Consider the following 72,089-nt stretch of genomic DNA (forward strand, 5'->3'; position numbering starts at 1 on the left):
TATTAGGTTATCTCATTCGCATGATCTCACTCATGAGTTTTGGCGACCTCATCTGGATTTGCAAGTTATTTGGTTTTTTAGATTTTTTTATGTTAACTAATTTTTTTTTTTAATTTCATTCTTATATGTTTGATTCTCGGGGATTGATTATGGTAATTTTTTTTTATATAATGTTAAGTCGTGGATTTTTTTCCTCTTCTTTAAAATGCATTGATGGCGTTTGAATATCGTTTTTTAACATTACTAAAAATTCAGCCAGGCTCGCATTGAAGCGTGAACCACAAATCAAGTTTATATCTACATATGAGCAATTTAGATTAGTAGTAGTAGTAATCCGAAACTATAGAACATGGGAGAGGAGAGGCTATAATGTTTGGGCTTGATTGTTTATGGTAGTAGGCCTAGTGTTATTTCCCTGCAATATCATGCCATCACAAAAGGAGATAACTCTTTTTATTTACTGAAAAGTAGGTTATTTTTTAAAAAGTAAATTTTAGTAAAATAAATTATATTATGATGTTTGGTAATATAATAAAAAATAAGTTGAAAAATATTTTTTAGTGTTTGATTGTGTCATGAAAAATAAGCTGAAAAATAACTTATTAATGTTTTATTTTTTTCAAGTTTATTAAAATAATAAGGAACAAATCTTACAAATTAAAAAGTTGAATGAGAATGAAATTGAAAAAAAATATAATTTTATAAATTATCTCAAATAAAATAAATAATAATCAAAATAATATAGATCAAATCTAAAAAAATAAACATATAAAAAAATATTTTTCATAACTTCTAATATGATATTTCTAAATTTTTCATAATTTCCGGAAGATGTTTTCCGTCCAAAATAAAAAAAAATATTTTTCTAAAAACCAAACCAAATTTTTCTTTAACTAAAAGATATTTTTTATTGACTAACTTTGTTAATGATAAATAAACATATAAAATTTTTAAAAAATAATTTTTCAAAAACCAATTTTCAGTAAACTGCTCAGCATAAATTTGAGATTAATAAATGCACGCGTATAGTTGTAAAAACACGTACATGCATTTGAGGAAGGACTTAACAGGCCACGCGTAAGATAGCTTCTACTCGATACTCAATAATTACAATTTATTGTCGATTAATTTGAATGGCATGGACGAAAAGCCTAGTGGCCAGTAGCCAATTCCTAGAAATATATTCATCCTTCTTTTTTTTTCTATTTACATTGATGCCATTAGTTAGCCAAAACAAAAACCTAATCCAAACAACTTCCTGTTCCTTTTAGCGTATATTTCTTTTCTTTTCTTTTTAACCGTTCACGTCATCCTATGAAGCTTTAAATTTACTTTAAAGTTTGATAAATAAATAAAAAGAAGTCGCAACTCGCAAGTTTGATAAATTTACTTTAAGCATTGCAATTGAAAATTAAAGGTTTTATGATGTGGACATAAAAAGCCTTGTATGAAGAAGATCACTTCTTTTTTCAAAACGATGAAGACTGCCTTGATCAAGTGCAAGACGAATGATCACTTCACTGCCTACTTGTGTGCACAACCTGTCCCAGCTTTACTCTTGCAAGGAGGATGGCTAGCATAGAACCAAATGCTTCTGCCATATTTCGACCAAACCAGAAGGGGAGCAGATGCCCTAATGAAAGAAGCGTACGTTTTTGATATCTGGTCAACGACGACAGTGTCATCTGACCAGCATCAAAAGAGCACAAAGGAGCTCTGGTCGTTCATGTGTTTCCAGAGAGAGAATGATCGCGACGCATTCGTTAAAAAAAGAAGAAGAAGAGAGAATTATGATCAAAACTCGAGGATGTTGAAATGATATTGGTCCATAAAATCTGAACTGAAATTTCAAGGCTCGTCAATGTCCCACTTTACAAACCGATGCAGGAAATGCCACGAACAACACAAAAAAAAGACAACTTTATTCCAAGTTTAACCATCCTTCGCATAGAAGATTGATGACTAAACACCATACACAAGATCAAAATACAAGTACTCGAGAAGCCAACAGGGGACCTTTCAGTCTAGCTGTTTCTGTAAACAGAAATATATATATTGATGACTAAACACCGCACTCATCTTTTTTATTTATTTATTCAGGACAAGAGACCCTGCATCGTTACTTTCTAATTTACTTCGGAAGCATAGCGAGCACCTTGCCCCAAGCTGGCCTTCCAGTGATACTGGCAACCCATGCGCTAACATGGGGGCGAGAATCGAACAATTTCTTGGATGGAGTCCCCAACAAGGCCTGGATGTTAGGGAGGTGGTGCAGATCGGCCAAGGTGAAGCTGTCACTGGCTAGGTACTTGGATTGAGACAGTCTTGCCTCGTACACATCTAGAACCTTACCGAGAGTGACCTCCGTCTCGGCAACTAGAGCCGCATCTGTTGGTAGCCCAAAAATTGGTTTAAAAACTTGCTCCCACACCAGTTTTGAAGCTGATGGGTCGAACTGGTGAGACTCCACTTCTTGCCATACCAAGATTGTTGCATACCCGTTGCCTGCAGCGCCCAGTTGAGTCCCCTTGCTGGCATATTGGTGGGCTACGTACTGTGAAATTGCTCTTGATTCTGCAAATACGCGAAAGAGTAAATAAACTATAGACCCCAACAAATCGTGTAAAATAGTACTTCTACAGTAACCAGGGGTTGAAATCTTACTCACCAAAGAGCTTAAGATCTCCATCAACAGCAGCTGGAACTAGACCAAATGGCTATTTCATTCGAAGAGGAAATGATATTATATTAGATGAAGAAATCGATAGATGTAGTGATCATTTGTGATGGGAAATAAATAGATGCTCTTTTCTTTCAATATTAGTAAAGCACTTACATTGAGGGAAATATGGGGCTCTTGTTTGTGTTCCCCAGCTCCCAAATTGACGTTAACAAGCTCAAATTCTACCTCTTTCTCGTAAAGGGTTGCAAGAACTCGCTGTGTGTTGGTTGATAAAACGCTTCCATGGAGTTTCAAAGGGGCCATGACTTCTTCAGTGAATAAAGCAGAGAATGAGAGATTTCGGTTCTTGTTGGCTTGGATGACGATGTGCATTTCCAACGGGTGGACGAGTGGAATTTATGGACCAATAAGCCGCGTGAATCACGTGACCATTTGTTTCCTTCACAATCCATTGATGCTATTGGAGTGTTTGGGAGTGTAATTAAAGTTAATTTTTAAAATGTTATTTTTAAAAAAATATTAAAAAAATATTTTTTATATTAAAAATATTATTTTTGATATTAATGTATACGAAAATATTAAAAATATTAATTTTAAAAAATATAAAAAATTTAATTTTTTAAAAAAAAATTTAAAACATAAAAATAAATAGGGCAGTACATCTCCTTCTTATCTCATTAATCACGTCATTTTCAACCAAATAGAGAGGTATTTCCAATGGGTGACGATGGATTTCCGATGGCTGGACGAGTGGAATTTATGAACCAATAGGCCGAATAAATCAATTGACCATTTATTTCCTCACAATCCAAACAGGCCATTTTTTTTATAAAAAAAAAACCCCAAATAACACAAGCAGAAAAAATTTCAGCGAAACAGCCAGTTTGACATATTTCACTGTTAAAAATAACTACTTTATAAGAAGTCGTATTTGGGAATAGCAATTTTTTAAGGAATTGTTAAAATAAGCTAACACCAATTTCAATAAAAAAAAAGATGAGAGGAAAAAAAAGATGAGAGGAAAAAAATATATCAAATGCATATTAAATCTTTGATTATGACCCATAAGATAAATCCTATCGTACAAAAAAAAATCACTAATAATAACTGTCGTGAGTCATATTCTTCATCGAATAACATTATTTTAGTATATTTTAATTAAAAAATATTTTTTAAAATTATTTTGCCCATATTAGTAGATAACTAGTTGGCTGATTTTAATAACATTAATGAAGAAAGAAAGAGAAAAAAGAAATTGGGCACTTTCTTCCTCTAGGTAACAACTTTCTCTCTAATTCTATCTACTTTCATTTCTTAAACAAATAACCAACACGCAATCGTTTTCCATAACTTCCTAAAATAAATAAGATTAAAGAAGAAAAAAAAAAGAGAAATATTTTCCAACTCATTTTTTATTGTAAATGGTTGAAGGGAACAATTTGTTTTTCTCAAAATTATAAAAATTCAATTCATTTATGTCTTATATGTATTTTCTATCAAATTTTCATTCATCGATATCTTTCACGTACCTATAATTTTATTAAAGAAACAAATGACATGTCGACTGTTGATTTAATTTTCGACCATCGAAGGGTAGCTGGAAAGTCGAGCTAGGGTTTTAAGATTAAAAAAAAACCATTTCAACATATTTTCTTCAAAGAACACCTAATAAGATTAGGTGGAGGGAGAAATAAAATATCTAAATTTTGGACATTCATTTGTCAAAAAACTTGGACATACGTTTGTCCAAAATTGGATATTAGGTTGTCTAAATTTTAGACATTTCATGTTTTTTTAACCAAACAATTTTGAAAACAAACTTGGTGACTTGATACTAAATTAATCAAAGATTTGACTCAAAGATTATACATGTTAATTTTCAAGGGCACAACCTGTAAATTAAAAAAAATTGAGCAATGTTATTTGTAGTTATATAGGGTCACCTGTATTTTTAGCAGCAGACATTAACTTTTCGTGACCGATTTCTAGCCTAGTTGGTTGGTAAAGAAGATATGACTGGAGCAATGCATTATTTGATAGCTGCTCCATAGCAACCCCATCCCCAGCAAAACGAGCCTGGCTTCCTACTTCCTAGGCCCAGGCGTGGGCACGCGCCTGGCACGCTAGATTGTTCCTCTATCTATTGATAAGAAAAATCATTGAAGTGATCGTAGCCGTTTTTTTTTTATTGCGTTCCAAACGAGATTGTATAATTTTTTTTATTTAAGATTAATTTTTTAATTTTTTAATATATTTATATTAAAAATAATTTTTTAAAAAAATAAAAAAATATTATTTTAATATATTTTTAAATAAAAAATATTTTGAAAAATAACCATCATATTTACAAACACCTTCATAAAAATAAAAACCAAAAAGAGATTAACATAGGGTAAATTTTGGATTAGAAAGGTTGCATCTAATTTTTTTTTAAAAAAATTATGTTGGTTCTGATTAAATTTGTATTTTTTTTAAATAAAAATTAGCATTGTTAAGAATTAAGTTTTAACTAGATCAAACCCATATTGATTAAATTAATGGATTCATGACTTAAATGTTTTACCATATTAATTAATTTATTTTTATTTTTTTAATTTTTATTAGTTCAAATCTCGAATCAATCTGATAAATAAATAGGTCTGAATTTTAAATCTATTGATGTTGTAGGAGTTAAAATTCTATTAGTTAAAAAAATATCTCTTATTTCATTTTTATTTTTATATTCATATTACCATTCAATTTCGTATATACAATCTTGTAAAAATTATCTATGATACATAAATTTATTTAAAATACTAGAATATAAGTTTTAAAAAAATCCAAAGTACTGAAATGGAGTGCATGAATTGTACTATTTATAAAAACACATTCATATCATCATAGCGTCTATAAGTTAGTTTTCTCAATGCTGCATTTATAAATATAAAGTAAATACTTAAAGAGAAATTATATCTTTAATTGTTGTTTGAAATGTACCTTTTCAATATATAATACATTTTTTTATGTATTTTAATTTTGTTTTGAGAATCTATATTTTGTTAACTACGAGCTAAGACATATGTTGCAAAATATACCATGGACATTATATTAAATAAATAAATAAGAAAAATAAGATTAATTAATAGTTTGTGGTCTAGTGAGTATTTTGATACTATTATTTTTTTAAGATTAAGAACATCAATAACTAATATCAGATATTAGATTATTTGTAAGGGTAAATGCAGATGCAAAAAGAAGAATAATTTTATCAACTCGTAAATAAATTAAAGAAGATATTGAAAATACCATTATAAAAAAAAAGTGTCAATAACAGTACCAATATAAATATTGTATTTATGAGATATTAAAGTTGTATTATTAAACCTATTACAGGTCGAATTTCTTGTCAAATTAGATGGAGTTGTCTTAGTCAAACTTGATTGACCCAATAAGTCAACTCATGACCTGGTTGACCCGATCAAAATCTAAGTGAAACCTGATTTGGCTAAAACAAATTCAAAACAATGTTATTTTAATTTTATTTTAAAAAAAATCTTAAAGAGATAGTGATTTGAATTGATTTGGGTTGACTCGAATTAACCTACCAAACTAATGATTCGGGCCTTGAGTTAGATATAGCTAGAATTGTGATTTATAACTAAAGACAAAAACAAATAAAAATTTAAGACATGTCCTTTAATGTAACACTTCCCGCAAGCTCGTGTCTAATAAATCTGACTATGCCTAGTGCCCACGCTTCGCAAGAAGCTAGAGAAAAAGTTAATTATTGCATAAAAAACATGTGGCGTCATTAATTTTTTCTACAAATAATGAAAAATCTGAATATAAATTGAAAACTTGACCCATGTGCTCAATAAAATTAATCGACTGCCATGTGCATTAATAAATGCCAAAAAAGTCATTGTAGCTCATTTAACCTAGTGGCTCATTCAACCTAGCAAACCAAGAGGCAAATTGGTCACCTCATTCAAATGACAATCTGAATCTCGAAAAATTTCACTTCTATGTTGATTTAACCTCTGCCTAAACCCATTAGGTTTAAATGCAAAACAATGAACTGTCCAATGTAAAAATAATAATAATCAAGAAGTGAAATGAAAAGACAACACATATTGTATTAACCCGAGTTAAGCTGTAAAATTTATGACCTAAATAATGGACACGACTATAATGAACTAACCTAGTTGGGGAATATGTCTCTTTCTTTTTCCTTCCATTATTTTCTTCTCGGTTGAGACTTAATTGGGTCTCGATTGGTCTCATGTTAGTTGAAATCTGGGACTAAATTGAAAAGTTATAAAAGAACTGAGAATTTTTTTTTTCAAAATATCATATTGGATCGACCCCGATCAACTTGGGTTACCTACAAAATTCACATGGGTCATGGACATGACCAAAATGAGATAACCTAATTGGCCAGTATGTCCTTTTCTTTTCACATCCTTTATTTTCTTTATAATTGGGATTTAATTAGCATTAGGTATGATGAAATTTGTTACTAAATGGAATACTTATCAGTTAGATTAAATTGAAGAGTTATAAAAGAACTAGCATCTAATTTGTTTTTTTTTTAAAATGACACATTATATCGACCTTGGTTAACCTGCGTTAACCTGTGAAAATCATAACCCGAGTCATGGACACGACCACAATGAGAAAACCCTATTGGGCAATATATGTCCTTCTTTTCTTATCTTTTATTTTCTTCTTAGTTGGGCTTTAATTATCCTCTGGTGGGATGAAATTTGATATCACGTTAAAAAATTATCAAAAAGACTAAATGAAAGGGTTATAAAAAAATTAGGAATGATTTTTTTATACAAAAAAAATGTTATATTACATTGCCCCCGTCAACTTAGGTTAACCTGCAAAATTCATGGTCCAAGTTATAAATATAACCATAATGAGATAACTTGGTTGGATAATATGTCTTATTCTTTTTCCTAGTTGGGTCTCATTTAACCTTGGGTAAAATGAGATTTAGAACTAAATTGAAGAGTTAACGAAGAATTGGAGCCCGAACAAAAACAATTATTTGCAATCTAGAACCAAATTGAAATGGCATAAAATAATGAGGGGGAAAAAACGTCTAGCGCATGAGCGACACGAGCAATCGTGTGAGGAGGCAAGTGTGTCCTCCTCCGAGCTCCGATCATGGCCTTTCTTGATGCTGCGAGTATTGTCTCATCGAGTTTTTTTCTCTTCGCATGGTACATGCTGGTGTTGAAGTCTCGAAGTGGCTTTGATAGTTTTTTTTCCCCTCCCTTCCTCTCTCTTTCCTCAGGTTTTGTGCACAAAACTATATATAAAAAAAACATTGTGGTTGTTCATAACAAGGTTGTCAATTCCGTTCCAGTAGGTGTTTTGTTTTTTCAATTGGAATGGAATGTTTCAGTTTCGAAGTGTTTCGGTGTGCTGTTTCGGGATTGTACTGTTCATATATATATATTCAACAAACATAATTCAAATTCAAGATAAATTAATTATAAATTATACAATACAAACACAATACCAAACAAATATAATTTTAAAATTTAAAATATTTCTAAATAGTCAAGATTAAATAGATCTATAACTTAAAGTAATTCAACTTAAACAAAATATCAAAATATTATGAAAGTAAAATGTTTTAACACAAATATTTTAAATATAAAGTTATGTCAATGTTATCAAGGCTAATGGAATCTAAAACATCCATTGTTTTGCTCAAATTCCTACAAAGTATAAATATGAAAAAAAAAACATGAATATAAATCATATATATTAGTGATAAATCTAATTTTAAAAAATTAATATCATTGTTAATGAAAATGTAATAATAATTTTCAATATTATTATTAATATTATTGTTATTGAAAATAGTAATGAAAAAGAGCTTTTTATACTTGGGTGGTTTAATTAATTAAACTGAACAAGGTTCAATTTGATTCAATGGCTTTTTAAGAGCGAAACGTAACATGTGGAATGAAATCAGAACGTTCCGGCTGAAATTTAGCTGAAAAATCCAGAACAGACCGAGATTTAAAATGAGATAAAAATTGTTCCGTTTTGTTCCGTTTTTTGAATTGGTATGAAATATTTCAGTCATTCCGGACAAAACGAAATGAAATTGACAACCTTAGTTCATCATGTTCAATGAGCGTGTGTACACGGTAAGTTTTGTCCACCAAATTTAGTTTTTTTTTATAATGTAAATATGTTATCAAAAAAATAATCTAGTTTATAAATAATAATAGATTGAACAATTATTAGTTAATTAGTATAGCATATATCATCAAATAAATATGAAACAAAATATTTAATCTTTGAAAATTAGATATGAAAATTTAAGAAAACACCGAAACAATTATTAATTTATCAAAATAGCGTGCATCATAAAACATATATGAAATTTTCTATATTATAATTTGTTTTTATTGCAAGACTTTTGTGTTCATTTTTTTATTAATTTAAAATTCAACAAGATTAGATCAAAATTCCAGCTGCGACCAAGCTAGAAATTTAAGGGCCCAAAAGTGGCTGCTCCCTATCAAATGACTCAAGGCCACCGCTCTCATCAACTATCATCTCATCCTTGTGATTTTATTTACGAAAAGCCATGGGAATGAATAAAGATATTGTAGCACTTTAGCTTTTTGGGAAAAAAAAAAGCGAAAAATATGTTTGTCTCGCTTTAATTTAGCATCAATATCGCTTTATTTTTCGGAAAGGTCAAAACTGCCCTCGTCAAATGTCTACACGGTGGGAGACTAGTTGCTAGGACTGCATGTTGTCGTGGTCTTATGGTATGCTTATATGTTGTTATGGATTTATAAAAAAACTTATATTTTTTTTAAAAAAAATTATATAAAAAAATAATATTACAATTTATAATGTTTTCAAGAAAAATTAAACTACAAAGCTAAATTTTAATTTAAAAAAATCATAAAAAAAAAAATAATGTAGGGAAACACTGCAGCAATCTATAGTGTTATGTGAGGGAATATATAATTCTAATCCTCAACCAACTTAATATTAAAAAAATAAAATCAATAAAGATAATTTTAAAAAAAATCATAAAAAAAACAAAAAAAACCTATGCAGGAAAACACTATAGTAATCTATAGTGTTTCATGAGAAAATCTACAGTTGTAATTTTCAACCAGCTCAATACTAAAAATAATAAAATCGATAAAGATAATTTTTTTTAAAAAATTATAACAAAAAAATCATGTGGGGAAACACTTTAGCAATCAACGGTTTTTTAAAGAAAAAAAATACAAAGCTAAATTTTCAACTAGTTCAGTATGAAAATAATAAATTCGACAAAAATAATTTTAGAAAAACAAATTGATAAAAAAACATGTGGGGAAACACTGTAATAAGAAAAAATCATGTAGGAAAGCACTATAGCAATCAACAATATTTTTTTTTCAAGAAAAAAACTACAAAACTAAATTATCAACCAAGTCAATATGAAAAAAACTAAAATTGACAAAGACAATTCTGAAAAAAAAAACAAAGAAAAAGAAAAAAAACCATATGGAAAAATATTGTAGCAATCAACAGTGTTTTTTTAAAAAAACTACAAAATTAAATTTCCAATCAGCTCAATATTAAAAAATTAAAATTGATAAATAATTAAAAAAAAAGATAATTTTGAAAAAAAACAAAAAAAAGCAAAAATAAAAATAAAAAAATAAAGGAAAAAACATATTAGAAAAACTAAAGCTAAATTCTCAACCAGCTTAATATTAAAAAAATTAAATTCAACAAAGATAATTTAAAAAAAATATGTGGAGAAATATTGTATCAAAACAAAAACCATATAGAGAAAATACTATAGTAATTTACAATGTTTTTTTATTTAAAAAAACTAAAAAACTAAATTTTCAATCAATTTAATATAAAAAAAAATTGAAAATGATCATTTTAAAAAAAAATCATAAAAAAATTAAAAATAAAAATATTGTAATAATTCACAATATTTTTTTTAAATGACAGCTAAATTTTTAACCAGTTCAATATTAAAAATATCAAAAAAAAATTGAAAAAAAAAATATTTTAGAAAAAGAAGTCAATCATGAGAAAAGAAAAAAAATAAACACGTAAAAAAAATTAGTATAATGGAAATAAAAGGCATGGGACCACACCTTTTAGAATATTATTAATTAATAATTAATGAAAGCAAAACTATGCCCTCGTCCCTCATCTGTTAAAAACAAGAGGCAAATTAACATAACGGGAACAAAAATAGAAAAGAACGACACCAGGATGTTCAAATGATATGTGCTTCGTCAGTAAATCCTGACTCGAAACCTCTACACAGAAAGTGCCGCAAACAGCACACAGGAGAGACAAATTTTATTTGAAGTTTAATCACCCTTTGCACGGAAGATTGAGGGCTTAAACGCTAAACACCATACATGTTTGGGGGGGAACAGTACTGTTATTTATTCCGGCCAAGAGACCACACTCATCTTTTTTATTATTTATTAGGACAAGAGACCCTGCATGGTTACCTTCTAATTTACTTTGGAAGCAAAGCGAGCACCTTGCCCCAAGCTGGCCTTCCAGTGATACTGGCAACCCATGCGCTAACATGGGGGCGAGAATCGAACAATTTCTTGGATGGAGTCCCCAACAAGGCCTGGATGTTAGGGAGATGGTGCAGATCGGCCAAGGTGAAGCTGTCACTGGCTAGGTACTTGGATTGAGACAGTCTTGCCTCGTACACATCTAGAACCTTACCGAGAGTAACCTCCGTCTCGGCAACTAGAGCCGCATCTGTTGGTAGCCCAAAAATTGGTTTAAAAACTTGCTCCCACACCAGTTTTGAAGCTGATGGGTCGAACTGGTGAGACTCCACTTCCTGCCATACCAAAATTGTTGCATACCGGTTGCCTGCAGCGCCCAGTTGAGTCCCCTTGCTGGCATATTGGTGGGCTACGTACTGTGAAATTGCTCTTGATTCTGCAAATACCCGAAAGAGTAAATAAACTATAGCCCCCAACAAATCGTGTAAAATAGTACTTCTACAGTAACTAGGGGTTGAAATTTTACTCACCAAAGAGCTTTAGATCTCCATCAACAGCAGCTGGAACTAGACCAAATGGCTATTTCATTCGAAGAGGAAATGATATTATATTAGATGAAGAAATCGATAGATGTAGTGATCATTTGTGATGGGAAATAAATAGATGCTCTTTTCTTTCAATATTAGTAAAGTACTTACATTGAGGGAAATATGGGGCTCTTGCTTGTGTTCCCCAGCTCCCAAATTGACATTAACAAGCTCAAATTCTACCTCTTTCTCGTAAAGGGTTGCAAGAACTCTCTGTGTGTTGGTCGATATAGGGGTTCCATGGAGTTTCAAGGTTGCCATGATTTTTTCCAGAAAATGTTTTTCTTTATAAAAAAAAACCCAGAGAGAATTCGGTTTCGTTAATGCCTTGGGTGACGACGGGATTCCTACGGGAGGAGGAGTAGGATTTATGGAGCTGGACCAATATGCTGGGCCAAATTCGTGGTCCAATCAAGAGAGGCCATATCCCACTCGTATCTAATTTAGTAAATTTAAACCAAGCGATTACATATTTGATGTTGTTAATTGAATACTCGCTCCATCTGATTTTCTTTTTCCATCACTAAATTTTTAATTATTTATTAGAGCAAGGTGGATTTGAAAAAATAAATAACGGACATCCCTGGTCGTTAAGTTGTGGGCTTGGTCCAATAACAAATCATTGAAAACCATGGTATTGGCATACACAACAATACAATATTATAACATCCAAGAGATTAGTGCCGCGCCTGGCTTTCTTTCCAATAACTACCACTAACAATTAAGTATGATATACACCTTGTCGGTATAATGCTAATTTTATGGTCAATCACTTGTGAATGCTAGCTTTTACTATCAATGTTCGCGTTGTCTAACCTTCTAGTACGAAAGCCTATATAGGTTTACCTAGGTGGTATAAATAATTGTTTTTTTTTTTTATTACTTCAGTTTGCAACTCCATATTCCATGAAGTAATTACATGTGATTGAGGTATATAAAAACCTAAAATTACTAGATAATAACTAGAATATCACAAAACATGTCACCCAACATATAATATATATATTTATACACTAATCGTTTTTGTTATTTTTAAATACATTATTATCCTCCTGTTATTTACTGATTTAAATATCGGAGGGTCACTTATCCTGATATGAAACTCTTTTTGCAGGAGAGTGTGGAATGACTAAGCCACCTTAGCTTATAAGCATCCATCGAAATCCCAAACCAATTTAAAGTTTTTCCCGACTTTATCAGTGACAATGTTTATAGAAAACTAAACAAAATCTAGTTCATTCTCATTTCACACCTCATCCAAAACTTCTTTTCATAACTGATGACTTGGAAACACAAGAACGTGAGAGAGTAACTAATTTCCTTACCATAAGTACATAAGCTCCTCTAAATCTTTAACAAATTACCCATTCCCTCTAAGTACAATAATTTCACACTATTCAACTTCCTCAATGGATAACACAACACCTAGCTTCACTACATGCATAATTAAGTGCACACAGACAACCTTGGTTTTTTAAATGAATAGGGCAAATCAATGTGTAATCAAGTAGACATGAGAACACTCACACTCTAACCCTCCCCTCTGAAGAAATTGCTCCTACCATAAAGAACATTCTTAATTTGGATGCTATAGACATGAAAGTCAAAGATGAAAAATAGAAACCTTAGCAAGTCTATACCATATGAGGGGCTGCTATCATTGATCTTCTTATAAATCTTACTCACTTACTCTTTATCAAAAAAGACCCTGATGCGAGTGAGATCAATAACAATATAAGCTTATGAAAATGAATATTGCCTCCTCCGAGTGGGATATTCTCCACTTTATCATTGAATGTTGCATGCCTATCTTTTCAAAGATTGTGTGTCTATTAATGCCAATTTAGACACTTACAATGGACTTACATATCCAAGATAGCATTTATAAAATGTAAAAAGTGGCCTAGAGCTTTTAATATAAGATAGTGATGTTATATGTAAAGTTCTTCCGATAACATTCCATGAATTTTCTCGAGTGTGGTACTATAGCTTGAAGCATAACTTCATCCTTGACTTTCACGATCTTATCACTAAATGCTTTAGCACAAGCACACCAGCTAAAAAAAGCATAACTAAGTTCTTTGGCATCACAAAACAAGAAAATTAGAGTATTAGATCATATCTCTAAAATTTTAATATGGATATGCCCAAAGTGGAAAGTATACTTGAACTCATTTTTATTAAAACTCTAATTAATGGAATCGACAATTATCCTCGATGGGAATGACTATATACTCTTCCTGATTGAACTCTCTTCAATGTAAAATAGGCAATGAAAAATCATATTTGAGTAAAAGAAATGAACGTGACCCGGTAAGAACACCCTTGGTTCTGGTAATAGAGAGTTTAAGTTCTCAAGTGTCATCGATCTTATAAAAATCCTATGGCATCTAAAAGTATGACAAAGGGATCAATTAGCGATCAATTAACATTCTCTCAGCTCATGCCCACACCTTTGGCCACCATATGCATTAAGACATTGGTTGTCATTAAGAAACAAGAATTTGTATAATATATACATTTTCTATAAAAAACAGTGCGAACACAAGAAACTCCAATAAATTTTATTTCTTTTACCACAATAACGGATATGACATTGAGGATAGCTATGCCATAAAAAAAATTGATCGTTAAGGGTTACTTCTAACAGTTTGTAATAAATAAAAACAACCTGATCAAAACGAAAAAAAGGTGGTCACATCTCACAATACATTACCTAAAATCAATTTATCCCTGGGTAATGTACCAAGGTAAAATCTTTTAAACTTTTCAATGAAAAAATCAATATTGTCTTTCTAAGTACTCTCCATACATTTTTCTTTGTAGAATTACTTACCTCCCAAATGTAATCTTTGTATCTTCGATGAAATCTTCATATCTCCAAATGAAATTTCCATACAAAAGCTTCATGCTTTTGACAAAAATGAAATTTTCATATCTCCAAACAAAATCCTCACATAAAATCTTCATGTCTCAGACAAATATTCACTTCTCCTATTAATGTTCATTATCATAATGCCATGAGCTCTCTAAACATTCATCATGTAAATTTCTCTGTTGACCCTTTATTTATCATTAGCAAAATTCTTACCACGATATAAAATTCGCAATCATAAAGCATTCTCTATTTTATGCTTAAAACTTGATAAGGAGAAATTCATGAGTCTATTAAATAACATACAATTTCAAATACTAGGAGGTAGCTAATAGGCCAATAAAAGAAACAAAAAAAGAATGATTAACCTATATCCATAGTGTTATAAGCCTTTGCGTAATAACAAACTGTTAATAGCATTATGTAGGCCTTGCCCTAACCCCTAACTATCTCAGGACCGAATCTCAATCCCATGCAAATTCTCAAGGAGCCTAACTCCATATCTCTTGAAAAATCTCCATATATCTATATAAAATATCAGTGTCTTCAACAAAGTCTTCACGTCTCTAAGTAATGAGCTCTTTAAACATTTATTGTGGCAATTTCTCTATTGTCATTAGCATAATTTTTACCTTGACATAACTTTCTCGGTCATCAAGCATTCTCCATGTTATGCCCTACAACTTGATGAGAAGAAATTCACGAGCCTTTCAAATTGCATGCAATTTTCAAGAGTTGAGAGTAACTAATGTGCTAAAAAGAAGAAATAATAAATAACTTATCTACTTAAGACAACAATTTCTACTAGTACAACCCTATACGAACAACCAAACTTTTCCATCTATAGTTGTGATGCCTAACCTTCTAGTACAACACCAACACAACTTTAACTATGCAACATAAATAATTTCTCTTCATCAGTACTTCCACACGATATGTCTGCAACTCCATGTTTCACAATGTATTGTCATATGATTAAGGTATCTAAATACCTCAAGTCAGCATATGATAACACACAAGACTATACAAGATCACAATATAGTCCATACAAAACATGACTAACACAAATATACACCTCATGTACTCTTCGTACTCTTTATCATTAGATAACTATTTTTCTCATATAATTTACTAATTAAAGTATGAGATGGTCTCCTATCCTAATAGGATACTTATTTTTACAAGAAAGTTTAGAATAACCAAACCCAGACACCTCTATTAATAATAAAACTATCTTCTTAAAAAAATATAGAAAAGCATATACATCTATATTTTGAAAAAATACAGAAAATCAAACTCGGAAACCTCTATCAATAATAAAACTATCTTTTAAAAAAATATATAGAAAAGCATATACATCTATATTTTGAAAAAATATAGAAAACAAACCCAGACACCTCTATTAATACTAAAACTATCTTTTAAAAAAAATATAGAAAAGCATATACATCTATATTTTGAAAAAATATAGAAAACCAAACATAGACACCTCTATCAATAATAAAACTATCTTTTTAAAAAAAATATAAAAAAGCATATACATCTATATTTTGAAAAAAATATAAAAAACCTAACCCAAACACCTTTATCAATAATAAAACTATCTTTTTAAAAACAATATAGAAAAGCATATACATCTATATTTTGAAATAAATTTTCTATTATTCAAACAATATTTAAAGATGATAATATTTTGTTATTCTTAAGGATAAAATAAACACTATAATTTTCTATATACATTCATTTAAAAAATAGATAAATAGATAAACAATGGAACATCTCTAATTATAAGAGGGAGGGAATAAATTATTTTAAAATACTTAATAACCTAAAATGTTGTATATAGGTGGCCCTGGCCCTTACGAGTGTAACTAATGAGAAATGTGAAGCACGCTCCACAATATTTGACCCATTTCAAGCTTTTTAGACTCTTTTAGGGATGTAAAACGATCTACCATAACTTTGTTTTTCCCTCTAGATGAGATTATTAGCATTTAACACATCTATTTACTTAATGGGACAAAATTATCCTTTCAACCCTTTAAATTTGAAATCCCTGCAAAAAGTTTGAAGTTTCATCTCAACAAGCTTTTCAAGCTCATCTATTTCCAAATTTCTAAGAACTCAATTCCTTCTTATTTATTTCTCTAATGTCCTTTGATTTCATAGTTCTTTATTTAATCATTAGTTTAAAAAATGACAAAAATAGTCATATATATATATATATATATATTAAAAAATAGTCAAATTTCTAGATCTACCTCTTTCAGAAAGAATGTTTTTATTATATTAAATTAATTTATTTCATCCTTTAATATTAAATTGGTTTGGTATTGCCTCGGTTTTTCTGGCACTCTTTGTTAGATCTTTCTCTTTTAAAAATAATTTTTTGTAATTAAATTAATTTATCTCACCCTTCAGCATTAAATTTGTTTTATATTAAGCTTTTTAATTGAGTGTAGGTTTGGAACTTGACAGTTTGCGGCTTTGAGAGATTAACCTGAATTTAGAAAGTTCACTTGGATTTGCTTGTTTTTTTTTCCCTTTTTTGTTCATTTTTTCCAATTTTATTCTCAGACGTTTTCTTACCTTTTTCCACTTCCTATGGTATTTTCCATTTTTTTTAAAAAAAATGTTTTACCTAAAGCTTTATTTTTGGGCTTTGTTCAATTATTTTTTTAATAAGGATTTTTGCTTATGAATTAAATATAAGAAGCAAATGTATTTTTATGCTTTTTTCCAATTACTTTTGAAACTCGAGCCAACCTAAGTCCAGGTCTTAAGTCAACATGTTGAGTCGAGTATCTTGGGCGTCAAATGGTGTATTTTGATTTTGATTTTTTTAATTTTTCTTTTTTCAAATTTGATTCTCACTCACTTAGGAATTTTCAAATTTGCCTTTCAATTCAATATTTGAGATTTTGACCCTTAATGTTTTGATTTTTAATTTGAATTCTTATTCTTTTTATTAAATTTTAATTTTTTTAAATTTCATCATTGGATCTATAATCTTGATATTTTTTTCAATTTCATCACCTGAATTTGCTGGTATTTGTTTTACCTTTTTTTCATTGATTTTTTATTTTTTTATTTTTTCTTTCATCATTTTGATTGTTGGGGATTGAAAATCATTATTATTTTCCCAAATCTCTTTCTGTGATGAAGAGTTATTAATTTGTTTTTCTTTTTAAAATACAGTTACAACGATTATGCATTGCTTTTTTACGCTTAAAAAAATGAGCTCGGCCCACGTCGAAGAGCAAGTAAGCTATCTAGTATGCATGAATATTGTAATGCAAAACTTTTTTGTTCATTTTTTAATTAATCTTAAATTCAAGGATATGAGATCAAAATTACAGCAGCAACCAAGGAAGTAATCTCTATTTTCTGGTGCCAAAAATGCTATTTTCCTAAATGTTTGCACCAAACATACCTAACCTATTTTTCTTAGTGAGTGTTTTATTTTGTGGTAGTTTTTTAATGTGTTTTTTTGTCTTAAAAAGTATTAATTGATGTTTCTTTAGGTGTTTTTTTTTATGATTTTAATATAATGATGTTAAAAATAAAAAAAAATTATTTTAACATATTTTTAATTAAAAAACATTCTGCATCATAATACCAAATATATCTTCATTTAGTAATGTCAACACAGATTGCTTTACGGGTGCAGTGCCTATAACAAAATTTTAATCTTCACAATAGGTTGTTTTCTTTTATTTATTACATGTGGTACCAACTTGGAGTTTTTTGTGATTCTAGCATAGTAAAAAAATGATAAAATAACATGGTGTAAAAAATATTTAAGAAAATAACACAGTTTAGAGAGTTATGTTATTTGTATCATCTATCACCCTCTCAAATTACAAAATTATTGGACATGAGATTCAATAAAGAAAGAGAAAAAAAAGAAAGAAAGAAAGAAAGAAAAAGACCTCGGAGACAGCCCAAAACTTCGATGAAGACACCACTGATATCGTTGAAAAGATTTCGACAAAACGAATCCAACGATACTAAGAAAGGTCATCAACGGTGACCGGAGTGAACCACATGAGTGGTCCAAAGACAAGTAAGCTCCAACACTTTTGAACAACTTGCGTGGCCCATTCCGTTTACTGTTTGTGACCTTCTTGGATGCCGTTGAATTTATCTTATTAAGATCTTTTAAATAGTTACGATGGTGTCGTAATTAGAGCTTCGGTATGCTTACATGATTATTTTCTTTATTTGTTTTTTCTCTAAGTAAAAAAAATAATAAAATGGACCACATGAGTCATCTAAAGATATCAAAACTTACTTACTTTTAGATCACTTGTGTAATTCACTTCGGTTATCATTGATGATTTTTTTTTGTATCATTAAATTTGTTTTATTATTGGTGTTTCAATGTCTTTTTTTTTTCTCTTTTACCTTCTCTTTTTTATTGAATTTCAATTATGTAATTTAAGAGGGTCGACACTAATGAGTTGCTAATCACGAATATTATTTGTGAGTCAAATTTTACTATTGTTTTTAAATATTTTCTGCATTATATTATTTTTTTACTATCCTAGAAGAAAAAAAAAAGAACTCTTCCAACTTGGCAATCTGATGAGACAACACGTACATTTGTTTCCAGAAAGTGGGATGTGAAAAAGAAGTCTGCAAGCAGTTAGAAGCACCACGCCCACAAAAGCCATTATTGGTGTCGAGTTGAATTGACATAAAGCACAAAAAGGCGACGAATCTTTGGCTTTTTTTTTTATGAGAAAAAAATGGTGTATAATTGTTTTTAAAAATATTTTTTTATTTATAAATATATTTAAATAATATTTATAAAATTTATTTTAGATATTAACATGTAAAAATAATATGAAAATATTAAAAAAAATTAATTTAAAATAAAAAAATAAAAAAATTAACTTTTTTAAAGAATTTTAAAATGCGAAAACAGACATGTTTTTGAAAGTGTTTTTCTTAAAATTTATTTAAAATAATATATTAAATGATTTATTTTATAGTCCTAACATATTAATGTTAAAAAATAAAAATATTTTTTAATATATTTAAAATTAAAAAATATTTTTAATCACACTAGAAAACAAAATATATCGTATCATTAGACGCAGTAACATAAATAAATATATTGGTGAATAATGGAACGCGGAAAGAAGATGCCTATATGCTGGCTATTTCTTTCTTGCGTAGGAGGTGCTTTTGGATTTTGGTTATAAGACAAGTTGATCCCTTAATTTCAAACTGTTGAATTTTGGTCCCTTAAATAATCTTCCAATCTTTTGCTCAGAAAGAGATTATTTTTATATGATAGAAATTATGAATGAATATGATAGTATGTAATAAGTTATGATATAATAAGTTGAATTGGTTCTTTGATATGGTATCAGAACTTTAATGATCAAACGGTTACGAGTTCAAATCTCATTATCTTTATTTATTTGGTAAAAATTAAGTACAAAGTAATGTGAGTCTGTGCAAATTTCAAGTTCAAAGCGCTTTCACTCAAGATAGTATGTTAGAGAATAATATAAATCATATATTAAAACCTCACCCAACAACTTAAACTTTTGGATTGAATTAGTTTAATATATATTATACAATTCAATCCCTTTTTATTTGTAAAGTTCAATCAGGTTCAATGTATTATAAAGACACACACATAAAATTTAATATTAGTGTCAAATAAAATTGACTTCTAATTTATTTTTGTATCATTTTTAAAAATTTAATTTAATTTAAAATTTAATTCTTGATATTTAAAAAAATTTAAATATAAAATTTTATTAAAATATTTAAATTGAATTCAATTAAAAAAATTTCAAATAGCCCGTTATTGTCCACACATAAAGTCACGCGTGTAACAAAATCCCGGTGCTATGATTGCCATCATCGCTTTTAAACTCTGCGTAGACTAATTTTTCCAATAAAATAATTACAACAAAAATAAGAACTTTCAACCCCAAGAACAACTTCCACTTTTTTGGAATAGTTTGAACACCTTCAGCTGATATCAAATTTACCTAAATACTCCACTTTTGCCTCCATAGAAGCATTTTGATGCTTTAACAAACAATGAATGTTCTAATTGATACTACTTTATAAAATTTAATTATGTGAATAATTTTTACAAATGATCCTAAATTTTTTTCGTTGTTTCATACTTTGTCAACTGGTACCGATGAAATGCTCAACATAATTGTTAATCTAAATAATAATTTTTTCATTGTTTGCTTCTCATGCATTTATCAAAGCAACATGTCTCTCCTCAGTATTTTTAGATATCACATAAGTTACATTAATGTATCCCCATATTTTTTTACTTTTAAGGAAATTTTTCATTACATAATTTTAATACGAATAGTTCTTTCCACCCAAACTTCATACTTACATACTGAAACGAATCATCTCTTTCAGTAGTCATAATCAACAAATAAAAAAACAAAATGCAAACGTAGCGAAAAACAAAGTAATAGATTGCAGAAACTGAACAGATATCGCAAAAATTGAACAAATATCTTCTCGAAGTTATACAATTACTCCAAAACAAAAAATTATAAAAACAGAATGCAAATACCAAATTGCAGAAACTAAAGGAAGATGAAATACCAAATTTGCAAATACTGAACAAATATGAAAAGAAATATAAAAATTATGTTTGAGATTAAGTCTCATTCTATAAAACCAGCTTTGATATCATGTTAAAGCAATCCAAATTAGCACAAAAAAATACGAACAAAAGAGAAAAGAAGACTAGGGTTTTCATTGATCACTTTATTCTGAAGTTATTATTTTAACTTAAATGCAAAAAGATTATATATGTGTGTGTGTGTTAAATTAAAAATATTATTTTACTCTTAATAAATAAAACAAAATAAATATACTTCTTAACGGTCTTAACAGTGATAATACAATATGTAGGTGTTTATAAACATGCAAATAATAATTATATAATGAAATGTCATAAAAAATACTAAAATGAATTTTTAGAGGATACAATTAAAAAAAAAGGCCAATTTTTTAAGATCCACTAGTGTCATTTTTTTTTCACCATGATTATCAATTTTGTTTTCATTAAATTTTACAGTTTGTTTTCTGTATAATTATTTTATAGTTTATTTTCTATATAATTATTTCAGTGTCAGTAAAAGTTTTCATTCTTGAAAGCAATTTATGATCTTGATTTTAAGTTATTGAGCGAGAAACAGCTTACTTCAAAGTTTTGGAGAAACATTTCAAGAAAAAAAAAAACAGATTTCTGCACTTTTCTTAAACGCTAATCAATCAATTCTCACAATTTTCCTAAGAAATTATTTCGAAATTCCGATACATTAAGATCCCAATCAACACGACTTCATCAAAATAAATACTCGAAATAAAGCAACAGAACACTCCTCAAGTTTCATTTCTTAACAAAACTCATACCCTCGGCCACTTTCTTAAAAGCTGGCCTAGAAGAAATATCCTCCCACCATGCCTTAACATGGGGACGCTCATTCACCACCGAAGCTGCGGGAGTCTTCATGAGATAGTACGTGTATGGTAGGTGGTGAAGGTCAGCCAAGCTATAGAAATCCCCAGCAAGGTACTTGGTGCTACTCAGCCTAGCTTCATATATGTCAAGCACTTTTCCTAGCTCCTCTACGTTGGCGTCGATGATTGTTTGATCAGGTGAATTGCCTCGAAGTGGAGCCACCATGAATTGAAAGACGATCGGCGCTATCGCAGGGTTATATCGGTGGGATTCTACCTCTGTCCATACCTTCACCGATGCAGCTTCTTTGGGGTTTTCGTGCCTTATAAGATCGTAGCCAGTCCCCTTGAATTTCTCAGCAAGGTATGATGTGATTGCCCTGGATTCTGGTAAAGACACAAAATATTGAGGGACTGCAACAATGACTTCAAATCATGGTTTTTTCACTTTCTTGTTGTGAAAAAATAAATAAAATATTTTTGTTTATGTAATTATGAATGATTAAGTGGGATTATGACTTATAAAGTGCTGTACTCTTGTACGTATCTTAGAGATGTATTGATATGATGAAGTTAAAATGTGGCGAAATATTCTCTCTAAATTCAAGGTCTTCCAGCTTAACTTCGATTTATGGCAGCTTAATTTATAGGCTACTTGAGCCTTGAAAATATGCTTCTTTGACCACCGCAGGTTAGTTTTAAATTTAAACACACCAACCAGCCTGCAGGATCTCCAACAACATTCTGAAAAGATCACCTATGGAGATAGTTTCATGTGTGTGTTAGTGAAGTAGTTAGAAATAAATCATAGCTTACCGAATAAAGTAAGATCATCTTCTTCAAGAACTGGAATCTGACCAAAGGGCTGCATGCATATAGAAAACAATTCAACAGTGTAAGAAAATGAAATCAGAAACTAACACAAAACTAAACGAGAATTTGGTACTAACTTACATTTTTGGCCAGGAAAGGAGGCTGCTTGTGCTCGCCAGCGAAAAGATCAACTGGGACAAGCTCAAAATCCAAGTTCTTCTCATGGAGGCATGTCAGCACGCGAGAGGTGCATGTGGACATGGGTGCTCCATACAACTTAAGCACCATTGATGAAGACAGAGCAACAGATTTCACAGACTGGTAAGTTTTATATTTTTGTAGATGAAGAAAACCCAACTCCTTCACTGCTTAATTATTATACTAGTTACCTGCTGTCTAGCTAACCCAGTGACTTGTTTGCTAAAGTTTTTCTTGTTTTTTTGGCTTCTCTGCTAATCTAGCCAGCTAGTGGTCTCTGAAATGCATGTGCTCGGGGTAGTTTTGCCGCGTGTTTTCTTATTCACCGGAAACGTGTAAACCTGCAGGTCAATCTTTCAAAACAACTGTGATGACTAACTGGTGGGCGTCCCTTAATTAAATTGGATATATTTGGGTATATTGTGCCATTAACATGGAAAGTAAAAAAGGTTTGGTGAATTTATCCAGCAGCACAAATTATACTTTAAAATGTTAAGTTTCAGTAACGCGATAATTGCGATGATTATTTGATGCGCATTTCTGAAATATTACATCTAATTAATTATATCGTGTTTTATAATTGTGAGTAACTATCCTCAGTCTTCCAATGAAAATCCACAACAAAATTCCTCCTCGTCTAAATCTAATAAAAAAAAATTCTTATGAGATTTATCATTAAATTACATAATAATAATTTGATTATTTAGTTTGTTAATCTTATATTTAATTTAGTTAATGATTTTAGATAATAAGAAATTTTTTTATTTTAACAAAATTTTAGCAAAGTTTTTTCTATTTAGGAACACTATCTAAAATTTTATTCCGCTTAAAAATACCTACAAATAACCACAATAATTAAGCACAATAAATTTTTATATTTTATAATCACAAGCAGCCAGCCTCATACTTACAACTCAAAACACAAATCTCAATTATGTTCACCCATCACATTTATGAACTGTAGTTTTATTAAGAATGTTTTCATGAGATTAATGCAAATAAATAAACATACATACATACAAAAGGAATATGAAATGTTTAAATAATGCAACATTTTACTAATTGAAATCCTAAAATATGTTAATATAACTCATCTATCTATCTACATTTATGTCATCTACTGGATGATTTGGGCTCATCAATAACACAATTGCATCATGCTCCTGCTCTTGGCTAAGTGGTCTTGTTCTTTTCCACAACATCATTAAGAGTTAGCATCTCTTCAAAGTTCTCAAGTGCGTTACAACAAACATTGAACTACTGAGATGCAGATGCATAGGTATACATTTGTGTTTTTTGTCAATATTACGATATATAGATGCAGCCTCTCGATCTTCCTGTAACAACAAGCTAACCTAATATTAATAAAAAAAATTAATGTTAGATTAAAAGATCAATAAATAAAATACAACATTTAGCATAAATTAATTCTAAAAATATTTGATTACTTACGGTATTTTGAATCCGTTAGACATGTTGCTCGTATTGCATATGCCTGACATGTGATATCCATGTACCAAATCATATACTACTCCTCTATAATCATATGATGCATCTCTATAAATATCTCATTCCTCTATGCATTCTATTATGATACATAAGCTTCATAGAGTTTTAACAAATCATAATCATCATTTTTACCTAACAATTTAAGACGTGCAACACATCACTTGTATTGATGTTGACTGAAATGTGTTGTTTATAGCCAAATTGTCATCTAAAAATATATCAATGGGACTGCTGATGTTTATATAGTGATCTTGTTAATGCAAACAGCTAGAACAACTACCAATTTATCATCCTCATACGGAGTTCACATGACATATAAAAGATAAGCAATAATAAGTATTAAGCAACAATAATTTGTTAAAGTTAAGTTGTTGTCTTTAATAAACAATTCAAAAATATCTTGATAGGTTGTTGCCTATCTAGCTCACTTCGATAAAATAACAGCACATGTGTTGGATTATTATTAAATACTCTACTAGAATAGCACCTAGCATTACAAATATATCAACTTAATTGAATTTTTAAAGTTACAATTAGACAATATAAATTCATATAATTGCAAAAGAACATTGTATTTTATGCATCCTAATAGAGTTGAAGTGTAACCTTCATAGTCTAGATGGTTTTAAGTGGCAATTTGAGAATTTAAGACCGACCCACATGGAGATGCTCATAGGACCATAGTTGTTATTAAATAAAAATGACTTGTTTTTTTTTCATATTAACAACAAGCATTTAAAATGTAAATAGTTATTTTAAATTCTTCCATTCATACATGTAGAAGTAGCAAATATCTCACAACCTGTTTGGCCACCTTCATGCATGCAAGACATATATGTCTGTACATACTTGCCAAGATAACAAATCCTGAACTATATATGGGAATCTTGTCAAAATCATCTAGAAGAGTAAGATGAATTAGAAACACATATCTCCTTGTAAGGTCTGTGAATAATACATTTTCAAACATATTCAGTAAATATACTCTAACATACCTACATCACACATTTAAATGATTATACTAATTCACATATACTTAATAAATAATTAACACATTCAAATCATAATTTAATGAAGACCTCCATAAGACCTTGTCATTAGCACCATCTAGTCATGTGGTAAATATATCATCAATCCATTTAAAATGTACGCTACTCTCTTCAATTCATTAGGAGGAGATGTTAATCTAAATGAATGCTTGCATAAAACAACCTGATTACACACCCTAATATATGTGACTGTGTATGCATTAATAAGAAATCCAAGCAAAACTACAATATCCTGTAATGTCGGTGTCATCTCCTCATGCCTTAGATGAAATGTATGAATCTCACATCTTCGTCACTCAATTAGTACATGGATTAAGTCGTGGTCAACCTTGATGTGTTCTAAAAAACGGATGTATAAAAAAACTAGCCTAGAATACATATGGTTGAACCCGCTCATGTAGTTTCATCCACTTATATGTCATATCAACAACATGTAGTTTCATCATAAACTCATCCTGCATAACAATTTAAAATATAATAACATAAATATATAATAGCTTGAAGGTTCATAATACATCTTCATCAAAAACAAATTGTAGATGAGTCTTTGAATTTATGATTGAAGTTGCAAAAAAACTATCATGCACAATACAAATGGTATCCTATAGGTTTACGCTAAATTTCTGCTATATTTTTTTATGTCTGCATGTTTATCTAATATTATAAATATACAGGTTTTATCACCTGTAATATATCTCTATAAGAAATCATCTCTAATTAAAATTATTTTCTTCATCAACAGTTGCAAAAACCAACAAAAATATCCAATTATTTACATAAAAAACAACTGCAATCAATAACTTCTCATCATATTACCTATATAAATATATGCCATCAATATTGATTAATGAACCTTCAATACAAGCTCTAAATCAAAAAAACTCTCAAAAACCATTTTAAATCATCAAGAATTTTTTTATGTGTCCAATCAACAACAGTTCTAGAATTTGATTTTTTTATTACCAATAACAGACTTGGAGATTTTTCAAAAGACTCTTCATGTAAACAAAATAAATGCTCAAGCACCTTCTATTTTTCAACTCAAATTTTATCATATGATATTTTATACTTGTAATGAAATTTTATTTTATTTCATATGTTTGTATTCATCTTTCAAAAGTTATTCATCACAAGGGTTGATATAAGCATTAACAATAAATTTTGATACTTCAATGCATATACATGAGAATCAACCTCATTTAACAGCAGAGAGAATAATACTCAAGTCTTGCTTTCTTAAAGTTTCCTGAAGCAAGCAAGGGTTGAGGTAATTGGAATGCTCATGGCCAAGAGCAATATCCATTTAATCCGACGAAGTAGCATTCAAATAAGCTACCAATATATATATAGGGTGGGGTTGGGGTCTATAGCTAATTTATCATGTTTGTTTTTAAGTATTTTTAAAAATATTTAATTTTTTTTTATTTTAAATTAATATTTTTTTTATTTTAGTAAAAGTTACTTTAAAAAACAATAAACAATCATACAGACCTCGCAAACTAATTCTTTGGGCATGGACGACAAAAAAAGTTGTCTAAAATTTCTGACAGCACCGGTAGACACCTGGATTTCATTGTTTTTAAAATGTGAACCCGTTGCTGCAGCAGCAGCAGCAGCAGGAAGAACAATGGCCACCAAAAGCTGCATATGGATTCCCTCTGCGGAATAAGGTGGACGGACATACATAGCAGCACAGGTCACGCGTGCTGATGGGAACAGAAGTCGGTTTTGCGGAACAGAAGCTGATCGCAGCATTATTTCCCTACTATTCGCATGGCAGCAGATGGCGCTTTTGGACCAGAATTACTTCTGCCATCAGATTTCCAGTTTCAGAACAAAAATAAAAAATGCATTCGCATCCTGGAATTCCGCTATCCTGTGAAGAGGATTTACTACTGCAGAGTCACTAATAACATGAAGCGAAGAACGCGGTCACAAGACACATTAAGGGACCATTTAACCAAGTAACAAACGCTCCAAAATGAACTTCCTTGTTAGACATTCAAACTACTATTGATGTCTATTCGAAGAAAACACGCACAGGCTCTTCTGCCTCTCTTGACTTTTAAGCTAATCGTTGCTCAACAACTCTACTTTCGTACCACCGTCGGAGCAACGGTAAACACTTGTTAGGAAATGTCCATCCCCACCTCGGACTTTTGCTCCCTCCCTCCTAATCACTATATTATCGAGAAATCTTTTCAGAAAACCACCTTTAAAATTCGACAGATTTGTATACAAAGTGGAATTTGCGCGTTAACAGGGAATGAGGGGGAAGAAAAGAACAACGACTTAGAGCAACGCCAAACCTGGTATTGTAGAGTCAGGATTCAGAGTTGCATTTATAGTCACTGCTCAAACCACACATCCGAATACACAGCAGACGACTCCTGAGACTTCTAAATCCTTCCTGCACTGTTAAATGAGGAAGGCAATACCATTTTATCATAGTTTGCAATTCGAAATGGCATAATAATTCCACTAATAATCTCCTCTCTTTTTTTCTTTCTTTTTTCACTTACTTCACAGTTTTATAATTACATATTTACAACATAATATAGCCATATAGACGAGGCAATGCAGGAAGTACCCAAATAGAAAAAGGAGAAAAAATATATATTTCCAGAATGAATGAGATGCCTCTTTAAAAGGCTGCTTCTGGCTTCAAGAAGTTGTGATATTCCAGCTGAGTCATCTCTCCACCATTCACAGGATCAAACTGACACCGATAGAAACTGCAAACATAACCAAACTGCCTATCAACAATTTTATTCCAGAAATCTCTTTTATCAAGAAATAATGCCAAGCCAAAAAAAAAATTGGCAAGAAGTTGAGGTGGTGGTTCCGGTGAGGATGAGGGGTAGAGTTGGGGGCAATGTGGAGGCCAGAAGAGCATGATGGCAAGAGATTATGAAAAGAACATGGAAAAATGATGCAAAGTCATTCATCGTTGAAGGTACACTGAAGCACAACATTATGGGGAAAATTCCCCAGAAAATTCATGCACTTTCCACTTCAAGCCTTCCTCTCCTTTACTTCCCCATCACTATCTACCAGTGATGTCAGTATAAAATCATATTAAATGAAATCGATGTAAGATTTCTACAGCAGCAGAATAGAACTGATGTCTTGTTACCTCCCATCCAAACCAAGAATAACCACCGTATTCTTTTGGTGACCAAAAGCAACAATGTACTGAGAACCCTCAATTAAGTGAAACTGAGCCACCGACCACTCTGAGCTGAAATACTTTGGTAAAACTCCTGCAGGTGAAATCCTAATTAAAATACAACAAAACATGCATACATAACCCTTGATCTAAGTGCACAACTTCAAAACAAGTATAAATTGTCAAAATTTTGCTGCATATGGATTAGAAATAAAAACTCCTTCCAGTGAATGGATATGATCCCTACTTGCTGGATTTACAGGTGCCATATTCAAAGTGATACTATTAGGAAACAGTTCAACAGGGTCGATGATACAAATTTTCATTATTAATGTTCTTTAACTAGCAATGTTAGTCGGACATAACAACTTGCTAAAAAGTCATTCACCTATATTTAGTGTTAGATCTCAGATGATTCATTATCTGTTTCTTCTATTTTACAAATTGAAAATGTTTGGCATTCTAATTTCAAAGGAAATCACTCCCAAGTGTTACTAATACTGTTTAAGAAAACTCTGTTGCGTCAAGTGCATGTGATTAAGTTACAATGTCCAAAGTGACTACAGCATAATGTTCAATTTACAATAGGAAGCGAGAAAGGTTAAAGGCCATCACCTTTGAAGAAAGATAATGAAGAGGCAGGTGATGTAACAGCAAGATTAGGGTCATTTGTGCTCTGTGACCTGTCAATCACTGGAGATCCTGGATTAATCTTAAGGCTGAAGACATGGACTGTGCCCTTATCACTTGAGACAGCTAGCCACTGGGCAGTTGAAGAAAATGCCAAACTATAAACTTCTGCTCTATCTGCACCCCTCCTCACCTACATTCAAGCATCTAGTTAGTTTTGGCATATATGAAATTTCACAATATAATAATTATGAGAATCATATCCTTGCTGAAAAAAAAACTTATCTACAATTCACAAATAACATGACAGACAAATGTTGGCATGGCATAGTTGTTGGGGGAGCAGCCATGATTTGGATATAAAAAGGACATTACCCAGTGAAGGAAATGTAATTGAGCCCTCATAGTCCATTTATTTAAATGACAATTGTAATTTGAAGCACAGATGTGAATATAAAATAAATCAACTAAAAGCATTCAGAGCAGAGATAGCACCCACATGTAGCATATCCACACACAATTTCTTGTTTCCCCTTCAAATATTGCAATTACATGCCAATACATTGAAAGCGCTGACAATCAATACATCATATTTCATATGTCATTAAGTAAACCATATAGGAAAGAACTCTTCCTATATTTTGACCTGAATGACCACAACTATTACAGTAAGAGGCTAAGAGCAGGCCGTATGATATCACAAATTGATGAGAGCAAAACCTTAGTCATGGTACAAACTACATTTCCTATCTATAACTGGACTTGAAGCTCTATTTAAAAAGAAAAAAGAAAGATCAACAAAAGCCACATACAGTGGATACATCCCTATACCAAACTAACGGTTGTCTAGATCAACTAACACTAAATCATCATTTGTATTGCCTTCCCTCGTTTTTGGAAGTGTCAAAATGAGAATTCAACACCTCACAAAAAGTTTTCAAACCCTATGGAGTTGTACGAAACAAAGCAAAACGACACAGAATATCTACCAGCAGCCTCAACTATTTCCAAACCACAATGCACCAACAACAGTTCACAATCAATACAGCTAGCTATACAGACTAGGCAGCTTCGAAAATACAATCCGCGTAAAAGAAATGAAAATATATACCTCTTGAAGCAGGGTGCCATCAGCTGTATTGAAAATCCGAACGAGAGTACCCTTAGTGCTAGCAGTAGCCAGCAACTGCCCATCCTGCGTGAGAGCAAAACACGCAGTCCTCGAATCATGCGCCATAATAAACTTAGTTCGTTTTGAAGCGTAATGCTCCACCCTAACCTGACCTTTCTGCAATCCTGGACAAACCAAAACTAACGATCCTGCTCCATGCGAAACCGCACAAAGCCCTTTCGGATTCGCAATGGTTTCAATCTGATGCAAAAGCTTCAAATCCGCAAAGTTATAAACAAATATTTTCTGCTCCAAAACAACAATAATCCTATCCCGTCTTAGCTTCACGGACCGGACCTCAGACCGAAACGATAGCTCGCCGATGCATCGACTCTGATGGTCGTCCCAGATCATGACCTTGTTCGGAGGGTACTGAGGGTCAGGTCCACCACCAACAAGAGCTAAAACATTGCATCTAAAAAGCATCTCAACCGCTCCAATCCCGCCGCCACTATTTCCGCTGCCATCGAAGTCGCGACGGAAGATCTCGCGGAAGGGGTCGCAGTTGTAGATCCGAAACCCGTGGTCAGTTCCTGCCGCGAAACACCCAGAATCCTGGTTGAAGGAGACGTGGAGAAGAGAAATCGGAGGCGGCTGTGAGGTTGATTGAGGCTGAGAAGATATAGAGGTGTTGTAATTGGAAAAGGGGTTAGGGTTAGGGTTAGGGTTTGGAGGCATAATAGAAGAGAGGGAACCGCAAGATTGAGGCTCAGACAGGGAATGAGTTTGGGAATCGAGTTCATCTTGAGGGGCCAGAAGTTCCCGGTTAGGGTCCGGGTTAGGCCATGGAGGAGAGGAGTACTCTGAGAGAGTAGCCATGGAGGCAGGACCTAAAAGAGAATTTTCGATTTAATTAAGGGGGTTACTGTAAAACGGAAACAGAAGACAGAAATGGTGACTATACGGGTTGATCTGCAATTACTATGTTGTTCATGTTGGTTAGCTTGTGAGAGGGTTCAGATTGGGGATAGTTTCGTCTAATTATTTTATTGTTCGTGGAGATTCGTTTATTTACGGACACGCATCGAGCTTGGGAGGATGCTTTGCTTTAGCTTTGATACCGGAATTGTAAACTATTTTTTAAAAGTCTTTTCATATAAAAATAATTAATTTTAAATTTTTTATATTAATATATTAACATTATTAAAAAATATTAATTTAATATCTTTTCAAATTATATTTTTAAAACACATTTATATACATTTTCAACCGGAATATAAAATATTTTTATAAAGCAAAATATTTGTCATTACCTAAGAAAAAACTGCTTCTATCCTTATAGAAGAAGTTATTGATTTTTATACAAGCAATTTCATTAAATATATAAATAATTTAAATTTTTTTATTTTGTATTTTTTTTATAAATTTATTAATAATATAATTAATTTGGTATTAAAGCACTAGGCTTTATTGTGAGAGAAAATAAATTATAGTTTCTTAAGAAAAGAGAGTTAAAAGAAAGAAAGGTAAAAACAATGAGAGAATTAAAGCATGATAGCTAAAAATAATTTCATTCAACCAATAATTCCTAAGTATGATGGCTATTATGATTAGTGGCCCATGCTTATGGGAAAAAATTGTTTGAATGAGTATTAGAGTTTGATGGAGAATGGAATTCTTGTTATGGCAGAAAGAGTGGAACTTACTGAAACACAACAAAAATCAAGTATAAACTAGAAGTTAAAAGACTTGAAGATCTAGAATTATTTATTCTAGGCTATTGATCCAACCATTACGGAGAACATCCTCAATAGAGACACTACCAAGCATATCTAGGACTCTATGAAACAGAAGTATTAAGGTTCCACAAGATTCAAAGGAGCATAGCTTCAGACTTTTTAGAAGGAGTTTGAGGTTCTACAAATGAAAGAGGGTGAGAGTGTTGATGACTACTTCACTTAAACAATCATCATAGAAAACTAGATGAAGATTCATAATGAAAACATGTAGCAAGTGGTAATCATTGAAAAGATCTTAAGATCAATGACTTTAGGGTTCGACTATGTTGCATGTTCAGTTGAAGAGTCTAATAACTTAGACATTTTAACCATTGATGAGTTGCAGAGCAAGTTATTGGTACATGAGCAGAGGATGAATGGGCATAAAGAAGATGAGCAGACATTAAAAGTGACCTACTATGATAGATATGGTGGAAAAGAAAGCGGTTGAGGTCGTGGAATTTTTTGAGATAGAGGAAAAGGCAGACAAGCATTCAACAAAGCTATAGTTGAGTGTTATAAATTTCATCAATTAGGATACTTTCAGTATGAGTGTCCTAAATAGGAGAAGGAAGCAAATTATGTTGAGTTTGAAAAGAAAAAAGAGATGTTGAAGATGTCATATGTAGAGCTTAATCAATCAAGGAGAGAAGATGTATGGTTCCTTGACTCAAGGAGTAACAATCATATGTGTGTAAATAAGCAGTGGTTCTTGAATCTTGATGAGGAATTTTCGCAATTTATAAAGCTCAGGAGGAATAATTCCAAGATGGTTGTGTTGGGAAAAGGTAATATTATGTTGCAAATTGCTAGAGTTACTCATATAATCGCTAATGTTTTCTATATATTTGAGTTAAGAAATAATTTATTAAGTATTGGATAAATGCAAGAAAGAGATGTAGTTATTTTGATACAATATATAGTAATGTGAGTCTATCATCCTAAAAAAGAGCTTATCATGCAAACAACAATGTCTGTAAATAAGATGTTCATATTGTTTGCAAGAGTTTTGTTGAAAGCTCTCACTTGTTTCTAAACAACTCTTGAAAACAATAATCACTTGTGGCATTGTAGATATGGGCACTTAAGTTTCAAAAGTCTAAGAATATTGCAATACAAGCAAATGGTGAGATGGTTACCACAGTTGAAGGCACCATCCAAAACATATATTGATTGCACAGTAAGAAAGCAACATAGGGATGCAATTCCAATGAGGAGTTTATGGAAAGCATTACAAAGACTGTAGTTGGTACATGTTGATATTTACGGGCCCATCAAACTTGTTTTCAGTAGTAAAAAGGGGTACTTCATAAGTTTTATTGATGATTAGAATCGTAAGGTGTGAATTTATCTTCTTGCTGAGAAATTTAAAGCTTTTACTATCTTTAAGAGTTATGAAAACCTTGTTGAGAAATAGACATGAGCTTCTATTCGTTGTCTGCACACAGATAGGAGTGAAGAGTTCACATCTCTCGAGTTTAATGCTTTTTGTAAAGCTAATACTATTAGCAAGCATGTTGAGCACGTAAATGGATGAAAACTTTTGATTGGACATCCATGATGTCATAACATAATCTTGACCCCATTTTAAATATATTTTCAAACAAAATAAAAAAAATAAGAAAAATTTAAAAAAATGAAGATTAAGGGGTTTAATGACAAGTGAAAGGGGAAAGAATGACTAAAATGAAATTTAGTCTCCTTTCAAAACTCAAAATGGTTTGGAGAGCTATTAAATGATTTTAAATAAAAAAGTATTTGAAATTGAAAGAATTTTAAACTAAAGGATTTTAAAATTTAAAGTTTAAATAAAAAAATGAATGATGATTGTCATACATGTCACACGAGGCGAGCAACATCGGGGGTCAAAGAGTCGTCACCTAGTTGTTTAGTTTAGAGTCATTAGGAGACCCGAATATACTGATCTTAGTAGAAATTCTAGTGTAAGGGACTGATTGTGACTATAAAAGGTATTAGCATCCTTAGCGCACTTTACCTAAGGTAAGCTACATTATGTGATCTTTATATGATTTAAATGTTTTGATGGGTTTTTAATCAATACTCAGTCTATGGCTTAGGATAAAGATTTACTCTTATGAATAAATCTGATATTTTAAATTTATTATGGATTTATATGCCTAGATAAATTCTTATGGAAAGGGTTTGTGTATGTGCTTTAACAAAGTTCACCTATCTTGAAAGGTGAAAGGGTTTTTCATAATTCATATATTATGGTAAAAAATCCTCCTAATTAAAATTGATGAATATCAAAAACTAATTTTAAAAGTTTTGTAGTCAACTCTTGGTATTTAAATATCAGCCTACCTATAGGTTCATCATTTATACCATGGTGTTGGCCATTAATTTTCATTAATTAAAAGTTTTAGGATTATTGAAATATTGGTCAAATCCTTAATAAATTTTACAAACTTGCTGTAAATTCTAAAAAAAAATACAAAGGAAAATCAACACAGATATTTTCTAAAACAATATTAAAAAATTTTCTTTTTATAAATAAAAATAAAATTTTTATAAGAATTTGCTCATATTTCAGTAATCTTAAAAATTTTAATTCATGAAAATTAATTATCAACATCTTGGTATAAATGTTGGACCTATAGGTAGGCTGATATTTAAATATCAGGAATTGACTAGAAAATTTTTAGAATTATTATTAGATATTCACTAATTTTAATTGCGAGTATTTTCACCACAATATACGAATTGTAGAAAACTCATTCGCCTTCTAGGATAGGTGGCACCTACATAGACCATTTCCATAAAAATTTATCTAGACATATGAGCCCATAATAAATTCAAAATATTATATTTATTCATAAGAGAAAATCTTTATCCTAAGCTATAGATTCACCATCAATTAAAAATCCATCAAAACCTTTAAACCATATAAAGATTACACATTGCAGCTTACCTCAGGTAAGGTGCGCTAGGGATGCTAATATATTTCTTAGCCACAACCAATCCATTATCCTAGAATTTATAATAAGAACAATACACTCGAGTCTTCTAGTGACTCTAAACCAAATAACCAGGTGACAACTCCTTGACCGTCGACATCTCTTGCCCACGTGCGACAAAATAACGACTCCGCTGAGAACTTCTATTTTTTTACAATATTGGATTAGGCTTTATATGTTTTATTTAGTTTATATGATTTGGTGTGTTTTTGCATTTGGCTTTTTTTATTTTTATTTTATTTACACTTTAGTATGTTTTATCTTGTTCATGCATATATGTTGGATATAGATAAATATTTTCATGCAGTACTAGTTTAGTTATGATATATCGCTTTGAAATACATACACATGGAACTTCAAGTTGGGTAAGAGTAGCGATTTACCCTATGACTTTCAGTTAGGGTTTAAGTCTATGAAACCATCAAATTCTTTGCTGAGTGTTTGGACTGACAGAAATTAGTATACTTACCATCCAACTACTTACTAGGCCCTCATATTATCTTTATAAGGGTAATCATCTGGACAACAAGAGACTTTTTTTAGGCTAAATTGTGTTTACCTCAATATTTTACGTAAAAGGACATAGAACTTGCATGTCGAAAGTGTGCTCCACAAATAAATATTGTTGCATTAAAACATGTTTAACCCTAAAAAACATCTTGGATTACACGACTTATGGCTAATAACATGGCCACCATTAAAGACATGATCTTTGTTGAATATGGGTTGGATTCAGAATCCCTATAGTTGTTTAAAAAGGATTGTTTGAGACTGGATGATAGTAAATTACCACCTATCAGAAATGTGAGTTGCTCTGAGAATGACTTGAAGAAGCTCATCTCACACATGAAAAGCATCCGCGATGATGAGTTTTTAAAGAAATATGGGAGGATAATGGGAATCACGAAGGTTTTCGTGCATAATTCAACAATAAGGCCTTGATGCATTTTAGAACCCTGAGTATCAATGCTTCACTTTTAGGAATGTTGACATGTGTTCTACTTTGAAAGAATATGGTTTATTGATCGAATTCCCTTAAAATCTATACAAAGTCTACTTCCACCAAAGACATGACAAAGTGCTAATTGAATTGGTTGAATTGATCATAAGATATATAAGATATATTGGAGAAAAGTGTTACTGGCCTAAAATGAAAGATGATCAAAGAGCTATTTGAAAAGAGAAAAAATGACTCTAGATTTGTTGAAGAAAAAGACAAAATATTTGCTTTAAGAATCTTTGGGTTGGTGTTGTTTCCAAACCTCACTGGAATAATTAGTTTAGAGGCGACAATAGCTTTTATTGTATATGAAAACACTCAGATAAATATCACTACGGCAATACTAGCAGAAACTATTTTAACACTCAACCATTGTAAGAGGGTTCACAAGGGATCAATGGGATGTTGTGAACAATTATTGTACATATGCTGATTAGCCATTTAAAAACTGAGAGGCTAATATTTAACAACTCCTGGTGATTTAGTCAAAAACCATTGAAGATACTTAAAAAACAGGAATAAAAGGACCCGAGTAAGGAGAATTGGAAAGTAAAATTGCAAGGAATCCCGCAATGAGAAGTGAAGTGAAAGCCTAATGGATGAGAGCAACAAATTACTTGATGAGTTGTGGGTAAAGACAATGAGTGCCTCTGGTGGGAATGATTGAATATGTCAACTATACACCTGCTTTGATTGTGAGGTAACTTGGGGGTGTACAACATGTGCCAAAAAAGTCCAGGTTATCCTAATTATTTAGGTTATTCAATGATCTATCTATTTTAATGCCTAAAGAACCTGCTATATATATGCTCGATAAATTGGAAAGGATGTCTACCAATATCAATAAAGAATGGTTGGGATTGATGTCTTTGTTAAAGATATAGAAAAAAAAAAGTTGTCTTTCTCCCTATAAACAATGATGATGAATTGACTAGATTTTAAATGTAAAAGTTTTCATCAAGTATTAATGAGAAGAGCTTACGCCCAACCTTGTGAGCAATATCTATTTATGATTTGTGTTTTTTTTTTTTTATTAAGCATTGGTTTAGATTGAATTGTCTTGGATGCTACAAAAGGGCTTGAACCCTTCATGTTTATAAAGAAATGGTGGCTATATATCAGCCCGAAGTATAGCTAATCAATATCTAACATACATCATCATGCATAATCATACATCTATATGCATCTATTTTTGTGAATTATGGAATGTACATGGCAGATATTCGAAATATAGGTACCCCAAATCTGGTTTTCCTCTAAAGAGCCAAGAGTTTTCAACATTTGATGGTGTGAGGGAGGATTTACTCGACTTCTAATTTAGAAGCGTCGTTGTAGTTTTCTTCAAGCTAGTAACAAGTCATTCACTTTTTAAAATAATCAGAATTCTAAAATAATCATTCATTTTCACAATCCTAATCAACCCATTTAATTATATTTCAAAAACATCCTAAATTGCATTATAGCTCTTGAATGATATGTTTTAGTTTTTTGATAAAAAAAAAATCAAATTTTTTCTACACTCAATAAAAATACTTTGAAATTTACAACTCAATGATTCCATTTCAATAATTGTTACATAGACACAATCATTAAGATTCGCAACTTAGTCTCAAAACAAGAAAGATGATTTATAATATGATTTTCTCTTTTGACTAAATTTGCAAAGTTCTTGAAAGAAAATGATAATGATGCATATAAGTATTTATTTTTTTTAATGGAATTTAGGAAAAATAAACACAATAAGTTCAATTAAAAGAAATTCAATTTGAAGAAGTCCATAGCAATGATAAATTATAGTTGGTGAATTCCATCAAAAAAATACAATGATGAATTATGGTTCGTGAGTTCCATCATAAAATATGGTGACAATTTATTTATAGAGATGAGAAATGAATAGTAATGAACATACACCTTCAAACAATACAATAATAAACACCAAACAATACAATAATAAACACACACCTTCAAACAATACTTTGAGTTAATAAGAATAGATAAACCATGCTCAATCTATGATAAAAAAAAAACATGGAAAGATAAACTTATAGTAATCATTTGAGGTAATGGAGTCACTTGAACAATTCAAGCAAGCTAGTGTCTGATTCTTGACACCCTAAATCCAAAGATAAAGATGATATAAGACAGAAAGACTAAGCTTTCAAAATATGTGATTTATGCTTTCTATCACCCCTAAATCACTCCGAGTTTTTTGCTTTATAAAATGTTAAAAAAATCAAAATCACCTCAAGTTTGTCACCTTATAAAATGACTATAATTTTAAAAATCATTTTAAGATTCAATTATATTTTTTAAAATCACTTCAAGCACATCTCTTTAAAATGACAATTTTCAAATTCACTTTAAGTTCATCACTCTATAAAATAATAGGTTAAAAATAACTTTGAGATTCAATTATGTTTTCAAAATCACTTTGAGTTCATCACTTTATAAAAATGAATAAGTTTTTAAAATCACTTCAAGTTCATCATTCTATGACATGTTCAATTATATTTTTTTAAAATCACTTTGAATTCATCACACTATAAAATGACAATTGTTTCAAAATCACTTCAAGTTTCTTGTCTATAAATTGACCATGTTTTGACATAAGTTTGAGTTTGTCACTCAATAAAATGATCATGTTTTTAAAATCATCTTGGGTTTATTACTTTATAAAAATATTTAGTTAAAAACCATTTTGAACGAGTTATTATATAGAAATACCATCCTTTAAGCTGGTCACTCTATAAACCAACTATGTTTTGATTGTTCTCCAGTTTTCTATCAAGAATATAAGAAAATAGATAGATAATAAGTTCAAGCCAAGCTTTTTTATTAGAAAAGTTTTGGTTGAATCTTAGAATCAGGCAAGTTAACGTAACATCTCATGTTAAGGGTGGTTTTGATGAGACCAAGGTTGTTAAAATCGTGATTTTGACACGGCACGGAAAATACAATATAAACTCGGATCGTAAAAACGGATCGTAAAATCATAAGAAATTTTAAAATACATTAACAAAAAATTCATGCTTCAAATAAAAATTCATACATAGTTCAAGCACCTTAAAATACATGCTTTTGCCTCGTTTAGAATAATATTAATTTTTTTTGTTATTAGTAATTTACTATGAAAAAAATAATTTTTAAAAAAATATGATCGCACTTAAATTTTTTTTTTCTTTTTAATATGTGTTTGGTATTTATAATGAGAACGTTTCTTACTTGAAAATACATAAAAATAAATTTAGATTTTTTTTATTTTTAATATTATGACCAAAGTTGTTAGAATAATATTGACATCAAAATTATTAAATAATACTGAAAAAAATATTAATTTGATATTTTTTCATATCAAATGTAATTTTAAAATATATCCCAACACAATTTTAAACACAAAAATAAATTATCTTTAAAAATATGTTTTTTTTGTTTAAAATACTTTTTAGAAAAAAAATTATTTTTTTATTTAAAATTTTTTAATATAATTTTTAATTATTTTAATATACTATATCAATATTCTTTGTGGTCCTTTTGATAGGCAGGCTGCTACTTGTACCATGTATAGACTGAAGAGGGAAGAGTGAAGACAGTCGCGTGATTTAGCATTTCCACAGCTAATAGACGCTTGACAGCTGGATCATGGGAGGGAGAATTTTGTTACAGCGCATCATTTTGGCACAATTGTAAAATTGGTCTTGAAATCGTGATTTTGCGCGATTTCACCTGATTTTAACCCGATTTTACTCATTTTCGATTTTTTCAAGCGATTCAACCCGTAATGCATGTTTTGACTCGTAAAATCCTATGATTTTACGAGTCAAAACGTGATTTTAACAACTTTGGATGAGACCCTTTAATTGTTAAGAAAATTAGATCTTAAGTTAATCCTTTCATTTTTATTTGCATGTATCTCAAGTTGGTCCCAAGTTAGATTCTAAGTTAATCCTTTCATTTTTATATAAGATTGTAAATAAGAACATGCAAACATGAAAAAAAAAACAAAAGAAAAATAAGAACTTAGAGAAAGACAGAAATTTCGAGTAAAAAAAAACAGAGAGAAAAAAAAAGAAGAAAAGAAATATCCATTGCCCTCTCTCTCTTTCAACCACTTGTCACCACACTATTGTCTCTCTCTTTCATCTTTCAACACTCGAAAAACCAACTAGCCACTACTACTCCACTCTAACCAACTTACATTCCAAGACCACTCACGCTACTAATAGTAATCATTAAATCATCACCATTATCATCTTCCCTACTCCAAAGTTAATTAACCTTCCACTACAAAAAAACACTCAAAACCCATATGCTTCACCACAATAAAATAAAATTATTAAAGCCTCCACTAATCCGACTCAAACCATGTCGTGATTTCCATTGCTCTACTACTCTTTCTCGTCTATTCCACAATTATAACCTGAAAAGAACAACATTTTCCTTTTATTTTCCAGTCAATAAAATCGAATTGATCTTCCTTTTTCAATCAAATTAGCCTCCTCAATCATTTTAAACACTATGAAACACCTCCATATCATAACAATACCTCTATTTCTAATCATCCAAAGAAATTGATCTGTTTCTACTCGTTTTGCATGATTGTTGATTGCGCGTAAGAAACATGCATTCTAACCTTTCAGTATAATCCACTTGCTAATGTATGGATCTCACATATCAACGGCTACCCAGTTGTTTCTAGTGTTTTACGACTAGCTCCAACAGCTTCTAAGGTCTTTTTGATCTCAAATGATTTTTTTTTTGCTTGGATGTGAATGTGTTTGATTATTGTTATGTATGGATGTGTTTAATTTTATGTCTCTATATGTTTGATTTTTATATCTGAATATGTTTAATTTATGCTTATGGATTGTTAAATTTTTAGATGTAGACGTGTTTAAATTTGTATGTGGATATGCATGATTTTATACATGAATGTGTTGGTTTTATGTGTCAATGTGGATTTTTATTTTTTATGGAATATAATGATTTTAAAAAAACCAATTAGTAGGAGTATTCTCATATATATATATATATATATATATGGAATTTTCATATAAACAAAAGTGTTTGACTTTCTATGTTTATTTTTTGTACTATTTTCATACATATACATATATAAAGGGGATTTTCATATTAAAAAATAATTCTTTCATTTATGTTATTTAAAATAAACAAAAGTGTTTGACTTTCTATGATTTTTTTGTACTATTTTCATACATATACATATTAAAAAGTGTTTGACTTTCTATGTTTATTTTTTGTACTATTTTCATACATATACATATATAAAGGGGATTTTCATATTAAAAAATAATTCTTTCATTTTTATTATTTTAAAATAAACAAAAGTGTTTGATTTTCTATGTTTATATTTTGTATCTATGTTTTTTTGGAAATTAATTATGATTGATGTGCTATGTTTTTTTCTTAATGCATGATTAGATCTATGAGTTGAAGGATGTCTTTGACATTACTTTTTTAATTACTTTTCTATCATACAATAAATCATTATCTTACCGTGAAAGTAACCTTTGAGGTAACAACATTTGATTTTAAAATACACACACACACACATATTTCATGTAGATATTGTTTGGTCTTTATTTGTAAGTATTTTTTTTATTATAAGGCTTGTATAGGAATATTTCCTTGTTTATTATGAATAGATTTGGGTCGGGTCAACATGATTCCATCAAAGTTCATTGAGTGTAAATGATGGCCTTCATGCCCATTGTAAAACTAAATAAAGTAAATGAGTTAAAGTCTAATTCAACATTCACTATCCTCTTAAGTCTAATGTCTATATTTCAAAAGTAAGGATTAGGTTTTATTGTTGGGCCCAAATCCCAAATTATTGTCTCAAAGTTTTAGTCATCATTTATCATACATATATCAATTTAGCTAAGTATTTAGCATGTAAAGATCATAAGTATAATTTGTCATAAAATACATATACGAAGCGACGTACCTTATGTAGAATGTTTTAAGGTGATTTTCAACTTCTCTTTAGTATAACCATTTTCTTATGCAATAATCTTAGAAAGACTAGTTAGGTTTCTAATTACCATAAAACTATATGACAACTCATATTTTTTTTATTTTTACCTTTAATTCATCGATACATTTATTGCAACCCATGAGACCGGGGTAAGAACAATTTGAACTTGAGAACAAGTTTTCTCCAACCTGAAAGACTGATGTAAGAATATTTTTAGGGAAAATTATTTTTCTTAGTTATTATTATTTTCGATTTAGTTTAGAAAAATATTTTTCTTTATGATGTTTTTATTTTTTTTCCTATTTATTTTAGGAAATAAAATATTAAGATTGGTAATTTTTTTTATTTTTTATAGTTTAAGGATCCCTAAAATAACTTTATAATCATTGATTGAGATTGTTTTTCTCTTCAAGGTAGACCTAAGACTAGTATCAATAAGGTTGTTTAACCTGTATTTTAAAAAAAAAATATCATACTTTTATTTTTTTAAAAAAAATTATAAATTAAGGTTTTAAATAACAACACTATTTGACTTCAATTTTGTCTTTCTAGCTTAACATGTTCTTGTTCGTGTTTCCATTTGTGTCAATTTATAAATAAGATCACAATATCTTTTTAACATTCGTAGGCATTCTTTCTGTACAACCCAACTTAATTTTTTTTCTTTAATTTTATTCTATCACTTTTCTATGCGTGTCTTTTTTATTATCATTTTATTTAATAAAAAACTAGTTCTGAGAAATAAATTATTAAATATAACCGGATTTATGAACCATGTTTCAAGATCAGATATTTAGAATCATATTTATCTCTCAACTTTTCAATTTAGTCTTGTGTTGCAAGATCATCCTATCGGATCCTATGTTGCAAGATTAAATATTTTAATCTACATTTATCTCTTAATTTTCAAAGATATTTTTTTTTACATTTATTGACAGAAATGATTTTTGATTTTTTAATTAAATGCATGCATCAACCTTTTGATTTATGATCAAGATTTTTACTTGATGTCAAAAGACAATGGAAAAGCATGCATATTTGTTTTTATTTATACATTAATGGAAAAAAAAGAGAAATTTTTTGGGTCTTCTTTAGGATTTATCTATGAACTCATGAGCTATAGGGACCAAAATGTATTATTGTCTTTTTTGTGTGGAACATATCCATACTTGAGCTCGTCTTAATGTATCATTTTCCTTGATGTTTGGAAGACTTGCAGTTCAACATTCCCTACTTTATGTTTGTATGAAATTGTTAATTTTGTTATTTTAAAAGAAAATCAGTGATATTAGGTTCTATCAATTATGTTATCATTAGGGTTTTGTTGATAAATGAGGCTTGATTAGCCCTATGTTATTGATAAATTAGGCTTGAATTTGTTATGTTGTTTCATAGAATGTCTCGTACTATTGGATTATCATGCTTTTATAGTTCTATTATTGTCAATACTGACAATGGTATAACTTATAATGAATAAGTACTGATTTCCTAAATGCTACATTGGATGTCTCTTAACAAACTATTTAGAATATTACGTGATTGACTTAACTTGAATATATTCGAAATTGAAGTTGATATTACATAGAGAATGATGCAAATTAGAATTAGTTCAACTCATTATATCAGTGTACCCATTAGTAATGATGGAAGTGTGAATTCAATGTTTAGGTTTACCAACATTAATGGGATGAATATGCTAGAATTTTACTTGAATAGTAGATCTAGACAAGAAAAAACTCATCTAGTATGAAAATGACTCGGGTGTCAAGTAATACTCAAAAAACAACACAAGCATCATATATAGCTAGTACATTTAGTTTAAGTGGTAATACAAGGAACCAAACATTTGTATAAGTTGTTGATATGAAAGCGCTTAATTGGGTATGATATATGTTTCATATTGTTATGAAAAATTTGAATTAAATGGCAGCAAAGATGATTGTCTTTTTGATAGAGTTGAAGAGGACGAGGAAGATTATATGTGTTATGTATTAAGAATTATGAATTTAGTATAAATTTAATAAAATATTATGAATTTTCATTGTGTTTAATTATGATTTCTAAAATGTGTTGATTTTTTAGCTGTAAAGTTTGTTAAAGATGGATTGTGAATTGTGTTTGTGAAATATAATTATCGTTATGTTGGTTTTTATGTGGCAAGGAGTTAAGCCTGGAAAAATCTATTATTGCCACTTTTCTTAGAGATTTGCAGGCCTCACATTCGATTTGTGAGTCATAGATATGACATGTAACTCTAGAGTCATTTATGAGATTTGCAACTTGTGAAAGTGTTATTCTCCAAATATTTTATGATCGGTGGTATTTTATTTTTTTATTTTTGTTTTACCATGCTAATATCCTAAAACACTCAACAAATTGAGTAATCAACCTCTTGTCACATTGTTCACAAACCAGAACACAAAATCTAGAATGCAGGATGAGAAATTATGGAAAAGGATAATACAGACTATTCACGCACACGTCCAATGACAGAAGTTGGGGAAAAAGAAGCTGGAGACTTCAAATGTCAACAACCATAATCACCACCTCTATTAAGGCTAATATTAGAACATATTTCAAAATATAGTATAAGTTACGTTTCTTTATATTTTAATTTTTTTAGTTAAAAATTATTATTTTTTATATATTTTCAAGTAGTTTTAGTATATTACTATAAAAAATAATTTTAAAAAAATAAAATAATATTATTTTAATACATTTCTAAGTAAAAATCATAATCATTGTCACAATTCTAAATATACTCTTAGTCTTTTAAAAAATACAGTAAATATTGAAATTTGTATATGGAACTCAAAAAAATATATTAAAAAGTGAAAAAAAAAACAAACAAACTAGTTTTTATAAATAAAATTTGTGCATAATTAAATTATATCTAATTTTTATCGCATTTTCAATCATTTACGCAGCTGCCCCCTCACTCACTGGGTGCCCTATCAATAACCCACCCAACACTCCTATCAACAAGCTAAATTATGATTATTGACATATGCAGGGAGGAACCTTTTTTTGACTTGTTGAGAGTGAAGTCAATGTTTTGAGCTATCATAATTAAGTCAACGCATTCATTGCCCACTTAGCCTTATCATATGATTTGGGACGGGTTAGGGTGATTTAACATCAGCTTTCTTTGCATTGTTTTAGATAATATTGCACAATATACTCCACTCTAAATTCATAACTTTTTTTTTATAAAAAAACTTGAATAGCAAAGAAGCCAGAAAGTTGCTAAGATCAGGTGAAAGAACTTATTCTCACAAAGCTGCTTAGGTAAATAGAACAACATTAATTGCTCAGAAAATGATCTATAGTTTGAGCAGTAAAAAAATTCTTTTTTCTATCTACCAAGGGAGCAATAACTATTAAATCTTTAATAGCAAAAATAGAAACTAAACCATTTCACAATACGCGTATTACATGGATAATGCTACCTCAGGGTGACAAATTCCAATTCAAAGTTCTAACAATAGAAGGTGGCGATATATGATCCCCGTGCCTACAATTTAACAGTGCTGGGGGGGGGGGGGGGGGGCGCTCTACAAAATTTGGGAAGGGTATTTATCTGAATAGATTTCTAAACATCAAGAGCCAACTTGCACAGGTATCTTATGCATCAATTAAAGGAACAAAATAGAGGATAAAAAATTGGGTTAACACCATATGTATTCCTCCTCCTAGTCAGTTGGATGGAGAGCATGAATGCATACAAAAAAGTGCAACCAAACAGGTTATTCTACCACGAGAATAATACAGATACTCATCTCCTGCTCCCTGAGCCTGAACAGATCACGCTGAAACGTGGGAGAAATATGTTGTTAGAATAACAAATTCATCACTCCCGATTACTTGAACCTCCTTCCTGTCCACAACAGTTCAACCATCAAAATCATTGATTGAAAATGGAATGAATATTTATCAAACTAAGAAACAAAGGAAAAGAAAAGATTAAAAGGGAGACAAACCATGTCAATTAATCAGCACATACACCCAAAATGCATAAAAATCACATCAATTCAATTGCTATTGCAATCTCCATCTAGAGCACTTATGCAGTAGAGTTTCCAACAGATTCTATGTAAGGGAAATTTAGTTCATTCTCTGAGCAGCTAAGATTCAGCAAATGAAATAAATCAGAGTTGTTGTCTCTGTAAAAGATATGTACATACCAGGGAGGGTAAATACAAATCAAGTTCCCTAAATCAAGGTCAACATTGCTGCAAACTCTTGGACTAAAAATAACCATCCTAATCCTTCGTCTATCAACAAATGTTTTGGAGCTCTCTGGTGACTGGGAATCCTGCAGAAATAGATATGCACCTTTTGTTTTCATTTTACAGAAGCATAAACATGTGAGCAAGCTTGAGTAGAGATTTGATGTTAGAAGCACATATTGCTCTGTGATTAGTGTCAGTATTTCAAAGTGGGGTGCGGAGATAAAGAGAGAATTTAAGGATTAGAAGATGATTTGGACACCACAATAGTCAGACTCAGTTCAGATTGAATGATCCACATGGTGTTGATGAGAAATTGGCACTCAGCACCAAAACTTCCAAAAGAAAAGATAACATCAACAAGCAACTTAGTATTTAACAACATCAAGCCTGTTCATACATTTTCACTGCCATCTAGGTCTGAAGTAGTTGAAAAAATCCATATGAAACATGGTCTGAAATTTAACACAACCTTTATATTCTCACCAAAAGTGCAATGACAAACTATCAGCTTTGCATCAAAGCATCTGGACAGGATCTTTGCAACTATGGAGCATGGTTCACCTGTATCACACAAGTGCCAAAGATTAGTGGTGGATACATGGACAAATAACAAGCCTCTTTATATCATTTGTCCATATAAAAGTGTTTTATGCAAGCCACTTTAAAGAAATGCTTTATGAATGAAAGGAGTGTATGATCATAAGGCTTTTACTATTTGGGCTTGCTCCCATCTGTAGCGTTTTCAGAAACTCAGAATCTCTTTCCTTTTCAGTCTGCATGACCTGCTGCAACTTCCCAAACAAACCAACACTGCAGAATTTGGCGGAGAAGAAGTATACTTGATTTAGAACTGCTATTAGACTTCACTTAATCAATCACCAAAAGCATGCCTAGTAACAGAAAGAAACTAGTTCTATCCTTTACCCTGATGGTTTAGCTGCTGCGGAAATGACCCCATCATCACTCACAGAGGTAGCAGCTAAAGCTTCCTGAAAGCGATCCGCGATAGTTCGCTTCTTCATCTCCAGGTCAGCAAGGTTTATGTTCTGATGATTGGTCTGTGAAGTTCAAATGTACAGATGCCATTGATGATTTTAACACGAACCATCATAAACTAGTGACAACCAAGTAATACCTCGTCATCACTAGATGATCCACTAGCCATCAGCTCAGGTTGGTCTTCATCATCAATGATTCTATCTCCCAATAAAGACATACTTCTCTTCATGACTATCTGTCCCCTTCTTGATTTTGTTCTGCTATACTGCAGTTTATACTTCATCAAACTCAGAAAAGAGAACTGTATATGAAAGCAAATTTAAAGTTCAGAGAAGAATGCTAACCCATTTAGAATTTCCCCTTGGATGAATATTCTTATCCTGAAGGCCATCTAAAATTTCAGCCATTGAATGGTCAACAAAGCCATTGCCAAGAGCTTCAGCTTCCACAGGCTCAATCTCTGACAGGTTCGCATTTTCTCCAAAAAATTCCTCATGAAACACAGGACTTAAATTTTCAAGATTTTTATTCTCAATTGTTTCCGATCTTTCAGGCCCATCATCAACCTTGAATGTGATAGGATTTTTATCTTTAGAAATAAAAGGTTGATAAAGTCCATCTTTGTGTGACTGAAAATGGAAAGCAAATTTTGGCTTGGCTTTGCCTCTGATACCTGCAGGTCATGAAGGTACTCACAGTTGAGGAACTAAGGCATCATCCTTGTACAAAGCCACATAAAGCAGCAGACTGAACAACTTGGCTGCCAGAAAATTAAGTTAAACAATACAGCTCCAGCTCACCAATTATAAATAAAACAAAAAAGAAAAACAGATCTAGTCCGTAACCCAAGCATACATGATGCAGCATACTCAAGGTTTATAAGCAAGTAGTCATCTTCCTTAGCAACTCAACATGCACAAGCTGGGAATTTCCTACAGATTGCTGCTATACTCATGAATAATGCTTAGAAACTTTCCTTACAAGCTGAGCTGGCTTGTCAGGATGGCTAGCCACAAAAGTGAGGGTTCTGAAAAGAAAAACAGAGCTAAAACTGATGTGCGAGTTAATTGAGTCAACTCAATGAAAAACTGTCTCTGAACTTCAACTTTTTTCCTTGTCCCAGCCATGTCTCACTAATATCATGGTTGGGTTCTCCATCTTATTTCCATCACCCAGCAATAACAGATAGAACATGGCTGGGCTGCATGCCGAGTCACTTCTTGTGCAAGTTTGGTATCAAGTGTTTGTAGGCTTAGCATTTTCCTTTCCTATGATGTTCAATAATGGTTGCTGAGTGCGAGAAACCCAAATAGGAAAGCTCACTGAGAGGTGTAATTGGTACTTTATTTACAGTTTCATGTGAATATGTGTCAAAGGTCAAACCACGCATATTGTTTATTCTACGTAGGCTTTTGTTCATTTCTTAGTTTGGTTCATTGCCAATCCATCTCGGTCTTCGATCTGTCTCCCAACACAAACAAATATAGAAGGGCTGAATTCACCTATAGTTTTTGAATAAGAAGGCACTCCACCAATCTCAAGAGAGATGTAGATACAGCACTACTTCGAATGAGAGAATACCTTTATGAGATTTGTTTCCTTTAGAATAAGCAGAATGGGAAGAGAGTGCGTTCTCATTCAAATTGATTAGTGTCTCAGCCTCTTTATTCACCAGGGACCATGTGCATGCTTCAGCTTGCTTCTCCCTTCCAAAACCTCGAAGATTATTACCTTTATCAGACTTTGTGTCGCTAGACATAATTGAATATTCCAACAATGCATATTTATCCTGTTCCAACATATTTCGCAAAATAATGATGATGATGACCACTAAAAAAAGGAAGGAGTAATGGGAAGAAATGCACAAAGTACCTCGTCATCACAATCGACTTCATCTATAGAGTTATGTGCAGATCCTTTTCTAGGGGAGAAAAAGAAAGTACCCTCATTAGGGAAATCAGGCATCTCGAGCTCATCGTCGATTTTGAAACTTGTTTGCTTCTGATCATGGCAACATCATCGCATTAGTTTTTAATATATTCCAAACAGACTAGAAAAGGAGAGCTACAAAGGATATCTCATTACACATGCCTCACGCGCTAAATTGCTAATTCTATTTCCACAACTTTGCGCATTCATACCTGCACGCACGGGGAGAATAGTCATGGAAAAAAAAAATTGGATTCAAAATCATCAGAGATAGCGAGCAGTAACTGACTAGCTTTTCTAATCTAACACATTGCACGAGAAATTTACAAAAAAAAAAAAAAAAAAAAAATACAATGTCAGCACAGCATGTTCTTAGAAATCATATGCAAAAATTGAAAAGATACCTCGAAGGATATCCAGTCGTGACTGAAGTTCCCATCCTTCCTATTTTTTTTTTTTAAAAAAGAAATGATAAGAACTTGATCACTGATTTAAGAGTAAAACTTGCACTCATTGCAGTAGTTAAAAAGGGAAGTAAATAAAGTAACCTCTTTCAGTGTATTCCCAGTCAAAGAAACACAATTTTCTCTCAAATCTCCGTCAAAATCTTCCTCGTCTGTTAAATTGTGGCCAAATAAAATCAATGAAAAACCCTAAAAAAATATAACTAGATTTAATTATGCAAATGTAGCTGAAATTACCAGAAATGCTATGATCAGAATCCGATTTTCCCTGAAAAAAAAAGGAGCAATTATCTAAAGGAATAATATTACTCGCTAAAACAGAAAAATGAAACAGAACGTGCGAAGAACTTCAGAGTCTCTTGCCGCTACCGGGAAAGAATTTTGCCGCCACATTTTCAGGGTGGCTAATTAACAAGCGACAAGTGAACCTCGTTTCTTTTCTTGTTGACGGGAGTCTTTTTTAAGTGTTGCATCTTCAGTTTTTGGGCCTGGCCCAACATCATCGATCACCATCAAGTCCAAATCTTACTCCGCGGCCCCGGTGGGTGTGATATTGAAGAAATTTACCTCACCCATCATCCAATCATCCAATCCATCATGCTTATTTTTAATTATTTTTTGTAATGTAATTCACGCGCGACAATCTCTAAATTTCTATGTTTGATTTTTTTTTTAGTTGTGATATTATTGCATGGGTTTTAATAGTTATTTGCATATTAAATAAAAACTAATTTTTATAAAATAAAGTTATCAAATTTTGTTAAATCAATTACCCAATTATATATTTGATAGGTTAATTTAAATTAATTAAAAATTAGTTTTTATAATTAATTTTCATTTATTTTTTATAAAGTTACTATGATCTCAAAAAAATATCAAAGCATTTGGGAGTTCTTGTTTTGAAAATTTGTTTTATATAACATTGTTTTACACATTAACCTTAGGCGGTATATTGAAATTTAACCTAAAAAAATATACACTCCGAGAAAACCCATCGTGTACAAAATGGTTGGGTTATTATACGTCCAGAAAAGAAACAAAACAATTCTGTAAAAGCGCGCTTTTCTGTCCCCCACCCCCACTAGAGGAAACACTTCCCTGGTACGCTGATGCAACATAAGCATCTCTCTAACTAATCATCATACCGTAGATCCCTGATTCAAAGGTCTAACATCAGATCTTATCAATAATTCAACCAGTTAAATCAATCACACTTCCGTCATAAAGTAGTCCGTCCCTCACCTGATCCCTGCAAAAGTAGAAGCCTCCCGCGCCATTTTGATTTTCCAAAAATCTAACCAAAAAAAAAAAAATACAAATCCGATTTTTCTCACAAAACAAGCAAGAGAGAGAGAGAGAGAGAGAGAGAGAGAGAGAGAGAGAGAGAGAGAGAGAAGCCGAAGAGACTCAAGAGCCACGGAACGAGAGAGTGAGAGTCGATGAAGAGGAATACCCTAACAAAGAGAAGCTACAGGAAGAGTAATAGGAGGAGGGATAGTGGCAGCACCGCCAAAATGAAGCGCCCGTTAGTAAGTCACTTGCAACAAGGTCAGCACCACCAAATCCAATCATCCTCTTCCACCTCCGCAGCATCATCGTCTCGATTCCAGAACCTTTTGGACTCCGAACTAACCGATCCTCGGCTGGTTGCCGAGGATGTTGATGAAAGAGATTTCATCCTCAGCCAGGATTTCTTCTGGTAATTTGTGTTTCTTTATTTGGACAATAGATGAATATGAATTTAATAATAATTTTTTTTATAATGGGTTTTAATTAGGGTTTTGTCCGAAAACTGGACGAGTAGTTATATTATTAATTTAATTTATTTGAAATGCAATCCCTTTTCGGCGTCGATGAATTTATATATGCATTCTGCAAGTATTTGAAGTTATAATCTGTTGTTTTTTCCCCTTACAATTCTTGTTGTAAATGCAGCACTCCAGATTATATCACACCAGACAATCAAAATCTACTTTGCAGTTCTGATTGCAACAAGGTGATGCTTTAAGCAGTGTTGTACTGATTGATACATGCTGTGGATTGAAAATGATTTTTCCAACTTTTTGTTTGATTTACCACAGGAAAACATTCAGTGCCCCAAATCACCGGAGAAAGTGAACACTGCCAAAATAAAAAAGCTTCGACAGGGTAAGATGGGTTTTAAAATTGTGCGGAATTCTTGACCAGTAAAGCTTGATGGGTTTTATATTGCTTCTCTTTTGTGCTATCCCCAGTTCATCCTCTTAGCCCTACATTGCCGGACCAGCAACAAATTGTGGATATTGGGAAAGATAACATCAATTCAGAGGAAATGATGATTGAGAAAACATCAACTGCTGAAATAAAGAAGCCTCAAAATTATGTATCACAATCTGCTGTTTATTTACGCTGTCGGGTCATGCCCCCTCCTTGCATCAAGAACCCATATTTAATGGATGCTTCAGAAGTGGGTATAGATCCATTTGGCAATCAGAGATCAAAATGCGCAGGTGCATCCTTGTTAGTTATCAGTGAACATGATTGTATTGGGACTCCTAAAATTGTGTATCCATTATTTTTTGTATAAATTTTAAAAATTCAAAATTTTGCTCCAGATAAAGGTCATTTCGAATAATTTAGTTACTTTATGCTACAATCTACAGAATTTTTGCCTGCATTTGTCCATGGAGATGGCCTATCACGCTATCACATAGATTTTCACGAGATCCAGGTATGTATCCAGATTCTAAAAGCTCTGTTCTTGTTCAAATCACTATGTTTCATTTCTTGTGCTTACTTTTAGTACATTGCTTCCCCTTAAAGCAAATTGGAACTGGGAACTTCAGTTGTGCTTTCAAAGTTCTGAAAAGAATCGATGGTTGCTTGTATGCGGTGAAGCATAGCACAAGGCAGTTGCATCAGGAGGCAGAAAGGTAGTTTCTTCATGTTTTTAAGATTCCAAAATCATTTGTTCAACCAACATATTTATGCTGTGCTGTTTACATTTTACAGGAGGAAAGCATTGATGGAGGTTCAAGCTCTAGCAGCTTTAGGTTAGTTTAGTACTATTTTCCGAGCCTTTTGTACTTCTGCTTGCCGTGGCATGAAAGAAAATTTTCCTAGTTGGTTTAACGGTCTTATATCTGTAGGATGTCATGAGAACATTGTTGGATACTACTCTTCTTGGTTTGAAAATGAGCAACTCTACATTCAGATGGAACTCTGTGATTGCAGCTTATCTGTCAATAGATCTTCCAAATCCTTAACAGAGGGAGAAGCAATGCAAGTCTTGTTTCAGGTGAAGATTTTCCGTGGACCATATAAAACTCAAAGCTTCATATGAACTGGATAATTCTCAGTGGTGACATATGCATTGTAACAAATTAACTTTTTCTAAAAATGTCAGCAAATTTCATATGCTATTACTTACACCAGAACTTTTACAGATTGCAAAGGCATTGCGGTTTATTCATGAGAGAGGAATAGCTCACCTAGATGTGAAACCTGATAATATTTATGTCAAGAATGGAGTTTATAAGCTTGGTGATTTTGGATGTGCAACTCTTCTTGACCAGAGTCTACCAGTTGAAGAGGGTGATGCACGTTATATGCCTCAAGAGATCCTGAATGAGAACTACAATTATCTTGACAAAGTTGACATCTTTTCCTTGGGAGCAGCTATTTATGAGCTTATTAGGGGGTCAACTTTGCCACAATCAGGATACCAGTTTATGAACCTTAGGGAGGGAAAACTGCCCCTCCTTCCTGGTCATTCGTTGCAACTTCAAAACTTACTAAAGGTATCGCATGCTATTTTCTTGTCTTCTCTACTCGTGGTCCATCCTGGCTTTCTGCCCTGTCCTTCAGCAGATCAGGATTTATTTGAACCATCATGAGGCTTATAAAATTTATGTGAAATAAGCTATAGTAATAAATTGGTAATTTATGCACAAAAATTAAAATTACAATTGTATTAGTCATGATGCAAATCTCTTGATGGTCAAGCAATTCCCAACAAAATAGATAACCCAAAAAGCTGAAAATCAGATTTGATAGAACCTTAAACCAGAGATAATCCTGTATCTAAGAACCAAAGGTGTTGGAAAAAGACTTGGATCCAGAGATAATCTTGTATCTAAAAACCCGAAGTATGCGAATGATGATACGAAGTTAGTTAATTTTTGATAAGTTAGTGTATGATCTTTGTCATTACAAAAAAAGATTGTTTTGCCACAAATAAATAAAAAAGAAAACTCACATTTATTTCTCAACTTGCTGCTGAAATTTGTAGCTTAAAAAACATAATATAGTCTCCTCTACTAACCCTAATAAATCCTTTTTGGGTTGCAAGCTAATGAGTTTAAACTAGTAATCAATAAACATAAGTCAAATAATGAAATAAACTCCAAAACAATGTCTAAAAGGTTGGAACAAACTCAAATTAAAAATAATTATTTAAAAATAAATAAATAAATAAAATAGGATAATAAAAACAAAGTTTTCATGCCAAAATTCCTCCATTGGAACAAACTCAAATCTTCAATTTTCGTACATTCTTGACAGATTTTCAGTCCTGACTTTAAACACATCGTTCTTTCTTGTCTGGATGAATTACTGGGCCTGCCATATATAGTTGGAAAGCTTGAGATATCTAGTTTGTAGACTAATTTGAATCTCAGAAAAATTCCACTTTTAGCTTCAGATATGTCCCAAACAATACATTAAGGTCTAGTCTGACAGATTTGACAAGATTTGTCTAGTAACTTTGACCCTTTGAAGTAATATGTTCCCAAACTACATTTGACCTGAAAATTTACCAAAATTTAGTTTCATGTGTCTAGTATCTCCCTGTAAAATTTCAGCTCATTTCAATATATGATTTGAGAGATATGCTCAATCTCGCAAATCTGGTCAATAGATATTTTAAGGTCAAATTCATACTTGACTTGGTTTGTATCTTCCTCCCCTTTAAAAATATTCAACCTTGAATTTGTATCATAGAAAACATCTTCTAAGGTAAACAAATCAGTGCCAAGCCGAAGAATAACATCATCATTAAAATCAAGAAGAACCTTGTTAGCAAAGAAGGTCCTCTTGATAAGTTATCCTTCTCAACTATCTTCTACTTTTTCAATTTCAATTGCTCTTCATATAATTGCTTCGGTGTTAAAGATACAAGAGTTATAAGTTTTTAATTCATCATGCATAACTCTCCTATCATACTGCCATGATTTACCAAGCAATAAGTGACTAACTTGCATTGGCACAACATCACATAACATTTCATCACAATATTTACCAATAAAAAAAGCAACCAAAACATGCTTATTCACTTTCACTTCACTGCCATTATTCAACCACTGTAATTTATAAGGTATGAGATGTTTGATAGTGTGCAAATTCAACTTGTTTACCAATTCAGTACTAATGATATTAGTGCAACTACCACTATCTATAATTAAGCTACATATCTTATTATGAACATGGTATCTCATATGGAATATGTTCGCCTTCTGACCTTCCAAATCATCCACTTTGACATGCATATTTATTGCTCTTCTCACCACAAGTGCCTCTCCCTCAACCAGATACTCAAGACAAACATCATCAACATCCTCCAATGGTGGCATCTTCTCCTCTTCATCCTCCCCACCAGTTTCAACCTCATTATTAGCTTTTATAACCATGACTCTTTTGTTTAGATATTATGAAGCAACATGACCAAAACCCATGATTACGAGAAGTAGGAGTAACATTGTTACCTTTAACAACGACTGAGATGTCTTTCTTCTCTTTAGGGTATTTGACCTTGCCCTCCTCATTCTGTTGTGATGGACCACTCCAGTGTTAGCCTTCCAATTGGGTTTCTAAGGTTTTAAAGGGCTTAATGGTTGACTTTGCTGAATGGTACCCTTTTGTTTAAGCTATTTCTCCATTTTCATGGCTAAATGCACCATCTCTTCTAACTCCACATAATGATGCAATTCCACAATATAAGCTATATTATGATTAAGGCCATTCATGAATCTAGACATAATAGCCTCCTTATCCTCCTTAACATTAGCTCGAATCATAGCAAGTTTCATTTCCTTGAAGTACTTATCAACATTCTTTGTACCTTGACTCAAATTTTGCAACTTTTGATACAATTGTTTATGATAGTGGCTAGACACAAATCTTCTCCTCATAAGGAATTTCATCTCATCCCAAATATCAATTTGCCTTTCATAATTTCTTATGTGGTTTGTCACTAATTGATCTCATTACACAATGACATAGTCAGTAAAAACAATTACAACAAACTTGACTTTCTTGGGCTCTAGATAATTGTGACACTAAAAAATCCACTATACCTTCTCTTACTTTAAATAAACTTCATGATCATTCTTACCCTGAAAAGCCGGTATTTTTAGCTTAATTGTACTCAAATTTTCACCTAACTCAACATTATGGTCTTGGTATCTATAATTACCCATATACCCAAAATTATTACCATATCTTTTCCTTACAAATTAACAATTTTGCTGGTGTCCAAAACGTTCCTCATGTCTCACGGACACATCTTCAAAATCAACATTACTCATGTTCGTATTATCAGCTACAAACGTATCCACATTAGTGTTAACTCGCATAACAGCCCTCCTAACATTAAATTCTTTTCGCTCAGGCCTAATTTGAACCATATCATGATCATTAACACGCTGCCTCTCCAACCTATCCAATCTATCTCCAAATTCATTGGTTATTTGATCCATCCACTGATTCATAATACGTAACCGAATTATAATTTCACTATCTCCTTTATGTAGTTCCATGTTGTTGTTTGCCTTAGACATCTTTGAATCTGAAAATCGATTAGTCAACAAGAAATATATATTCCTCATCCACTCCCTCATGTGTTTACACTCTCTTGTTTCACTTAAATATAGGTTTTTCACTCAAATATGTTCGCTACATTTTTTTCCTCTCGCCTCACCTTTCTTTGACTCTTGTGAAATTAAAATCAACACCAAATATAACAACTCTAGCAATATATCCAAATATGTGTATATGGCTCAAAAAGCAAGAAAAATATGAAAACAAGCAAAGACAAAACTACGATTATAATTTCGCGAGTAACAAGTGATTGTTTTTTGAAAAATGGATGTTTTTAAAGACGTGAAAGAAAAAAAGATGCAAAGGTTCTATAATTTTTTTCTTAATTGACACCTAAATATATCAATTATGATGTTATTATATTGTTATAATTGAAAAATAACAATAATAAAACAAGTTTGAATTACTAACGCGAATTAGATCTGTTATAATAAGTTTTAATCTCGAATTTAGTTTCTATGGCAAAAGAACTCTAAATGATCTTAAAGTTTATATGGGGTGAGATTAGAACCTTAAAACCCAATATATACAATTTGAGAATTTTCTGAATTTATTTGACTCGAGATCCCCTTCTGATACGAATCAAACTTGTTGCGACAAGTTTTGATCCTGATCTTGGTTACTATAGCAAATGATTTTCAAATGAGATCAAATTTTATATGGGGTGCAATTAGGACTCCTAGAACTAGTATGTAAAATTTGAGAATTTTCTGATTTGGTTTGGTCCAAATTCTCTCTTGTTTGTGTTCTGTGGCAGATTCGACAAAAATGATTTTTGGACATTTTTTTTTAAACTCTTTATGCTACTGATATATTTTGAGACAACAACAAAATAAAATAAAACCTTTTTTTTTAAGGAACCCTAGATGCAAACTACTAAACTTTAGACACAAAATAATTGAAAACCAAATCAAAGACAACTAAACCTAAGAAAGCTGAAACTAAAAAGAAAAAAATAAAAGATATAATCTAATTTTTGAAACCTAGCTCTAATATCAACTGATGTGAATCTTTTAATTACGTGGTTAAGCAATTCCTAACAAAGTAGATAACGACCCAAATTTTCAATTTTCGTATATTTTTGATAGATTTTCAGTCCTTATTTTAAACACGTCGTTCTCTCCTGTGTGGATGAATTGCTGGGCTTACCATAAATGGTTGGAAAGTTTGAGATATCTAGTTTCCAAACTAACTTGAATCACAAAAAATTCCACCCGTAGCTCCAAATATGTCCTAAACAGTACACAAAGGTTTAGTGATAGATTTGACAAGATTTGTCTAGTAACTTCGACCATCTAAAATAATATGTTCTCAAACTCCATTTGACCTGAAAATTTACCAAAATTTAGTTCCATGTGTCTAGTATCTCCTTATAAAATTTCAACTCGTTTTTATGTACGGTTTGAGAGATATGTCCGATCTCGCAAAACTAGTTAGCAAACATTTTAAGGCTAAATTTAGACCTGATTTGGTTCGTATCAAGTTAAGTGTGCAAGTTTGGGTTGGGGATCATAAACCAGTTTGTGCCCTAAAAATTGGGTCCTTTCCAGACTTGTTGGGTTGGATATTCAGCGAGGCAGGTCAAATTGCCCTTGTGCTTGTTGATTTTTATGGAAATGGGTCTAAGCTGTCTTCAAGGCAGCATCTTATAAGAAAAACATCCAGTTTTGCTCAATTTCTTAGTTCAGAATGTTCTCTTACCTGCACTTCCTGCTCTATCTTATTTCATTGGTTAGAATTGTCCCTGTGTACTATAGTTTGCTGGAACTGTATGTGGAGCACTAACAAAATAACATGTTAGTAGCCTTTTTTGAATTTCTTAAGGTGACAAACAAAATTCGTTGTCCCATTAAGTAGCTGTTCCTTGTAATAACCTAAACCTGCTTGAAGCAATTTATATACTTCAAGTATACTATTTTGTTGGAAAGCATTTTGTTGCAGATGAATCTTGTTCTTTCATCATGTATCAAGTATACTATTTTTATGAAATATCAATAAACTTTTTCCATTAAAAAAAATCTTTAAATTGCATGGCTTTTTTGATCTGATAGTTTGGTAATTCTATCAGGTCATGGTCGATCCTGATCCCATCCGGAGGCCTTCTGCTAAGGAATTAGTGGAAAATCCAATATTTGATAAGGTTCAAAGAAATCTTAAATCCCAAGCAAAAGCTTAACTGGATTTTGACAGGGACAGTTTTGTATGTGGCTGCAAATGATCAGCTACCCTACCAAGGAGGCCCAGTTGTAAGATTATGAATGGCCAATTTTGTGAAAAACAGTCCCTTTTGTAGTACAGACTCCAAAATTTCTCCTCAGCTGGGTGAATTATGAGGTATGTACTGCACTCATCAAATGCTGCATTATGAATATAAGGTATGCAATTGTAATGAAAATGCCCATTTAAGGTATACATTTTGTGCGCGTTTTAAAAAAAAAACCTTATTTATATAGGCAGTGAAATGTCAACCACATCATTACCAGGATACAGATGATAATCTGATATGATTGTGCGGGAATGGTGCAAAAGGATTCATGTAACTGATCCCATCTAGTTTGGGATAAAAACTTCGCTGTAATATACTGTCAAAGTTGATGGTTTGATTTAAACAATGCACAGAAATAATTGTTTAGGTCAGGTTTCTCTTCCAATGTGGTTCAGAAAACAACCTGATTGCTGCAGAAGCTACCAATTTAATTCAGATATCTTCAACTATTCCCTACATTTGAAGTGACGGTCTGCAAGTCCTACTTTTGCCTTTTCCATTTCACAGCATTCTGGGAACATTGGAAATAAAAAGAGCCAAATTTACAAACAATAATCTAGCAATGAGCTGCGTCGTTCGGTACTAGACTTGAGGTTGCTTTGAATGAAAATCTAGACAAACAAATTAGCTCGTAATTTGAAAAAAAAAAGGTAATTGGTATCCGAGCTGGTGTCTGCCATTTTTTCACTTTGTGATAGATGCTCTTCGTATGTCCATTAATCTGAGATGTCCGAATTTGGAATGCGGTCCTTTTTTCCAAGTTGATTGCTAGCTTATGCTTGTTATTTCTCGCAGCTTATTATTTCCTCCATTGAATCTAGCACATGTCATAACCAAATAAATTAGTCGATTATTTGTTCAAATGAACATTTAAGAATTTATAAGAACTAGTCAATCATTTTATCTGTTAGGAAAACAATAATAATTATAAAATAACTAGTTTTTGCTAAAAATATATATAAAACTTGTCTACTTGTATAATTAAATATAAAATCCAAATATATATCATATACAAGCTATTTTGAAAGTAAAAACACTTCAAAACCATCAATATCTGATCATAATCATATTTATACATTAAAATTTTCATAATTTTGCCCAACAGTATACTTATTTTTAAAATATTCAAACACTTTCCAATTCATTAAGTGTTATCTCGTGACATATAAAGAGATACAAACTTTTAATTGTATTATCCACTCTAATAAAAGAGTATCTTGTTATAAAGAAAAATCATCAATTGTAAACCTTTGAAAGTTTAGGTAAAAAATTCTTAGTTATTGGTGAGAGACATCACCTCAGTAAAATCTTGAAGATGGATTTTCTTTATGTGGTGAAAAAAGATTTGGTGTGGATTCATCAAATGACATTGTATACTTGAGCTTGAATTAGTGAAGGATACAATACTTAAGTACAGTTTGGTACTATCTAAACCACGTTATAAACCGTGTTTTTAATTTCTATCTCTTAACTTTTTACTTTACGCAATTTAATTATATTGTTAGTTAATCGTGTTTAATCCAAGTAAATTGTATTATTTGTTATTATTAGTGGAACATCTAATTTACTCCCTAGGTATATTATTGCCTTAATCCTAGAACAATAATGACATGTTAAGTCATGTGAATTATAATTTTACAAAAAAGTTAATAGACTAAGAATTTAAGTATGGTTTTGAAGAAAAATATAAATGAAATTTATGTAGAATTAAATTTTACGAAACCTTTTTTTTTTTATCAATTATAAGTAGTGAATCTCTAGACTTAATTCACTCAAATGTCAATGATTTAAAATTTGTGCAAATTACAGGTGTAAAAAATATTATATTACTTTTATAGATGATTACACAAGATATTACTATATCTATTTTTTTACAAGCAAATACGAGGTTATGTTGTCAAATGAGTTCAAAATCAACAAAGTTGATAAATGTGTTTATGTAAAAATTTATGTCATTGTATGTCTATATTTGTGTGATATGCTGATTTTGGATAATAATGATCACATGATCAAATCCACTAAGAAAATATTAACCAACAAGTTTGACACGAAAGACTTTGGTATTGTAGATGTCATTCTAAAAATAAAAATTTCTAAAATATCTAATGGATTAATATTGTTCCAATCTCATTATGTTGAAAAAACTCTCAATAAATTTTCTAAAAGTGACAATAACACTATCAAAACATCAATTGACATAAGTGTACACTTGTCCAAGATTAGAGATAAGAGAACAAACCAATTAGAATATTCTCGAATAATTGAAAGCTTAATGTACTCTATGAACTGTAGAAAGCCTGATATTGCTTACTCGGTAGGAAACTAGGTAGATTTATAAGTAATCCAAGTATAAATCATTAAAAGACAATTAAAAGGGTATTAAACTATTTGAGGTATATACATTGAACTATGAGCTATACTATATTGGTTACCCAGTAGTACTAGAAGAGTATAATGATGTCAATTGGATATCTAACACTAAAAATTTAATATCTACAAGTGGATATATCTTCGCACTTAGTGAAGCAGTTGTTTTATGAAAATCTTCTAAACAAACATGTATCGCAAGTTCTAAAATGGATTCACATTTTATTACTCTTGATAAAGTTGAAGAGGAAACCAAATAACTTCAGAATCTCTTAGAGAATATTTCATGTTGGCCATAACTAGTGTTAGTTATTTGTGTTCATTGCGATAGTCAATCAACAATTGGAATGACATAAAACAATATGTATAACGGTAAGTCTAAGCATATACATTATAAGCATGATACAATTAAACACTTGTTGAATGGAGTTATTTCCATTGACTATGTAAAGTTAAAGGAAAATATTATGGATCTATTAACCAAAGGTTTATAATTGAGAGAGCTAATCATCAAAGAGAATGAACTTAAAGTTTTTAAAGATGAAAAAGTGTGATGATGGTAACCATACATAGATGATTTGAGATCTTAAGATCTAGGTTCAAATGAAAAATCAAGTCATATAACATTATTCATAGCATTAGGAAATTATTATTCCTATTTATTCTTATGATAAAAATAAGTGCTAGTCATTGTGTGATAAAGGGTGAGTTGTGCTTTTAATGATTTGCATGTCTTGACGGAGTATAACACAATACTTTTAACGAGATCATTTATATAAGTGACATTTATATAAGTGAGAAATATAACAGTTTCTTTGAGAATTTTGATAAAGACTGAATTCTCTAAAGCACTCATGAATTCATAAGTTATTGAGGGCCAAAATGACTATAACAATAAAAACCAAATGAAATCTTTAGGTAGATAACTATGTAAGTACTCTTGTCTTGGTTTATATAAAAGACTGAATAGTTTAAGACATTTTGTTCACCATTTAGTCGAGTAAATAGTATAGTATTTCATTAAGAAATGCTTAAAGCCAAAAACTACATATCCTGATGTAGTAATCTATCAAATCAATGTATCTCAATAAATCTTGTTTAGACTTGTCAGATAATTTCTATTCATATTATGGATTGTTGGAAAATTTTGTTTAGAACATGGTTAATGGGCACTTTTGAGGTTAAATTAAAATTGGGGTCCATTTACTTTTTGGGTTAACACTTTGTTGGAACTTAATCTTCAACATAAGTTCTTTAACATGAAACATTAATATAATTTAAACTATCTCAAATAACCTTTGGTTGTCATGTTTTTTTGAAACCCCAAACCCTTTAAAAGAACTCTATCCTACATAAAAAAGGAACAAAACTTTCTTGGTGTTTAGAAAGTGAAAAGTTAAAAAGTAAAAAAATCAGCTCTAAAGGACACCCAATCTTTTAGAGAGGAGAAGCCCTAAGCAAAGTGGGTCTTGTATTTAAACTTGCGCACGTGCGTCGACCCGACCTTACTCATGGTAAGGTTTTGGGCCTGAGTTTATTGTAAAATAATATTTTGGGCTAGAAAAAAATTATTTTTTTCAATTGAAATTTGAACTTAGGTCTGATCCATGAAGAATTATTTCTTCCGACCTATTGTTTTGTCCAATCCGACCCTTAAATGTTAGCACTTGAATAGTCTTTTCAAGAAACATTTTCTTTAAGACTAAGAAGTTTTTTATGCTAAAAATATTTAGATATATGGAAAAAATATTCAATTTTAATTCTTGATTTATGTTGGCTAATCAAAAGTTAATAATGGTGGAAGTTAATTATGATTATTAACATAATTAATTCTTCAACATTTTAGTTTCCAAAATCCATTGTAGGGGGGGGGATGGGGCGGGGGAGTTTTCTACTATACACTTTTCCTCATCTTTTTTTAGTTTTTTCTTTTATTTTGTATGTTTTGGTTTTCCTTTCAAATTTAGAGCATATGTCCCACTTTATTGAGAGATAATTGAGTCATTTCACTTTATTTCAAAAACCTTGTTTAAAAGTGCATCTAAATTAAGATGGTTTTGTTGGAAACTTGAGAGATTTATTGCAAATATTTTTTGCACCAAGAGAAGAGTAATAAAGTCTTAAGAACAAATGATTTATCATTGACAAGAACAAAAGCTTAAAGTACTTCCATAAATAAGTATCTTTCTTTATTTTAATTTAAACTTAGATATTTTGTATAATAAGTATACATACTAGAAATTTATTTTGATATTAATTGCAAGTTTGATATACAAAGTATTGGTATACAAAATCATCAGTTATTCACAAGGAATCATGTAGATGCATTCTAAATCACAATGTATTTTGTATGAATCAATGTACTGAATGTATAACTTTTATTAGATCTTTTTGTTTAAATTCGTAATGGTTATTAGTAGGATAGGAATGCAAACTCATGTCTATGTATGTATATTTTTAATATGAACTTCTAATCATGCAACCATAATATTATGTGTTTATGTAAGATTCACTTTTAAATGAAATGTTGATTATATGGATTGTATTTTGATGATGTGAGGGATCAGGTTTGCTGATTACCAGCACCATGTGTGTCAGGTATAAATATATATATATATATATATATATATATATATATATATATATATATAAAATTACTGTTGTTTTGGGCTTGAAAAGCCGGGTTGTTACAAAAGCCTTATGAATAAAAGATTCATCATTGACAACAACACAAGATCCATTACTTTGAAGTGCTTCAACAAGTAAATACCTTTCTTATTTTAATTTAAGCACAATTAATTTTATTATTAGTATAAGTGCTAAAACTTTGATTTTATATCAATTAAAAGTTTGAATATAAACTTAGCATGCATGCTGGTATTCTCTTATTATATTTATATTGAAAGCATGTTTGTCTTGAGTTTTATGTTTACATGTTTATAGTTTTGGACATGTATGCAGTCAAGGCTTTCCTTGAATAATTTTTTTAATGTTTTGTATGCTTTTATTATGATAAACTAAATATCTTTACTTATTATTCTAATATATTTACAAACTTTAAACTACAATCTTAAGGCTTTATTCTTTATATTACACTTTGTTTAATTTATCTTGAAACAAATTATAATAATAACATGGATTGATTGTGATAGAGGTTTTTAACATCTTTAAAATTTAATTTATAATTTAATTTCTTTTTAATTTGCTATATCCTCACATATAAACTTAATTTTAATTCTATATGTTTTAATCTATAACCTTTTGGCTTATTATGATTTTTTCCTTTTATTTAACTTTCAAAGGTTGCTATTTATGTTTGTTTTAAAGTTATAGTTTATCTTCTAAAATTATTCTCATGCAATTTAGATGATTTGATGCATGTCATATAACTTAATGATTTATATTTTTCAATAAGTGAATTATTGATTTGTTTATGATAATTCATGCTATCTTGCTTATACTTTCTAAGATTGACATCATAGTTATCCGTTCGATTTTGCTTATACTAACTGTTCATATCTATAGAAAATTAGTGTAATGAATAAATATGTTTTAAAAAGTTTTGTCTAAGAAGATTATATTTTAAGTTAGACCACTTTTTACCGCTCCAATCTTTTTCGGGAACTTATTTAATGAAAGTATTATTTACACAATACTATTTTTTTATATATGGTACAATTCATAAGTAAAATGATGATAATTCAATAAATCACAGTAAACAAAATATGGCTTAACATAGTAATCCAAGAAAGAGAATGAATGTTGTTTTTATCTTGCATAGTTTAAATATTTTTATTTATTAAGTTGTTTTTTTACAACCTTTTATTTTAATACTTGCTTATTGTGGAGTCATAATATTTATTTATAAATATTATTGGCTATTATTATTTATAGATTATATCATGTCTTCTACTCCTTTTACTTAAGATTTAGTTGTGCCAACCAAAATTGTTTTAACATGTACTACTTCGGTAGCGAAGACTCCACTATCATCTTCTGTGGTGTATTGTGAGAAACCTAAAAAGTTCAATGGATTAAAGTTTAAAAGATGTTAACAAAAAATATTATTTTATCTGACCACCTTGAGCTTAGTAAAATTCTTGATCGAGGAATCGTTAAAATCATCAAAAATAAATCTAACCCTATTATTATTGTGATTGTGGATGCATGAAATCATATTAATTTCATGTGCAAGAAGTACATCTTGAATGTGTTAGATAAAACACTTTATGATGTGTATGATCCAAAATCCTTTTTTTTTTACAAAGCCCAACCCAACACTAAAGCTTTAAAAGGCCTTGAAGGCCTGATCCATTATCAATAAAAAGAAGAAAAAGGGAGGTAAATGCCTTGCAACCATTGTTACATTTTTCATCCATTATACCATGCATTTGTACATTGTTATGCACTGATTCATTATATAAGGAAATAAGAAGTAAAGGAGGTACTTGGCTCGGGGATGGTTTGTTGGTTGGTAGTGGTTCAAATGAGAAATAGTGGCTGTCCACCCAGGAAGTTCCTTTAATGGTAGAGTTGGACTTCCTAATTGTAGGGTTAAATTCTTCATTCTCAATGGTAATGTGGGATTTCCTGATTACAAGATTAAACTTTCCTTTTCTAATGTTAGGGTTAGATTTCCTGATAGCAGGTTTGAAAATGAAAATTCTTGATAATAAGGTTAAATTTGAGATTCTTAATGACAGGGTTTAATTGGATTTCTTAATTACAGAGTAGATTTTTTTGGTGTTTCTTGATTGCAAGCACCTATATATTTTGATTCCAGGGTTTAATTGGAAAATTTCTACAAAAATAATGCGAAATGATTTGGGGTTAGGACATGCATGCATCTTACGTGTTTGAAACATAGTCCCTCTTCTTTGCGGTCCATCTTCTTCAATGATGGCAAGACTTATCTTTTTTGTCTTTTTCTAGATGATTGATTACTCGACTCGACTTGCTCAAATGCGAGTGCACAACCTAGGGTTTTCATAGTGTTTGTTGCCTCCTGCTTTCATTACTTGAATCTTCCTATTTCACCGATCATTTTGAGAAAATCAACTGCAATATAATCATGTCACTACCCTCTAGATTCTTTGAGAAAATCATGACTTTGCCCCCCAAATGAGGTATGTTTTGCGCCATTACACACTCATTGTCTACCTTCCAAGTAGTGCTTTACTGCTCACATTTCTAAAAGAGTTCATCAAGTCCTCTGTTTCAAATTGCCCACAATTGATCTGGTTATGTATATTCTTTCTCAACCATCATAAAAAAAGTGCTTATGTGGGTTGTTTTTCTCAAGTATAAAAAACCGTCTTTTCAGATAACAAACTGCTTTTTACCTATGAAGATGCCTCCTGATTAGGCCATGCTTCTTAATTATGGTGTTACTCTCAACTGCTGAAAAAATTTACCAAATCATCCAATGTCATGGACTGTTTCGAGCAACCTCCCCTTGCTTCTCAATTAGTTTGATTTTAAAAATACAACTTTATCTTTTACTATATTTTTTAGAAAATCTAGCATACATTATTATTAATTAGATATTTGATGCGTTTGTATTAGTTATTAAAGTATATTTACTTTAAATTTATTAGCAACTACTTTTAGTGGAGGCAAGTAACACTTTTATTGATAATAAATCTTCATATTGAAAAAAAAAAAAATTCTCCCAACAGAATTTCAACTTACCTATTAGGAGTATAATGCAAGTTTTCCATTAAAAAGAAAAAATTCTGAACTAACCAACAATTTTTTCAAATGATAAAAAAAAAACAACTTATCTCATCAATAATATCATTTTTATTATTCCTTATATAAAATACAAAAGTGAAATGCTAAAAAAAAACACTTTTAATTTTCATATTTTCATAAAAATAAAAGCGCATTACTCAATCCCTTTGTCAATATAAAATCTTCCTTAACATTCTTCATCACATAAAAATCAAAACTCAAAAGATAGTCTCAATTAATTTTGTACAATCTCTTTCACTCGGGGACCATATATAATAGAAACGGAGCTTAGTTCTAGTTGATGTGCACTATAATGATATATAGAATATTGTTTTATTTGTTTATATTTCTTTTCCTGCTCAATCAATCCCTTTGTCCTTATCAAATCAAATGAACATCAACTATTTCGGTTGGACATAGAGAGGAATATATAGAGATGCGGCCGTCTTTTGTGTTGGTATTACCTATAAGGTTCTATCTCATGTCAACTAGCGATTGCAAATAACCAGCGTCCAAAGCTTGCTTATGTCGTTTTCTCTGTTGGGTTTTTATCATGAATAAATAACTGAGGAGTGCACGTAAAAGGTGGCATATTTCTGCCTCTACCTTGCTGTGCTGATGTTAATTGCTTCATAGATTGCATCGATCTTTCAACTATCCATCAGTATCGATCATAACTAGGCGGTATGCTATATATTTGTCGTCACCAATGATGTTGATGGAGAAAGGAGCGTTCACATCCCAACATTCAAGAAAATATTATTTTGACCAAACTTTTAAATCTTAGCTTTTGTTTCACATTCCAACTTCTGTCTCCTTGTTGTTTCTCGTTAAGCTTGTGGAAATTGTCAAGTGAACGGTCATTTGTTCTTGTATTTTAAGAGTTGAAACATTGGGACAAAGAGAAAGAAAAGGTTGTTCAATGAAACATTTTAATTCATTTGGATCTTACAAACCACTGACTCATTAGATAAGTATGCTAACTCATCAGATATTACACACTAACACGGTAAAGTACATCTGTAAATATATTGACATAAAAATTCTCTTGATATATAACGAGAAAAATAAAAAAGATATTATAGTAGGATTCAAAAAAGATAAATCGTATGGTGACGTGATATTTTACCAACAGAGTTATTGACGGAATAATTCCATCGGTTATGCCATCGATAATATTTAATTTATAACCTAGTGATCGACCCTCCTCTCCCATTTCTCCTTCTTTCTTGTGCATTTTTTTCTATAATAAACAACCATCCTCCTCAATTTCAACATCCCACAACAAATCTGACCACAACAACACCTAGTTTGTTAGCTTTTGTGTTATGATTCATTTTTTATGGAGGATTTTAAGCAAACAAATCTATCATTTTTTTTATTTGAACTCAATTTTAAAATGTTAATTTTTTTTTCATACTTTTGTTGTGTGTGTGTGTGTGTGTATTGGATGTTTACTTGTTTTATATTTTTTTCTCATACAAATTTGTTGTATGAATTTATGATTTGTACATGTTATGGTTTGTTTTAGATGTTGTAAAATTATATTTGTTTGTAAATTAATGAAACTTATGTCAAATTTTTGACTTAGGTGTTTTGTGATGAAATAAATAATAGCTTATTTAATGGGTCCATTTTATATTTTGTTAATTTTATTGCTGAGTTGAAATTTTCGATAAATGTGTAAAAATTTGAATTTATATAGATAATTGATAATGAATTAAGAGTACTATTAAAATAGATTGAATAAGTATGAGTTACATCAATATTTTTGCAAATTTATTTAGTTAACGTAGTTAATTAATATATGTTGTCATCGTTATTTTATATAGGTTTAATATAAGTAATGGGTGATCATTCATGGATGTATAGAGATTTATCCTATGAGTTGCGGAGGATGGATTATTGTAATGGGGTTCAAATTTTTATTAATTACGAACAATCTAATCCGAGAAATATTAGTGGACGGGGTATTAAATGTCCATGCAAGAGGTGTAAAAATAAAATGTTTCTTGATCCAGATGTTGTAACGATGCATCTTCTATAAAAAGGGTTCATGGAGAAATACCTATGTTGATATGCACACGGAGAACCATGTTTTCCTCACGATACCATGATAGAAAGTATAGTTGGGTCAACTTCTAGTTATAACAACATGCATGGAGTTGTAGATGACAATAGTAATCCTTATAGGAATATAGTTATGGATGCGATCAGAATGAATCATGGTCATGCCGGTCAATGTCTAGTCATAAATGAAGAACTTAATCCAGATGCAACCAGGTTTTTTTTATCTTTTAAAAGATTCTAACGAACCATTAGGGGATGTTTGCACAAATCACAGTAAATTATCAATCGTTGTACATGTGTTCACCATCAAGTCAGATCATAGGTTGAGTGAGGCTAATTATGATAAAATTATCGATTGGGCGAGAAGCATTTTACCTGAAGGGAACAGACTGAAAAAGAACTTTTATACTGCTAAGTCCATGATGAAACCCCTCGGTCTAGGATACTAGAAAATTGACATGTGTCTAAACTTCTACATGTTATACTACCTTAAAAATACAGAGTTGATCAAGTGCAAAACACATGGGCATTCTCGTTATAAACCCATGACTGACAAGGGAAAGACTTTTGTCACACATAGAAAACCTAGATACTTTCCAATCACACCTAGACAAAAGAAGTTATTTATGTCATTAAAAACTGTTGAGTACATGACATAACACCAATTATATAATGTAGTGAATGGAGTGATGGTACACCTTTCCGATGGTAAAGCCTGGAAACACTTTAACAATGTGCATCCTTATTTTTTAGTGGAGACAAAGAATGTGTGTCTTGGGTTATGTACAAATAGATTCAATCCATTCATGTCATTTGTTGCTCTTAATTCTTGTTGGTCGATGATACTCACGGTTTACAACTTGCCACGGGGATGCGTATGAGGCCGAAGTTTATTTTTTTATCTATGATTGTACTCAGTCCTAATAGTCTGGGTCGGAATATAGATGTTTGTCGTCGACTGTTGATTGATAAGTTAAAGCAGTTGTAGTCATCCGATGCTTTGACTTATGATGTATTGAGAAAATATAATTTTCTGATATAGGTAGATTTGATATGAACTATTAATGATTTTCCAACTTATAGAATGGTTTCTGGTTAGAGTACGCATGAAAAACTAGCATGTTCATACTACATGGAAAATAACAAGGCATCACGCTAACAAACAATAGTAAAAACATCTTTTTTATACTATCACCGGCGATTCTTCCCAACAGATCATAAGTTAAGAAAGAACAAAAATGACTTCTTTGTTGGCATAGTTGAAAGGAATGTTGCATCGCCACTTCTTTCAGGTGAAGAATTGTATGACGTGGTGTCGGAGTACAGTGATATTATGTTTAGTTTTCAATACAGTAAGCAAAAGTTTCCTGATTTTGGTTTGACTTACAATTAGGGAAAACAAAGTATTTTCTAGGAGCTTTTTTATTGAAAGATCAATTTTCTCTTCCATAACCTTAATGTCATGCATATAGAAAAGAACGTATTTGATAACATTTTCAACATAGTTATGAACGTGAAGGGGAAGACAAAGGACGACAGACACTGTTATGGATAGATAAGGAATACAGATACAATTTGACATCAGACACTATTTTACACCAATAGAAATACTGACAAATTGTACATTACATACATGTATACTGATAGAATGTGTCCGTTGGTATATTCCAGAGACTATGAGAACTGTTTCCCTTCTTTCTGGCACTGTTCATGGTGTTCATTACATATGGATATACCGACGAAATATGTCCATTGGTATATTTTAAAGACAATAAGAAGTGTTCCCCTTTTCCCTGACACTGTTCATGGTCTTCATTACATATGGGTATACTAACAGAATTTGTCCGTTGGTATATTTCAGAGACTATGAAAATTGTTTCCCTTCTCCCTGGCACTATTCATGATATTCATTATAATGAGTATACCGACAAAATGTGTTCGTTGGTATATTCCAAAGACTGTGGGAATTATTCCCCTTCTCTCTCACACTGTTCATGATGTTCATTACATACGGGTATATCAACAGAATATATCTGTTGGTATATTTCAGAGAATAGTTTCTCTGAAATATACCGACAGAATGTGTTCGTTGGTATATTTCAGAGACTATGAAAATTGTTTCCCTTCTCCCTAGCATTATTCATGATATTCATTACAATGGGTATATAACAAAATGTGTCCATTGGTATATTTCAAAGACTGTGGGAATTATTCCCCTTCTCTCTAACATTGTTCATGATGTTCATTACATACGGGTATACCAACAGAATATGTTCGTTGGTATATTCTAGAGACTATGAGAATTGTTCACTTCTCAATATGCTGATAATAAATGTTCTTTTGACTGTTGACTTTTTTCCCAACAAAATCACCGACGAAATGAAAAGTCGTTGATAATATTTGGAGGGTCTTTCTGAAAATTTTCATGAAATTTAAAAAATTTTCATTTGACTTCACCGACGGAATGAATAGTCGTCAGTAATTCTGTCGGTAAAACTAAATTAAAAGACCAAAATCTGAATAGACATGGCTTCATCTTTTTCTTTTTTCTTCTCTCACAGATCTATTTCTCTCTCTTTCTCTTCTCTTCTCTCTCTCTCTCTCTTCTTCTCAGTTGAAATCAAGCATTCTCTTCTCTTCTCTTTCTATCCTAATGTTTGTTGTCTTTCTTCATTTTTCTTTTTTTTGGGTTTATTAAAAATCTCTTTTATTTTTTTTAATTATCAGTTAAATTAACCACGCGATCAAGGTAAGATTTTTTCATTTTTTTCCTTCCGTTTTCATTTTTTTTTGCATAATTTTTTTTGTCATTTTTTTGG

At 31.1% G+C, this 72,089-nt stretch overlaps 6 protein-coding genes across 14 annotated transcripts; 1 reads left to right on the top strand and 5 right to left on the bottom strand.

Moving 5' to 3' along the window:
• Positions 1-1,901: 1,901 nt before the first annotated feature.
• On the bottom strand, positions 1,902-3,065 carry LOC133691377 (glutathione S-transferase F6-like). Its single transcript, XM_062111850.1, has 3 exons — positions 2,837-3,065; positions 2,669-2,717; positions 1,902-2,574 (listed from the first exon to the last, which is right to left on the bottom strand). Exons 1-3 carry the CDS (start codon positions 3,053-3,055, stop codon positions 2,132-2,134), a joined length of 711 nt encoding a protein of 236 aa, XP_061967834.1. The 5' UTR covers positions 3,056-3,065; the 3' UTR covers positions 1,902-2,131.
• Positions 3,066-10,937: 7,872 nt separating this feature from the next.
• On the bottom strand, positions 10,938-12,140 carry LOC133691588 (glutathione S-transferase F6-like). Its single transcript, XM_062112156.1, has 3 exons — positions 11,898-12,140; positions 11,730-11,778; positions 10,938-11,635 (listed from the first exon to the last, which is right to left on the bottom strand). Exons 1-3 carry the CDS (start codon positions 12,045-12,047, stop codon positions 11,193-11,195), a joined length of 642 nt encoding a protein of 213 aa, XP_061968140.1. The 5' UTR covers positions 12,048-12,140; the 3' UTR covers positions 10,938-11,192.
• A 9,776-nt stretch (positions 12,141-21,916) lies between these two features.
• LOC133691220 (glutathione S-transferase F13-like) lies at positions 21,917-23,381 on the bottom strand. Its single transcript, XM_062111630.1, has 3 exons — positions 23,080-23,381; positions 22,942-22,990; positions 21,917-22,512 (listed from the first exon to the last, which is right to left on the bottom strand). Exons 1-3 carry the CDS (start codon positions 23,224-23,226, stop codon positions 22,055-22,057), a joined length of 654 nt encoding a protein of 217 aa, XP_061967614.1. The 5' UTR covers positions 23,227-23,381; the 3' UTR covers positions 21,917-22,054.
• A 4,789-nt stretch (positions 23,382-28,170) lies between these two features.
• Positions 28,171-31,549, bottom strand: LOC133692359 (autophagy-related protein 18a-like). The gene is made up of 4 exons (XM_062113241.1): positions 30,605-31,549; positions 29,479-29,686; positions 28,831-28,957; positions 28,171-28,429 (listed from the first exon to the last, which is right to left on the bottom strand). The coding sequence occupies exons 1-4, from the start codon at positions 31,481-31,483 to the stop codon at positions 28,339-28,341; spliced, it is 1,305 nt and encodes a 434-aa protein (XP_061969225.1). The 5' UTR covers positions 31,484-31,549; the 3' UTR covers positions 28,171-28,338.
• Positions 31,550-45,742: 14,193 nt separating this feature from the next.
• On the bottom strand, positions 45,743-50,425 carry LOC133691228 (uncharacterized). Of its 8 annotated transcripts, none has more exons than XR_009841618.1 (14): positions 50,349-50,425; positions 50,217-50,247; positions 50,064-50,131; positions 49,920-49,959; positions 49,672-49,727; positions 49,459-49,587; positions 49,168-49,375; positions 47,931-48,259; positions 47,723-47,851; positions 47,512-47,645; positions 47,300-47,397; positions 47,071-47,148; positions 46,540-46,670; positions 45,743-46,228 (listed from the first exon to the last, which is right to left on the bottom strand). XR_009841618.1 is itself a non-coding variant. In XM_062111643.1 (14 exons), the coding sequence occupies exons 1-14, from the start codon at positions 50,370-50,372 to the stop codon at positions 46,160-46,162; spliced, it is 1,536 nt and encodes a 511-aa protein (XP_061967627.1). In that variant the 5' UTR covers positions 50,373-50,425; the 3' UTR covers positions 45,743-46,159. The 8 variants fall into 8 exon arrangements, 6 of the variants coding, with proteins under 6 accessions (XP_061967627.1, XP_061967628.1, XP_061967626.1 ...); XR_009841617.1 differs by having other exon boundaries at positions 45,743-46,232; XM_062111643.1 differs by having other exon boundaries at positions 45,743-46,232; positions 47,057-47,148; positions 49,678-49,727.
• Positions 50,426-51,225: 800 nt separating this feature from the next.
• On the top strand, positions 51,226-59,471 carry LOC133691587 (wee1-like protein kinase). 2 transcript variants are annotated; one of them, XR_009841713.1, is made up of 11 exons: positions 51,226-51,678; positions 51,915-51,975; positions 52,061-52,127; positions 52,214-52,468; positions 52,622-52,689; positions 52,782-52,891; positions 52,971-53,011; positions 53,108-53,256; positions 53,405-53,758; positions 58,903-59,168; positions 59,288-59,471. XR_009841713.1 is itself a non-coding variant. In XM_062112155.1 (10 exons), exons 1-10 carry the CDS (start codon positions 51,419-51,421, stop codon positions 59,008-59,010), a joined length of 1,473 nt encoding a protein of 490 aa, XP_061968139.1. In that variant the 5' UTR covers positions 51,226-51,418; the 3' UTR covers positions 59,011-59,471. The 2 variants fall into 2 exon arrangements, 1 of the variants encoding a protein (XP_061968139.1); XM_062112155.1 differs by having other exon boundaries at positions 58,903-59,471.
• Positions 59,472-72,089: the final 12,618 nt, after the last annotated feature.

Source organism: Populus nigra, chromosome 4 (assembly GCF_951802175.1).
Source record: "Populus nigra chromosome 4, ddPopNigr1.1, whole genome shotgun sequence".
Lineage (NCBI taxonomy): Eukaryota > Viridiplantae > Streptophyta > Magnoliopsida > Malpighiales > Salicaceae > Populus > Populus nigra.

Bases quoted from the DNA above. Each gene is read 5' to 3' on its own strand.
- LOC133691377 (XM_062111850.1), bottom strand. From the start codon at position 3,055: ATGCACATCGTCATCCAAGCCAACAAGAACCGAAATCTCTCATTCTCT. The intron at 2,718-2,836 runs GTAAGTGCTTTA...CGAATGAAATAG, and splicing joins AGCCCCATATTTCCCTCAAT to CCATTTGGTCTAGTTCCAGC. The intron at 2,575-2,668 runs GTGAGTAAGATT...GCGTATTTGCAG, and splicing joins TGGAGATCTTAAGCTCTTTG to AATCAAGAGCAATTTCACAG.
- LOC133691588 (XM_062112156.1), bottom strand. From the start codon at position 12,047: ATGGCAACCTTGAAACTCCATGGAACCCCTATATCGACCAACACACAG. The intron at 11,779-11,897 runs GTAAGTACTTTA...CGAATGAAATAG, and splicing joins AGCCCCATATTTCCCTCAAT to CCATTTGGTCTAGTTCCAGC. The intron at 11,636-11,729 runs GTGAGTAAAATT...GGGTATTTGCAG, and splicing joins TGGAGATCTAAAGCTCTTTG to AATCAAGAGCAATTTCACAG.
- LOC133691220 (XM_062111630.1), bottom strand. From the start codon at position 23,226: ATGGTGCTTAAGTTGTATGGAGCACCCATGTCCACATGCACCTCTCGC. The intron at 22,991-23,079 runs GTAAGTTAGTAC...ATATGCATGCAG, and splicing joins CTCCTTTCCTGGCCAAAAAT to CCCTTTGGTCAGATTCCAGT. The intron at 22,513-22,941 runs GTAAGCTATGAT...TGTCTTTACCAG, and splicing joins AGATGATCTTACTTTATTCG to AATCCAGGGCAATCACATCA.
- LOC133692359 (XM_062113241.1), bottom strand. From the start codon at position 31,483: ATGGCTACTCTCTCAGAGTACTCCTCTCCTCCATGGCCTAACCCGGAC. The intron at 29,687-30,604 runs GTATATATTTTC...GCTTGAATGTAG, and splicing joins ATGGCACCCTGCTTCAAGAG to GTGAGGAGGGGTGCAGATAG. The intron at 28,958-29,478 runs GTGATGGCCTTT...TTTCACCTGCAG, and splicing joins TTCATTATCTTTCTTCAAAG to GAGTTTTACCAAAGTATTTC.
- LOC133691228 (XM_062111642.1), bottom strand. From the start codon at position 50,372: ATGTGGCGGCAAAATTCTTTCCCG. The intron at 50,248-50,348 runs GTAGCGGCAAGA...TTTTTTTTTCAG, and splicing joins GGCGGCAAAATTCTTTCCCG to GGAAAATCGGATTCTGATCA. The intron at 47,149-47,299 runs GTAAAAGCCTTA...TGTGTGATACAG, and splicing joins GATGGGAGCAAGCCCAAATA to GTGAACCATGCTCCATAGTT.
- LOC133691587 (XM_062112155.1), top strand. From the start codon at position 51,419: ATGAAGAGGAATACCCTAACAAAGAGAAGCTACAGGAAGAGTAATAGG. The intron at 52,469-52,621 runs GTGCATCCTTGT...TACAATCTACAG, and splicing joins TCAGAGATCAAAATGCGCAG to AATTTTTGCCTGCATTTGTC. The intron at 53,257-53,404 runs GTGAAGATTTTC...GAACTTTTACAG, and splicing joins CAATGCAAGTCTTGTTTCAG to ATTGCAAAGGCATTGCGGTT.